The sequence below is a fragment of the Neoarius graeffei genome, chromosome 7 (genome assembly GCF_027579695.1).
Source record: "Neoarius graeffei isolate fNeoGra1 chromosome 7, fNeoGra1.pri, whole genome shotgun sequence".
NCBI classification, from domain to species: domain Eukaryota; kingdom Metazoa; phylum Chordata; class Actinopteri; order Siluriformes; family Ariidae; genus Neoarius; species Neoarius graeffei.
In genome coordinates this window covers 56,703,309-56,775,397 of record NC_083575.1, presented here as the reverse complement: position 1 = coordinate 56,775,397, position 72,089 = coordinate 56,703,309, and the positions used below count along the sequence as shown (strand labels likewise).

General features: G+C 41.2%; 2 protein-coding genes across 3 annotated transcripts; one reads left to right on the top strand and one right to left on the bottom strand.

Moving 5' to 3' along the window:
* Positions 1-13,868: 13,868 nt before the first annotated feature.
* cgasa (cyclic GMP-AMP synthase a) lies at positions 13,869-23,554 on the top strand. 2 transcript variants are annotated; one of them, XM_060926042.1, is made up of 5 exons: positions 13,869-14,767; positions 14,880-15,102; positions 15,189-15,449; positions 17,513-17,609; positions 17,918-18,401. In XM_060926042.1, the coding sequence occupies exons 1-5, from the start codon at positions 14,072-14,074 to the stop codon at positions 17,940-17,942; spliced, it is 1,302 nt and encodes a 433-aa protein (XP_060782025.1). In that variant the 5' UTR covers positions 13,869-14,071; the 3' UTR covers positions 17,943-18,401. The 2 variants fall into 2 exon arrangements, with proteins under 2 accessions (XP_060782025.1, XP_060782024.1); XM_060926041.1 differs by lacking the exon at positions 17,918-18,401 and adding an exon at positions 22,377-23,554 and having other exon boundaries at positions 13,903-14,767.
* Positions 23,555-29,522: 5,968 nt separating this feature from the next.
* On the bottom strand, positions 29,523-66,558 carry ddx43 (DEAD (Asp-Glu-Ala-Asp) box polypeptide 43). The gene is made up of 17 exons (XM_060924764.1): positions 66,261-66,558; positions 66,058-66,113; positions 57,492-57,616; positions 54,494-54,495; positions 52,558-52,698; positions 50,812-50,893; positions 49,934-50,090; positions 46,046-46,164; positions 45,761-45,871; positions 35,373-35,514; positions 35,124-35,224; positions 34,829-34,916; positions 32,984-33,111; positions 30,849-30,958; positions 29,931-30,069; positions 29,745-29,832; positions 29,523-29,669 (listed from the first exon to the last, which is right to left on the bottom strand). Exons 1-17 carry the CDS (start codon positions 66,556-66,558, stop codon positions 29,523-29,525), a joined length of 2,034 nt encoding a protein of 677 aa, XP_060780747.1.
* Between the last annotated feature and the right edge of the window lie 5,531 nt (positions 66,559-72,089).

Below are 72,089 nucleotides of genomic sequence, written 5' to 3'. Positions count from 1 at the left end.
GTAATCTAAGTTATATTATTAACCTTACTTTCCTGTTATAAGTTAAACAGATGTTATATTAAACTTTGTCTTGTCAACATTTTGGAAATTGTGTTCATTGAGATATTGTTTAAAATGTTACTTTTCAAAGGGGGTGTACTCATTTACGCTGAGCACTATATATATATATATATATATATATATATATATATATATATATATATATCATTATCTCTAGCCGCTTTATCCTGTTCTACAGGGTCGCAGGCAAGCTGGAGCCTATCCCAGCTGACTACGGGTGAAAGGCGGGGTACACCCTGGACAAGTCGCCAGGTCATCACAGGGCTGACACATAGACACAGACAACCATTTACACTCACATTCACACCTACGGTCAATTTAGAGTCACCAGTTAACCTAACCTGCATGTCTTTGGACTGTGGGGGAAACCGGAGCACCCGGAGGAAACCCACACGGACACGGGGAGAACATGCAAACTCCGCACAGAAAGGCCCTCGCCGGCCACAGGGCTCGAACCCAGACCTTCTTGCCGTGAGGCGACAGCACTAACCACTACACCACCATGCCGCCCGCGTATATATATATATATATATATATATATATATATATATATATATATATATATATATATATATATATACATACACACACACACACACACACACATATACACACACACACACACACAAGTATACACACACAAGTATACACACACAAAGACATGGTCTCAAATGCTAAGTTCACAGGGACATTATTTTTTAAAGCTAAGGAAATTTCTTTATAAAGTGTATTTGGAATGTATATAACTTTTAGTTTCATGTGGAATTGTCAGATTTTTAGACATTTTCCTAATAAAGAGATAACGGTACAGGATTGTGTCAGAACGTGGAAACAACAAAACCAGAATAAGAAGCTGGTGAATGAGAAGCCAACCTTAGGCTCATCACATAATCATCTTTTTAAACTACTACTTAACTAGACAGTTGGGAAACATGTATGATAAAGAAAAATATGTGCGAATGCATATACAAACAGTTCAGTCACTGAACTGTTATACGGTATATATGCATTGTAAAGAAATGCATATATTCTTCTACAACTGATTAAGACGTGCATGGAAACAGAGACAGGAATTCAGAGCGCTGCCAAGTTAGAAATTGACCTTGGGTGTAGAAGAAGACACAGAAGTTTGTGTACTAGTTACCTGTTATGAAAGACAGAGAAACAGGTGAGCCCCAAAGATTCATCTTATCAACAGCATTCACATTTTTACAATTGGTGCCCTGAGGCCTGCTGTGGAATGGAGAGGAGAGAAAGTTTTGGTTGAAGTTCTGTTTGTTGTTTTGAACTTCTGTTCTTTGCATCATCTCTTACTGCAGTTCTAAAGATTGGTCTTCCTGATTCTGACTAATTTAACTCAGTGGTCAGTGTGTAGCATAATAAAGCATGCAATACATAGGTGTAGAATTGGATATGGACGATATGGACGTGTCCCTACCAATATCAAACGACAGCTGATATGTCCCTACCAATATTTCTGATTGAAAGAAAAAAATTATATACATCACGCTCTGTGCGCAGTACCCAAATGGTTACTGTCGGTTTCAACTGGGCGAAACACCACGCAAAATTTGCTCATGAATATCCATTCTGGGGGCGTGGTCGCGAAAACAGCAAGCATGTTTGACTACCATGTCAATTAGCAATTGCGGTTGCAGTGCAGTGAGCGGCTGCTAGCTAGCAAACTGTCCTTGAGGAATGGAACGTTAGATTAGCTTGTAAAATGAATCAGTTAACAACAGTTCGTATTCAGTGTGTAAAAACGACAACATACGAATATGACTTTTCTAAGTTTGTGTGGCATGTAAATAACAATCCGACTTGATAGTGACAACAGCTGGTGTTCATTAAGGTCACACAGACATTATTAAATCATATCAAATTGTGCTAATGTTGGCTAATATTGCACCGAGTCTTGCTTGTGAAGTGCCTGCAAACTTTAGCAGCCCGCTAACCCTGAATTTGAAGTGCTTCAGTTAAGACCTGAGAGCCCTGACAGAGTTCGGGTAACATGACACATGTAAACAATAACCCAATGGTGATGTGGACATTGTTCGTGGCCCAGACACCTTTTAATCAAATCAAACATTTTCACGTAATCAGCAAAACAGCCTCCACCTTCTTGATCAGAAATTTTTGGTTCTTCCCGCCTCTCTTTTGAAAACGTCACATACCGAGTACATACATACGCTGAACTGATTGGTTTTCGAGGGGATTCATTTGAAAGCAGTAGGCTGAAAACTTCTCTGTAGAACCCCGTCACTCCCTCCTCTCCCTCCCCTCTCCGCTCAAGAAGGCAACAAAAGGGCAATAATACAACAACCAATCAGAATCAGATACAACAACCAATCAGAATTCAGATACATTCTGCTGCCAAGTAAAATTGTAACCTTTCAATGTGTCAAAATTTTCGAGCCCTCGTCCTGTTTTACCGTTAGATCAATCACATATCAGCTTAAACTAGCGTTCTAAAACTAGTTAAAGATCACACAGAAGAGAGCCCACTCCTCCTGCCAGCCTCAGGGAACGCAGTGTTTAAGGCCCCGTATGTGTTTTACTTCCATTTCTGAGGGGAAACGAACATACACCCTCCTGACAGTCAATGTGTTATTCACTTGTAAAACACATTTGCAAATTGGTAGAATAAGTTAATCACCACATGCAAGATTTGCAATTAATCAAATGAATTGCATATTATTATTATTCATGACTTACTACAGTTCTGAACTTCACATTTTAAAAGTCTGGACTTTGGAGAGATGATGGATCTCTTTTGGTGGAACACAACGGAGCAAAATATTGTGACCCTCTAATGTTGACCTGAAGTTGGCGCAACTGGGGGTTGGCATTGGGTTTTTGTCCCCACCAGTGTTAATACCAAACCTACGCTCTTGATGCAATGCCATCCCAGTGCGTTTACATGCACATAGAGAAAATCGAATTTCTGCCGTTGCTCGACTGAAATCGAAGTTCTAAATGCCATGGAAACACCTTAGCTAGGCTGAAATTGAACCGAACTTGATTTCTTGTAATCGAGCTACACGACCTAGATTATGCGATTTTTGCCGAGCTACTTAGTGCATGTATACCCTATCGAGCTACGTAGTCGAGCTACTTACTTCAGCACTGCCCCTTCCGGAAGTGACGAGTGACGAGACCACAAGCGGGAAACAACAGCCTCGGTCGGCATGACAACGAATCATGACAACGGCATGAATCTTTTGCACTGTTAAAATTTAGCTCACTTACTGTATCACCAAATACATCTGTACAGCTGTTGCATAGCTGTGAATTGTGTACATAAACAAGTCACTGTATTTGTGTGTGTGTGTGTGTATATATATATATATATATATATATGTCCAACATCTAAAGAATGTCAATAAAAACAAAACAATTAAACTTTTTGTGTGTTTATTAAGACATAAGTTAAATTGTATGCAAAAAAAAATATTTTTTGTAAGCAAAAAATGGACTTTAGAAAAATATACAATTGTGCAAAAATAAGTTGTCTTACAAAACAGTGGTCTGCGCAGGACAGTTTGTAGCCATACAGTCTGTTAGAGCAAGCCTAACAGCTTGAGCACGGAACTTGTGAACACAGAACTGCCAGTGTTGCCAGATTGGGCGGTTTCAAGTGCATTTTGGCGGATTTGAACATGTTTTGGGCTGGAAAACGTCAGCAGTATCTGGCAACACTGCTGATAACTTTGTTTATACTCTTGAATAGCTCTTCTTCATGACGACAACCGGAAGTGTACCAACACGATGGGGCGTGTAGCGCCACCTGTGGCTCGGGTGCACAATGTACCTCACACAATAGCTCGATTTCCTTGTGTGCATGTAGGATTGAATTTCTCTGGCACCCCTGCTGGGACCCTTAGCACATTGTGCACCCGAGCCACAGGTGGCGCTACACACCCCATCGTGTTGGTACACTTCCGGTTGTCGTCATGAAGAAGAGCTATTCAAGAGTGTAAACAAAGTTATCAGTTCCGTGTTCTCCATTGCGCGTTTTTCTCCCGTCCATGAATTTTAATATATTCAAGTCCTTAAGCTGAATGAGCATGAACTCTGTCTCCTCATTGCTCCAGAAGTGCACGTTTCTGCTCGCCATTTTCTCTTCTTCGTTTGTTCCTCCTGACCTCTTCTGCTGCTCACTACTACTGTTGTCATGCCGACTGAGGCTGTCATGTTTCCTGCTTGTGGTCTTGTCACAAGCAGGAAATACATTATGACTGACCGCACAAATCTCTAGAATAAGGTCAGCAGCTGTGTGTGCGCGCACATTCGGTTTGTATTTTGATTGTCAAATGACTGTTGAATATTAAAGTAATTTAGCCTGTATTTTGTGGCCAGGTGAGAGGATCCTGCTGGAAAAGTGTCGGTTTGTCTGATGTACAAAAACATACAGAACAAATATCTATCGATAATTCATTACCTTTCTTTGAAATTTACCCTGAGGAGATATGTAAACCCACAGTTTACCCTGAGGAGGATAAACTAGCATTTAGCTACACAGAAAACCGTGAAGAAAAAAAACCCACCGTTTTTCAGACAACCAGCAAAGCCATACATGAACATCTCAAAATTCCCACTCAATGCCTTAAGCAGTGTTTAATGTTTTACACTGAAAAGGAAAAGACATTGGTGTAGTCTAATAATACAGGGCGGAGAAAGGAGGAGCTTCTTCCTGTTCCACTTCTGAGGGGGGAAAAGATTATAAAAAACACATTTCGTTTATACTCTCCATGTTTAATCAATCAGCCATAATTGGAAGATACATGGTTATGGACACACTCAGGCCTTTCAATTACATGAAACCTGTGACGGATCACGTCGTAGACACCCAAATTAAGCAACAAAGTGTAATAAATAAATAAATAAAACCCCGAAGTGTTGATTTAATAAAATTGGCTGCATAAAACAAATCAAGACACCGACTTGGACGAGCGAGACTCGAGTACCAATGACCACAGCAGGATTTCCACGTTAGGTAAATTTTCTTCTTTTATATTGTTTTATGGCGGTCAGCAAACAGCTTTTAGGTGCATTACCGCCACCTTCTGGAGTAGAGTGTGAACCAGAATATTTCACACCATACTGTGTTATTTACCAGCTGGGAGGTCCGTATGGTGAAATACCGTGACCGAGGTCTTGAAAGTACTGACCGAGGCCAGTATTCAAGGCCGAGGTCAGGGTATTTCACTATACGGACCGACCTTAAGCTGGTAAATAATTATGTATTTTTTTCTTTACCAAATTCTAACAGAAAACGAGAGCGCCCGAAAGGGAAAACCAAGCCGAGCCGCCATTTTGAATCTTCATTCACGGCTGTAATGCAAATTGCTTCCTCCTCGGTATATAAGTGCACTTCCATGGCAGGAAAAAAACTACATTTTGCCACCTATGTAGTCCCCCATTTATACAAATAGGAGTCATTCAGGATTCAGCCATGTTTTTGCTCGGTGTTAGCAAATTACAGGTTTTTAGCTTTCTCCTGAAATGTTTTCTTTTATTTCTTCTTCCTCAGGGTAGTAAAACTCGCTTTCGCTGTGAACACTGTTGTTATCGCTATCCATGCTGTAAAATTAATGCTATTGTCCTGAGAAATGCTGGCAAAAATTTATAAGATTTTTGATAATCTTATAAATAAATCTTATAAAAAAATGATAAATGTTGACAAAAAATGCTACTACAGTATGTTTGTTGTTGTGAACGAGCAAGTCGCCAGAGGTCCGTAACTGGGGTCCGTACCCTAGGATACGGACCCGCTCGCCAGCCAATCAGAGCGCAGGACTTGGACCGCGAAAAAAATAATTTACTAATTCTCCTAATAATTCCTGTATCATTTAAAAACAGCCCTATATCCCACGTTATCTGACCTCAACTGCAATATCTCTCTGATACCTAGTGTCATATGATTTAAATCAGGTAAAAGACTGAATAAAAGAGAGCTATTCAGGACATAACTGTGTGTATTTAAGATATAGATACAGTTTGCATCTTAAATCCACACAGGTGTGTAAGTGTGGGTGGAATCAGTGACTTGGAGCTTGGTCCTCTTGTTGATGACAGTCTTAGATGCTGGCCTTTCATTAGTGTGCTATTGTTCTTAAGTTTACTTATTCTGCCTTATTCCAACACGTTTTTTGGATCCACTCCTCCTCCTAGGGCGTTCGAGATAGAGACACCGTTCCAACTCTGAGACGTCTGGCCTGAAGTGGTGTAGTGTGCTTGTATACAGCTTTTGGATCAACGCACCCGTTCTCTTGTTCTTGTCATTTTTCTTTTGTTTTTTTCCCATAGAGAATGAATAGGGCTCATGAATCGAATCGTCCTACTCGGACACGCTCCATCGCAGATGCACCAAACCTCATGTGATACTTCAGGCCAACTCCCCCGACACATACATGCAATCGGTTCTGACCCACACTCATACTTTTCCTTTCTTTTTGCTCATCCCTTTTTCCTCCATAGGCTTGCATTGATTTTTGGCCCCATTGAAAATGAATGGTGTTTCAGGAGAAAAACTTTCACTCTCCATCAATTTTTTTAACCAAGTGACCAAACTTCAAGAAACTTCACTTGATGCCTCAGGCCAAGTCCCCGCACAGATCCATCCCCTCATCTGAGACCTGCACTCGTCTTTTCCTTGGTTTTCACGCATCTCTTTTTACCTCCATAGGCTTCCATTGATTTTTGGCCCCATTCAAATGAATGGAGTTTTGCTCAGTAACACTTCACCACACATCCACCAAACTTCATATGGCAGCTCAGGCCAAATCACCCATCACACACACGATATCGGTTCTGACCAGCACTCGTCTTTGTCTTGCCTTTCATCCGTCCATTTTTTCTCCATTTTGCCGCTAATCAATGGAAGCTTGACTGAGTCATTCCTCCCTTCCCCCATAGGTGATGATGCATTTGGCAAGGATCTGCTCATTTGAGACTTTGACAGCAAATCAACTTCAACTCAATGGCCACTTTATTAGGAATACTTACATGCACACACAATAGCAATTAGCATATAAGCATTCACATGTTACCATGCTAGCTGTTAGCATGTTACCCATTACGATATCATGCCTGCTGTTAGCTCGCGAGTTGTTAGCATGTTCACCATTAGCATGTTATCATGAGAGCTGTTAATATGTTAGGATTAGCATGGTAGCATGCAGAGTTCGCATGTTTGCTGTTAGCGAGTTCGCCTGAGCATGTTAGCATGCTAACTGTTAGCGAGTTAGCTGTTAGCATGTCACCCTCAGCGTGTTAGCATGCTAAAAGTTAACATACTAGCCATTAGCATGTCAGCCTGTTAGCTGTTAGCATGATAACTGTCAGCATATTAGCCTTAAAGTGTTAGAATTTTAACAAATAGCATGTTAATCATTAGCATGTTAGAATGCTAGCTGTTAGCATGTTATCTATTAGCATGTTAGCATTAACATGTTAACATGCTAGCTTTTAGCATGTAAGTATGTTGTTAGCATGTTAGTATGCTAACTGTTAGCATGCTAGTTGTTAACATGTTGGCATTAGCATGTTGGCATGATAGCTTTTAGCATGCTAGCTGTTCTGCTACAGCTCAGCAAGCACACTTTGCATTTTCTCTGCGGAAATGCAGTCTAGTTTAAACTAAGATATTTTACCCAACTACATACTGTGAATTGCGCTGCCGATTCTTGTGATGGGACTGAAAAACCTTTTGTGTCGCAGGTCGGCTACAGGTTTGTCTCTTTGATGGCAACAGTGCAGAACTTGCTTTTTCATTCACAGGCTCCTTTCCTCCAGGCTCTCCTCAGGCCCCAACACATCTTTTAAATAACTATTCTAATTATGTTTGTCATGTACATCAAGAGGGATTAATGCTGTAGACATTTTGCAGTAAAGGTAAAAATAATTCATAGATTTATTCATAACTTTGTAGCTAAAAAAAAAAGCAGCAGCAGGTTTAAAGGGCATATTCTGGACCAATTTCATTTTTTTAAAAAATATGAAAGTATGTCCCTTTACACACTCATCCAGAAGGGTAATTTTGCACAAGGCCATCTTTCTACAGCAGAAAAAAATAAAACATCTGGAAAAATCCCAAGGGAGTCTGGAGCCAGATTCGTGGCGTAACCTGCGAAAGGGCCAGCAGGCTGCGCGAGCTTTGCGCAGTCTCAGTGCACAGCCTGTGTAGACCAAGCACTCCCATTTCTCTCTCATTGTCCGGTCTTTTGGGAAACGATCAGGGGCGTAGCCATCATTTTAGAAGTCAGGGGGACAAATTGTTCAGAGGTCTACTGAGTGAGTTATCATCCTCTTGCATTCAATTGCACCTCTCTTTAGCAGCTAAAGAATCACATAACCACAAACAGCACAGCACCAGGGAACCGACTTTAGTTCTTTAAAATGATATACTATCAAAATCTAAAGTCAAAATCTATAAATCTATAAAGTAAAATTTATAAATAGAATTAAGAATAGTAGTAGTGACATAGCTAGTTATATTCTCCTCTCAACTGTGACCCTGCATAATTATCCCTGTTGGCCTCTGGTCCACTGTCTCCTCTCTCACCCTGCTCTTTCTATTGTGGCAATAAAGATTAAAAAATGTGTGGAAAGCAACATTTTGAAACAGAATTAGGAATACAGTAATAATAATCAGCAAATTCATGTACTTTAAACTTTAACTACCACAAAAATAAATTAAATCTTTACAAAAATAACAGTCAAAGGAACACAAATACATTTATATTCTTATTTTCTACCCAGAAGTGAGTAATCTTAGCCTGGGCCCGTCCATCCTAAGCGTTAGCCAGACTAGAGTAATCTTAGAGTAGCCAAAATAGTAACATTACTCAAGTAAGAGTATTGTTACTTTAGAATAATATTACTCAAGTAAAAGTAAAATGTATTTTGCAACAAAACAACTCTTAAAGTGCCATTCCACCATTGGATGTATTTTTTTGGCATAAAATACAATATATTTTATGACAACATGACTAGACCGAGAAATCTTTTAGCTTCAAAATGATATATCAAACATAATTTTTTGACAACGACAAGTATATTAATTTTGCGACCAAAGTCACCTACCCTTTTAATTTCCACGTGGTAGTGAAACGTGATGTCATCGGCAGGTTCCCCTTCTTGTGTACCACGTCACGTGTGACGTGGCACAGATTATCAGCAATGGCGGATAGAACGCGATTTCCACTTGTCGATCGCTGTGCCGATATTCACCGTCGACCGTCTCCTTTGGGCATCACTTGCTATTTTCCTTCGCTTCTTTTCCGAAGCTGACAATCGCGTTCTATCCGCCATTGCTGATAATCTGTGCCACGTCACATGTGACGTGGTACACAAGAAGGGGAACCTGCCGATGACATCATGTGACGTGGCACAGATTATCAGCAATGGCGGATAGAACGCGATTGTCAGCTTCGGAAAAGAAGCGAAGGAAAATAGCAAGTGATGCCCAAAGGAGACGGTCGACGGTGAATATCGGCACAGCGATCGACAAGTGGAAATCGCGTTCTATCCGCCATTGCTGATAATCTGTGCCACGTCACACGTGACGTGGTACACAAGAAGGGGAACCTGCCGATGACATCACGTTTCACTACCACGTGGAAATTAAAAGGGTAGGTGACTTTGGTCGCAAAATTAATATACTTGTCGTTGTCAAAAAATTATGTTTGATATATCATTTTGAAGCTAAAAGATTTCTCGGTCTAGTCATGTTGTCATAAAATATATTGTATTTTATGCCAAAGAATACATCCAATGGTGGAATGGCACTTTAAGAGTACAATTTATCCAAAAAGTTACTCAAGTAAATGTAATGGAGTAAATGTAACTAGTTACTACCGCCTCTAAGTTAGCTAGTTAGCTTAACTAACTAAATTGACATCTATTTGTCATCTTTTAGCTAAACATTATCTACATTCAACAGCCTTACTCAACTTACACGGTTTGTTTGGAAAAAAAAAAAACTGTCTCAACCTGTGGTGGGCCTGCCTCAGCAGAGGGTGTATTGTGTTAAGTGGCCGAAACACCCGGTGACGCTCAGGTATACAACTGATGATGTGTTCCGCTGTAAAAGCTGTGTAGCACCCACCCGTCCTACAAATGGTGCAAATACTAGGGATATGTAACATCAAGTCCTTTCAATGAATCTTTAGCCTCTTGGCTGGTTTGCTGAACATACAGAAGCACTGCCCAGATCTGAATCACACCAAAGATACTCGTACAATATTTTCTAAAGCGTCTCTGATCGCACACCACAGCAGTGTTTGTTTGCTGCCTCAGCTCCGCCTGCTCATGATGAGTCCAGAGGCGGCTCAGAAAAACGCGTTTCCACATGTTAAAAATGAATTGAGTGGTTGTAATGGCTGTAAAAAGCAGGGGCGTCACTAGGAATTAAGCTTTACTGGGGCACTGCCCCCCGACACATATACAAAATGCCCTCCCTGCCCCCCCGCACAATGCACCTTAACGTTCCTGTCCCCAGCCTATGCAAAGTGGATAATTCTCATGCTCTCGTGGATGAAGTTATGCGAGGAATAGGTCAACGAGACGGAAAACACATCCCAGTCCCCAAAAAATGTATTGTTGGCATTTGGGCTTTTAATGCATGCTGATGCTAAACGTGTCACCTCAATTCTCACGATTCACGAACTTAGCTGGTTAGTTAGGACTGACTAGCACATAGCCTACAACCTTAATCTTACCTCTCTCACCCTCCTCCTCATCTGTCACTGTTTCCCTGCCCCGTCTCTGCTTCGTGAGAAGAATTGTCTGATATCCATCTGGAAAAGTAATTTAATATCGTTTAATTCGATGTAGTTTAATGGGTTTGTTAGAATATGATTTGCTTAGTTTTGCTGCAAAAACTTCACGCTACCTTAACTCATCCAGAGCCCGTTCTCTGACTCATCCAAAGAGTAGACTCATCTCTCCAGTAGGCTAAATGGACTCATGGCACGCCGCACGCACGCTATGTTTACAGTGAGAATCTCCCAGACCAATCAGAAAATTAGTTAGAAAGAAGAGGCGATAGAAGTTTGAAACACACTCTGTCCTACAACTTACAGTAGATAAATGATCTGCCAAAGAAACTAGTTTGTTACGAAAATCTTTCAAAATTTTCTTACTGGGGCACAGCTGATTTTTACTGGGGCACGTGCCCCAGTAAAAAAGGTCTAGTGATGCCCCTGGTAAAAAGTGCGGGGGACAGAGGGCACAAATACGGAAACGATGAGCGCTAATCCCATCAAGATTGGTGTTGCTACACCCTCATATGATACATCTGTTAACCATTTTAATAATTACGCAATAACGTTGAAGAAATTTGCAGACAGTGTTGCCAGATACTGCTGACGTTTTCCAGCCCAAAATATGTTCAAAACCCGCCAAAATGCACTTAAAACCGCCCAAAATGTAAAATGTACTTGATGCCTATCTTGTAAAGTAAAAATATGCAGCTAAAGACCAGTATACTATTTGTAAATCGAACAACAATGCAAACAACTTCTAAATGGCAACATGAGACCATCAGTGCTGGAGGTGAAAAATCTGCTGTCTGGTACTCGGCTCCGTATGGTTGAATCAGATTATAACTTTGCAATCATCTGCTGTGTTCTGAATCCTACATGCACCAATAGGTGATGCACACGCATAATATTATGTAGGCTATGTTAGGCTACGATGCATATCTAACATCTGCATTGCTGAAGTTATTTATTTTTTATTTGTCTTTTATTTATTTATATTTTTATTTATCCTGTTTGTTTTGTTAATTTTATAGGCCTAGTTATTCTGCTTAATTTATTTTTGTCTACATCCATGTATTTTCTTCATCTGTTTTCCTGATTTTTGTGGATTTGTTAGATTGTACCTGTTTTATATACTTCAATTTAAAAAAAAGTTAGGCTACGATGCATGGCTGAATGTAACATAAGAGAAAATGGAGAATAGATTGCGTCATTCTTAGTGCATTCCCACTCCTTTCTGTACTTTTTTTGTATTTTGCCCACTTTGGCATCTTGACTAGCCGTCGTTCACTAACTGCACTCTGTGTCATGTGATGCCCACGAGCTCTGATTGGCTCACAGAAGTGTTTAATATGGATTGGATTGGATGTAGACTAGTGGACGTAGATAGTACATACCGTAGAATGTGCTGCATCAAAGTCCTTCTAAGGCTATATAAGTGTCTCTGGCTGCATTCTCACACAGAACGTTGGTGCGAAATATTTATAAACTTCTGATAAAAACCCACTGAACTAACGTCAAACCCGCCCAATTTTTGCCAACCAGCCCAAGCTAGCCTGGGAAATCCCATGCTGCTTTGCACAATCGTTCCGATCTGAAAAGACATATTTCACTTGTGATATGGTCTGGTGTTAACCAGACTAAAGGCCAATTTATGCTGACAATGCAGTCCTCGCAGACGGTGTCGCAGATAGCGTCTGCGTAGCCCCCCCACCTTCGCAGACGCCCTGCGCGCACCTCCCAAAAATTGTGACCACCGCAGAAGCCTCGCAGACAGCGTCGCAGACAAGAGGGCTCTGATTGGTCCACTCTACATCCGCTGTACACACACTTCCTCTTCCCTACTTTCCCGGTTTGTTTTGTTTTCACGACCGCTATTTTTAAAAACACGAGCGAAGATGGAGCAGCACGAAGAGCGGTTGATCGAGGAAGTGAGGAAGTACGTACATCTATACGACTCCAGTTCTAGTCATTATAAGTAACCGGAGGATAAACACTCCACTAACCACACCCACCAACTACTCCTAGCGATTTCGCGACTTCGCGCCCCCTTGCGTTGTAGCGGTGAATAACATCGCGCACGCCTATTACTCCTCGCTCAACGATAAATTACAACTGTCTGCGAAAAGCTATCTGCGAAAGCCTTGTCGCAAGAGCATGCAGAGGCCTTAAGCCCAAGCCATTTTTTGCCCGCAAAGTAGAATTCAAAACCGCCCAATCTGGCAACACTGTTTGCAGAAAACCACCAGGTCGGTTTTTTTTTTTTTTAATTTGTGAGAGTGTGAGAGAAACCACCAGGTCAGGTTTTTTTTTTTTATTTGTGAGAGTGAGTGTGAGAGAAACCACCAGGTCGTTTTTTTTTTATTTATTTGTGAGAGTGTGAGAGAAACCACCAGGTCGTTTATTTATTTATTTATTTGTGAGTGAGTGAGTGAGTGAGAAACCACCAGGTCGTTTTTTTTTATTTATTTGTGAGAGAGAGTGTGAGTGAAACCACCAGGTCTTTTTTTTTTATTTATTTGTGAGAGTGAGTGAGTGAGTGAGTGAGTGAGAGAGAGTGTGAGAGAGAAACCATCAGGTCGTTTTTTTTTTTTTTTTTTATTTGTGAGAGAGAGTGTGAGAGAAACCACCAGGTCTTTTTTTATTAGTGTGAGAGAAACCACCAGGTCTTTTTTTATTAGTGTGAGAGAGAAACCACCAGGTCGTTTTTTTTTTTGTGTGTGTGTGTGTGTGTGTGTGTGAGAAATCGTTTTCTCATAAACAAACCAGCGCTGATGTAGGATTCAGAAGGAGGAGTCCCGCAGATGACGTCACGAAAATCAATGTTTGTCGGGAAATCCAAATGCCAGGTGTTTCAGAGGCGGACCAATTCGCCTCAAATGGCTCGATTTCAACTGAATTTTTCTGGTATTGCGCAAGGTATAAAAAAAATGCACAGAATGCAGAATGTTACAGATATTTGACCAAAGTTTAATATAAAATAGGAGAATTACATTGATCTTGCTCCTGAATTTACCCGTGATATGCACTTTAAACACAGAGCACGGGGAAAACAGCACTTTGCGCGTGCAGAAAAGCCCACATTACCCTGTATCACGGCGGAAAAAGCCCAAATTCGGAAATGCAGGGTGTAGCCCAAAATCTGTAACTGAAAGGCCTGACACTGGAACTCCCCTGGTTGATTTATAAGCACCATTTCCGCATTACTCCGGTCTTTTACGCACAGCTCCAGACACTGAAGCGCGATGAGCAGCAGAGGAAGACCGCGCAAAGTCCCGGAGGAGAACCCAGGCGCGTCTACAGCTAAAAGTCCACCGGCTCCGCTACAGGAGGAGAAGGTAGACAAGAAATCCACGGGCACCAAAGCGAGCCGCTCTTCAAAAGTCCAGGAAAGTCCAGAAGTCCGTCCGAGGGGACAGTCAAAGGATGCGAACTGTACCGCAGAGCAACAAATGCCCAAAGCAACCAAAAGTGGCGAGAAGAAAGTAGCGTCCCGCTGCTCAGCAAAGAGAGACAAACACACTGAAGAGAATCCGAGCAAAGATCTCCAGAGTGCTCCTGAAAACGTAAAAAAAAGCCAGAGATCGGTGTCAACCAAAACAACAGACCCCAGAACAAAAAGTCCAGAAGTCTGTCTGAGGAGATCTCCAAGTGATGCTCAATCTACAGAAGAGACACGAACGACCAAAACAGCAAACAGTGGGGAAAAGAAAACCTCACTTATCTGCTCAGTGGAAAGAGGCAGCAGTATGAAAGCGAATCCAGGTAAAGTCCTTCAGGCTGCTCTTGAAAAGTTAAAGGTAAAGAAAAGCCAGAGATCAGAATCCGCCAAATGCGTCAACGACATCCAGAATAAAGTCACTGAGCATGTGAAACTGCACCTGGACTGGTGCAAAGATATCAACGTTCTGAAGACAGGAAGCTACTACGAAAACGTTAAAGTAAGTGACCTTGTAGACATCTGAAGAACAGTGATGGATCTTTGTGTCTCGATCCTTAACATGAATGTTGACTGTAACAGGTGTTTTTTTTTTGTTAATAAATATATAATAGATCTGCGAGCCTGACGAGTTTGATGTCATGCTGACTGTTCGTGTGGACAGGGTGACCCTCCAGCCTTTCTCAGATGATGGTGCTTTCTATAGTGTGAAAATGAAACGGCACACTCAAAGACATCCTTTAGACAAGTTTCTCAAGGAAGATAATACCATCATGGCCAGTGAAATGCTCAAAGAATTCCATGAGAAAGTAAAGGACGCTGTGAAAGCACTACAGTGTAAGAAGTATCCTGTAATGACTAACTGCTGGTGGTGATGAAACTGCTACATATTAAAGGTGTGTGTGTGTGTGTGTGTGTTGTAGATAATGTTACACTGGAGAGGAAGAAGGGCGGCTGTCCAGCTGTAACTCTGCACGTGCAGAAGAATGGCCGGCACATTTTTATCGATTTTGTTCTTGCTCTGGAAGTCCACTCAAGCTGGCCCATTTTCACTAACGATGGCTTCAGCATAGAAAATTGGCTTAGCAAAAAAGTGAAGATGGACCAGAGATGGAGAGAGTTTTATTTAGTGCCTAAATATGAAGGAAGAGGCACCGTAGAGAAGGATGGAATTATGGCCAAAGGTAAATGAACCACTATAATTTTTCTTCTAATATATTATACACATACAGTACCAGTCAAATGTTTGGACACACCTTCTATTCACCTTCAGTTTACCACGTAATTACATTTATGTTCCATATGTTAATAGTTTTGATGTCTTCAGTATTCTAGTGTAGAAAATGGTCAAAATACAAAAAAAAAAAAAAACATGAATGAGTAGGTGTGTCCAGACTTTTGATTACTCTCTCTCTCATTCATAAGTATTTGGACAGTAACACAATGTTCTTAATTTTGCCTCTGTACACCACCACAACTGATTTTAAATGAAGCCATCTCAAAGGAGGAAACAAAGCATTTGGTCATTTCAGTGGGTTTCAGACTTCAGGTGGTCATTGACTGAAAAGGATTTACAGCCAAGTATTAAAAATAATACTTGTGCTGGTTTGTCCAATTACTTTTGAGCCTTGAAAATGGCAGGACTATGTAAAAAATACATGGCTGTAATTACTAAACAGTTCATGCAATATTTTTGTTAAACCCCTTAAATTAAAGCTGAAAGTCTACACTTCCATCACATCTCATTTCAAATCCATTGCGTTGTTGTACATTGTAACCTTATTAAATTGTCACTGTCCACATGCCTATGGATAACACACAACTACACACTTATCCACTTTATTCGGAACATCTGTACACCTGCACATTCATGTTATCTAATCAGCCAGTTGTGGCTGCAGCACAGTGGAAAAATCATGCAGAATAGGGGTCAAGATGTTTAATTAATTATGGGGTCATATTAATGTCAAAACTAGAGGGTGATAAAACATAAGGTGAAAAAATAGACCTGCAAGTTTTAGTGTGTGTAAATATCCAACTTGAGTGCAATTGTGAAACATGTATGCTCAAACTGTCTCTTTCCTTTTCGAGTGTCTTTTCTTTCTCAATTTGATAGTTGTCCTTGCGTGCCAAGTGCATTACACCTTCGGCTGCTGTCTGTGCTTGAGTGAAATTTTTACACTTGCGTTTTGACATGGCGGTGGTTTTGACAGTTTGGGGGGCGGGCTCATGCCCTTTCTCTCAGGAATGCTGCACTGTGTTGAAGCAGTGGAGTTGGAGAGGATGAGCTGGGGAAATGCAGTGTATTTTGTGTGAGCAATTTAGTATTGTGTAACCCCTCCACATCTTTGCTAAGAAGGTAGAAATCTGAATCATGTACCTGTCAATTCCTTAAGTCTTCAGATGCAGCCATAACAACGTACTCTACTCCAGACTTGTCTCTCTAGATCATCCGCTCCAACGCAGTGCCATGTTGCTCAGATAAATTGATGTAGACTATAACCAATTACAAAACCAGGAGCCATCAACCAATAGCATTCGCTGCCAGAAATGGCACAATCCTGCCCCAAACTGTCAACATCACCCCTGTGGCAAAACCTGAGTGGAAAAAAATTTCACTCAAGCAGAGAGCAGCTGAAGGTAATCCACTTGGTGCATGAGGACAACTATCAAATCGAGAAGGAAGAGAGTTTGAGCATATATGATATATGATAAATGCGCGCACAATTCTTCTTTCTGTGCTCGCAAGTGGGATATTTACACACATGAAATGTTAAAACTTGCAGGTTTATTTTTCCCCCCTCTGTGTTTTAGCACCTTCTAGTTTTGACATTAATGTGCTGCCATAGTTAACATTCACATCAAATATCGGAATGAAGGAAAAAAATGTGAACTCGGACTTTGATTGTGGCATAGATGTTGCTAGACTGAGTATTTTATAAATTGTTCTCTCCTTTCTGTGTAAATTCTAGACGTGTGCGCGTACACGCGTGAAAATCCCAGATCAGCCATTTATGAAATACTCAAACCCCTCCATCTTTTACCAACATCTACACCACAACTACAGTCACAGGGATCACACTTTTTTTTTTCTTCATTCTGATGTTTGATGTGAACATTAACTGAAGCTCTTGACCTTTTTATTTATTTTTTTAGTTTTGAAGCTTGTAGGACAGTTAAAAGTGAAAAGTCGTGGCTCTTGATGGTAAACTGATGGAAAGATGTAAATTTGGTGTGATGTGGGCAGATGCTTGGAGAATTTCGTTTTCACATGTGGAGAAGTACATCTTGAAAAACCATGGCAACAGTAAAACCTGCTGCGAGGGAGGACAGAAATGCTGCAGGTGAATTTTCACACACACAATCCAATGAAACTGCTACAGGCTCTCTCTTACATGTTGTAACGTGTAATATTTTGGATATGCTTTAAAAATGGTCTTGTTCTAATTGGTGATTAAAAATCTAACAAAGTGTGGTTATGTGCATCAATCAATAAATAAAATGCAGTGCTCCAGTTATTGAATGAGACCAGTGCGTATTAACCAGTCACGAATAATGATTCTCAGTGTCTTAATTTTCCCTTCTTCTGCTAGTTGAATGTCTAAGCTGAAAGTCACTTTTCCTCCTAACTTTCACACTTAAATTTCAACAGACCAGTGAAAAATTCCTCATTTTAACCCATCGGGAGTGCAAGAGACTCAAAGAAACACACACTTCTGCACTTGTGAATATTTTGTGAGTAAATAAGATCATATAGTGTATATACACTGGCTGAAAGTACATGGACACTTGAGTATTGAATATCCCATTCCAAAACCATGTGCATTAATACTGAGGTTTCCCTTCTTGGCTGCTCTAACAGCCTCCACTCTTCTGAGAAAGTTTTACACTAGATTGTGGATCATAGTTCTGGGGGTATGTTCCACAAGATTGTAAGAGGTCAGGCACTAATGTCTAGCAAGATGCCCTTGTGTGAAGTTGCCATTGCAGTTCATCTCAAATGTGTTCATTGGGGTTGAGGTCAGGGCTGTATGCAGGCCACTCGAGTAGTTCATCTCCAACCCTGGCAAACCATGTCTTCATGGATTTCAATTTCTGCACAGGGGCAATGGAACATGTCTGTACTTCTTAAAGTGCATATTCTGGACCAATTTTGTTTTTTTTAAAAATATGAAAGTATGTCCCTTTACGCACTCATCCAGAAGGGTAATTTTGCACAAGGCCATCTGTCTACAGCAGAAAAAAATAAAATAACAAAATGCGTCTGGAAAAATCCCAAGGGACTCTGGAGCCAGATTCGTGACGTTACCTGCGGAAGCGCCAGCAGGCTGCGTGAGCTTTGCACGGTTTCAGTGCACAGCCTGTGTAGACCAAGCGCTCCCATTTCTCTCTCATTGTCCAGTCTTTTGGAAAATGATGAGTACTAATCCCATCAAGATTGTTGCTACACCCTCCTACGATACATCTGTTAACCATTTTAATAATTGCATGATAACGTTGAAGAAATTTGCAGAAAACCACCAGGTCGTTTTCTCATAAACAAACCAGCGCTGACGTAGGATTCAGAGGGAGGTGTCCCACACGTGACATCACGAAAATCAATGTTTGCCGGGAAATCCAAATGCCAAGTTTTTTCAGAGGCGGACCAATTCGCCTCAAATGGCTTGATTTCAACTGAATTTTTCTGGTATTGTGCAAGGTAAAAAAATTGCACGAAATGCAAAATATGACACATTTGACCAAAGTTTTATATAAAATAGAATTACATTGATCTTGCTCCTGCATTTACCTGTGATATGAACTTTAACACTACAGCATACAGAGACATTCTGTATAATTGTGTTTCCAGCTTTGTGGCAACAGTTTGCGGATGAAACATACAGTGTCTTGTAAAAGTATTTATCCACCTTGGTGTTTGTCCTGTTTTGTCCCATTACAAGCTGGAATTAAAATGGATTTTTGGGGGGTTAGCACCATTTGATTTACACAACATGCCTACCACTTTAAAGGTGAAAATTTTTTAATTTTAGGGTGGCACGGTGGTATAGTGGTTAGCACTGTCACCTCACAGCAAGAAAGTTCTGGGTTCGAGCCCAGAGGCCGACGGGGGGCCTTTATGTGTGGAGTTTGCATGTTCTCCCTGTGTCAGCGTGGGTTTCCTCTGGGTGCTCTGGTTTCCCCCACCGTTCAAAGACATGCAGTTAGGTTAACATGGGGCAGCCTTGGGCTGAAGTACCCTTGAGCAAGGTACCTAAACGCCTAGCTGCTCCCTGGGTGCTACAGTATGGCTGCCCACTGCTCTGGGTATGTACGTGTGCTCGCTGCTTCAGATGGGTTAAATGCAGAGAATGAATTTCACTGTGCTTGAGTGTGCATGTGACACAGGCTTCTTCTTTATTGTGACACAGACAATAAGATGAAAACAGGAATCTGGACTGTGCATAGGTATTCAACCCCCCCATCAATACTTTGTAGAGCCATCTTTTGCTGCAATTATAGCTGCAAGTCTCTTGGGGTATGTCTCTATTAGCTTAGCACATCTAGCCACTGGGATTTTTGCCCATTCCTCAAGGCAACACTACTCCAACTCCAAGTTAGATGGATTGTGTTGGTGTACAGCAGTCTTCAAGTTATGCCACAGATTCTCAATTGGATTGAGGTCTGGGCTTTGCTTAGGCCATTCCAAGACATTTTAAATATTTCCTTTGAAACCACTCCAGTGTAGCTTTAACAATATGTTTCAGGTCATTGTCCTGCTGGAATGTGAACCTTCGTCCCAGCCTCAAACCTCTGGCCGACTCAAACAGGTTTTTCTCCAGTATTGCCCTGTATTTAGTGTCAACCAGCTTTCCTGTCCCTGCAGATGAAAAACAGCCCCACAGAATAATGATGCCACCACCATGCTTCACTGTTGGAATGGTGTTCTCCGGGTGTTGGGTTTGCGCCACACATGGTATTTCCCATGATGGCCAAGAAGTTCAATTTTAATCTCATTTGACCAGAGAATGTTCTTCCATGTGTTTGGGGAGTCGATCACATGCTGTTGGGCAAACTCCAAACGTGTTTTCTTTAAGCAATGGCTTTTTTCTGGCCACTCTTCCATAAAGCCCCGCTCTGTGGAGTGTACAGCTTAAAGTGGTCCTACGGACAGATACTCCCATCTCCACTGTGGATCTTTGCAGCTCCTTCAGTGTTATTTTATGTCTTTGTTGCATCTCTGCCCTCCTTGCTTAGTTGGTGAGTTTTGGTGGGCGGCCTTCTATCAGGTTTGTAATGGTGAGATGTTCATTCCATTTAGCTATAATGGATTTAATGGTGCTCCCTAAGATATTCAAAGTTTGGGATTTTTTTTTTTTAAAATAACCCAACCCTGATCCATACTTCACAACTTTTTGTTTTTGACATGTTTGGAGTGCTCCTTGGTTTTCATGTTGCTTGCTTAGTTGTGTTTCAGGGTCCTTCCAGAACAGGTTATGACAGTGACATTATGTAACAGATCATGTGACACTAATTGCACACAGGTAGATCTTAACTAATTGTGACTTATGAAGTGAATCAATTAGACCAGCTCTGATTTAGGGGTTTCATACAAAAGGGAGTGAAGTACCTCTGTCCACTGTTTTTTCATCTTAATTGTTTTATTGTGACAAATGACAATTTTCACCTTTAAAAGTTGTAGGCCTGTTGTGTAACTCAAATGGCGCCAACCCTCCAAAAATCCATTTTAATTCCAGCTTGTAATGTGACAAAACAGGACAAACACCAAGAGGAATGAATACTTTTGCAAGACACTTTCACTTTTTAATTCCCCGATGACAGTAAAAATCATACACTATATGGTTAAAGGCTTATAGACTTCTGACCATAACACAATCAGCTTTAACATGACTGAAATGGAACCTTTAAACCTGCTCCAATGATAGACTAAGGGCGTATTCACACCTACGTTGTTTGGTCCGGACCAAACGAACCAAATTTCCCTTGGTCCGGACCTTTTGGGTTGGTCTGAATACAAACCACCGAACTCTGGTCCAGACCAAACAAGCGGACCGAGACCGAGCTGCAAGGTCGGACTCGGTCCGGACCAAAGGAACTCTGGTGCGGACCTTTTGGAGGTGTGAAAGCAGACCGGACCTAATCTGACAGTTTTGCTTTTTTGTACCTTGGGAGCTTCCGTCATTTGTTGAGCATTATGGGAAACAGAGTCTTGACACTCCACCGCAAAGTGCAAACACTGTTTCGGTTGTCAAGGGAACCTTACAACAGTCGTTCAGTCATTCAGACCAGTGGTAGGCTAGACTACAGAGTACAAAAAATGAGTAGGGGGCAAATGTGGGCCGAGGAAGAAACGCGTACCCTTGTAGATATCTGGGCAGATGTCCACATATCTGAGCTTTTGGAGAGAACACACAAAAATGCCGACGTGTCTGCTGTATTCAGTGAGAAAATGAAGGAGAAGGGGTTCACGCGCTCCCCAGAACAATGTTGGCTAAAAGTGAAGAAACTCCGTCAGACCTACATTAAAATCAGGGACATTCTTTCAAAAAGTGGCGGTACTAAAAAAACGCAAAAAAAATTCATCTATTACGATGGATAAGGTGAATATCCCGACACATACCTCCTCCGTCTTGCGTGAAGAGCCAGAACTGTCACAACATGATGTGCGCTCATCAGCGCTATCCTCCGTAGCCGCCTTGCCCTTTGAAGTCGTCGTTGATAAATTACTTGTACAACAGCATAGTAATCGCACAATTGTGAAAACAGTAAAAACTGGAAAAAACATATAGCTTTGAGATTAAAAAGAATAACAGCACGGAAAGCCTCCATGACTACTTTTGAACTTAACGCTTTGTGCGCGTGTCGTCTCTGACCAATAGCTGAACGACCTCAGGGCGCGTGGCTTTGTTGACAGATTTTGGTCTGCTTACTAAAATGTACAGTGTGAAAGCGAACCGCACCAAAATGAAAAAATAAAAAAAAACATTTGGTTCGGACCAAAGCAAGTGAACTATCGAACTATCCTGGTCTGAATACACCCTAAGTCTCTAGTGTATTTATTTATTTTTTGCCTTCAAAAGAAATAAATCAATGAAACCTGTGCCATTTCACAGAAAGCAGTGTCTGAAACTTCTGAAATACCTGTTGCAACAGCTGAAGGAGAAGCATCCGGAGGATGTGGACAAGCTCTGCTCGTACCATGCTAAGACAACACTGCTTCATGCCTGTGCTACCAGAGTGAAGGACAGCGAGTGGGAAAGCAGCGAACTCTTGCACTGCTTTGAGCAAATTCTCATGGACTTTGAGCAACACCTGAGGTCCTGCCAACTTCCTAACTTCTTCATCCCCTCCCAAAATCTGTTAAGTGGTATTAACAAGAGAAAAGGCAACCTCCTAGCAGACTACATTGAAATGGAACGTAACAACGGGTTTCCTTTACTGTGTTGAGTCCAGATATTCTGAGTCTCCCAAACTTTGCGTCTGTATAGTAGACAGTGGTGGGATTTATGTAATAAAGGGAACATGCCACCAAAAACTTTTCTTGTTGTTTTTGAAATGTCTCTATGGGACTAGGGAACATGCTGGCCTTTTTCAAAGTGGACCATTACCTTCCCAGGCTGTAACATGCATAGAAAATAGAGTCCAGTTTAAAAAAACAACAACTCCCCCCTCATTCTTTATGGTACCACCCCTCATAGCAATCTACATCAAGAAGGCTAGAGTCTTCTATGTAGTTTTTCAGCAAATGATATCTGGAAGAAACAAGAAGAGATGTCAGGGGAAAAAGCGCAAGCATGCTATTCCAGGATGCACAAAAGAAACCAAGTCTGCATACTCTACCAAAGCATCCGGTGACCTCTTGCTGACCCTTGAAAATCCAGGGAAGAGGATGTAAATCTTGCGCTGGGCTGTGTCCATATTCACAGCAGGTCTCCAAAGTAAACAGCCTGTCCTCTTGGTTGTGGCACTAGTTTGCTGTCCAAGCCTTCATTTTCCTCTTCTGGCTCAGGTTCAATACACAAGGCTGTAATCCTTTTGCAGAAGCCATTGCTTACTTTCTTAGTTTAGCTACAACTCCACGTGTTGGCAGTAAGGGCGTGGTAGCCAGTTCTTGTTCACAGATGTTAGCCAATCAGAGCAATGCTAATTACATGTTTAATATTAAAGCACAACTGCAAAATCAGCCCGTCTTATCCTATAGGCTTTTCATACCATACTAATATGGCATAAGAAAAAAAAAAAGCCAAGGTGTCTCTACAATTAAAAATAAAAATCCTCCGGGAATGATCAATTGAAGTGTATGGCCTGTCCTTTGTAAATGTCTTTTCCTAAAAAATGTCTCGTCTCCTGTTCCATTTTTTACACTCACATCCTACTTTCACTACTCCCCATACCAACTTATGATGTACAACACATTTACAAATCTGAAAAGAAAATAATGGTCTCTCTAATGGGGGTGGCTTAAACAAATCCTTTGCCTTTTTGTCCTATAGGTATGTATACTTCAAGTCTACTAAACAGCCCTCGGTATCTTTTCAAAAAACCAAGCAGGTGTGTGATCTTTAGACCTCATGTACATTGTTTATTTGCAAAACACAAAAGGTCTTTAGAAACATTTATTTCAAGATCATTTAAATGAACAAAAATAATTATGCCAGTTTCCACATGTGGATATATAAAACAAGACTCGAAACAATGTTCCTGGCCAACTAAAATTAAAAAAAAAAAAATCCATGTCTTAAAGTTTGAAACAAAAACTTGAGGCTGGTGCCAGATGAACTCAACTGGCCTCTTCTTTCTAGAAGCAGGGGGGGGGGAGAAGAATGTTAAAATCAAGACAATTTTATCCAGATTAAATTGCTGCCTCTTTATGAGAATTCAAGAGAGCTTTATTATGAATGTCCATATACAAGTACACAGTGCATTGAAATACCGTTTCCCCTCAGGCTCCCCATATTGCATTTATAGGGAAAATAGATTATAAAACTATATTTTATATAAATAAAAAAAAACAACTCTATAGCTATTCAAGTACTATAAATAAGGACAAGTGCAAAGTGAGCATTGTGCATGCATGCGCAAATGGATGAGAAACTGTAGCTTCAATTAGTTATATGCATTTATAATTAGAATTAGTTGTAGACTAAATATTGTAAAACTATACCCAAATTGTTTTAATTGCATTTTCAAAAAAAAAAAAAAAAATTATATATTATATTTTATATATATATATAAAAAGCTGGAGCCTATCCCAGCTGACTACGGGCGAAAGGCGGGGTACACCCTGGGCAAGTCGCCAGGTCATCACAGGGCTGACACATAGACACAGACAACCATTCACACCTACGGTCAATTTAGAGTCACCAGTTAACCTAACCTGCATGTCTTTGGACTGTGGGGGAAACCGGAGCACCCGGAGGAAACCCACACGGACACGGGGAGAACATGCAAACTCCACACAGAAAGGCCCTCGCCAGCCACGGGGCTCGAACCCGGACCTTCTTGCTGTGAGGCGACAGCGCTAACCACTACACCACCGTGCCGCCCCCTGGACCATAATCGATTTGTGAAAAATAAAAATTTATAAATAAGACGGATCATTAATAGCCTTGAATAGATTTATGTACAATTTGTTTTTGTAGTGCTTCAAAAAGACTTGAGTAAAAACACGTGGTTTGCTGAATAATGCCTGATTCAGGTAGGTAATATTAACTAGCACAGTGACTATGGCATTTAAAAACAGCAAATTTCAACAGCCTCTACACGCTAAGGCACCACCCAGGAATACCTTTGTGCACTCGCTGATACTGTTCTGGGAACTCAGGTGGGCCGTCCTCATACTCTATAAAAAATAGATGTGTGTGTATTTTGGGTGGGGCAGGAAAGAGGGTGTTTCAGGGCTTTTCAAATATCTTTGAAATTTCCATTCCTAGTTGGAACACAAGAAAGTGTGTTTTGAAGAGATCATCTTCAAAATCAATAAATGAGAAAGCTCAATATACTTCATTCCATTTTCTAACATTTGTTTGACTGAATATTCCCAATAAAGAATACAGGTCAAAAAGCTGAAACTTTGCCAAATGCATTAGCTTGTTAAAACAAGCCGACTAAACAATGCAAGTTTCATTTTTAAGGAAATTCCCCTCCGCAGACACTGTTTGCAGTTCCCGGAATGCTGCTTGCATGGATGTTGTGCAAGAAGGAGAGCATGCAACTGATGATATTTACAGCTAATCACCTGATTTTTAGTTGTTTTCTTATGCATACAATTTGCACACACACAGGAGCATGAGCAAGACAAATATTTTTCTAAAATTACACTTTCCATGAATAGCTAATTTGTGTAAATGGTTATACAAACTATTTTCAAATCAATCAGTTCTTATCCAGCTTGATAAAAACAAAAGTAGGCACTCATAACCATAAACAAAAGACATATTTAAAAACAAACTTGATTGGAAAAAGTATCTGGACATCACAAACAAACATCGTTAGGGTTTTGTTGAAAAACAATTCTCGTTTCTGACAAGTGCAGCTTTGAGACATCTATGGTAAGAATTAATAAGGTTTTCACAGCAGTCCAATTCGGTTTCTGCCCATTCCTCTTTGCAAATTGTCAACTCCAAGGATATGAGGACTCAATTTCAAAATCCTCCACAAATCTTCAGTGGGATTCAAGGCAAGAGATTGGCTCGGCCATGCAAAGGCTTCGGTCTTGTTTCTTTCGATGTGTAGTGCCCCATTACTGTTTGCAGAGAAGCAGGCCCATAAGCAGCCCCATCCTGCTTGCCAGCTAACTAACTCGATATCATCACTTCTTCTGCAATACATTTTATTTAAACTTAAAAAGATGCAGGAAGTTTAAGTTATATCAGGATTTCATGGCATAGGCAAATCTGATTTCTGCTTATTAATTGTTCAGAATGTGAATAAATGCAGACGTGGCATTTGAAGTGTGACAACTGATTTGAGTGGTAAGTGGCTTCATAATTTAAGAAAATAAATAAGGCAGTTTGCATTGATCTTTTCATGATTGTAGAACTTGAATTTTGTTGGAACAACTTGAATTAATTAATTTGTTTTGACTTAATTTAGTTGTACAGGGGTGCTTGAAAGTTTGTCATCCCTTTAGAATTTTCTACATTTCTGCATAAATATGACCTAAAACAACATCAGATTTTCATACAAGTCCTAAAAGTAGATAAAGAGAACCCAGTTAAACAAATGAGACAAATATTATACATGGTCATTTATTTATTGAGAAAAATGATCCAATACTACATATCTGAATGGCAAAAGTATGCGAATCTTTGCTTTCAGTATCTGGTGTGACCCCCTTGTGCAGCAATAACTGCAACTAAACGTTTCCGGTAACTGTTGATCAGTCCTGCACACCGGCTTGGAGGAATTTTAGCCCATTCCTCCGTACAGAACAGCTTCAACTCTGGGATGTTGGTGGGTTTCCTCACATGAACTGCTCGCTTCAGGTCCTTCCACAACATTTCGATTGGATTAAGGTCAGGACTTTGACTTGGCCATTCCAAAACATTAACTTTATTCTCCTTTAATGATTTTTTTGTAGAACAACTTGTGTGCTTAGGGTCGTTGTCTTGCTGCATGACCCACCTTCTCTTGAGATTCAGTTCATGGACAGATGTCCTGACATTTTCCTTTAGAATTCATTGTTCCATCAATGATAGCAAGCCGTCCTGACCCAGATGCAGCAAAACAGGCCCAAACCATGATACTACCACCACCATGTTTCACAGAGGAGAAGGTTCTTATGCTGGAATGCAGTTTTACTTTCTCCAAACATAACACTTCTGATTTAAACCAAAAAGTTCTATTTCAGTCTCATCCGTCCACAAAACATTTTTCCAATAGCCTTCTGGCTTGTCTACGTGATCTTCAGCAAACTGCAGATGAGCAGCAATGTTCTTTTTGGAGAGCAGTGGCTTTCTCTTTGCAACCCTGCCATGCACACCATTGTTCTTCAGTGTTCTCCTGATGGTGGACTCATGAACATTAGCCAATGTGAGAGAGGCCTTCAGTTGCTTAGAAGTTACCCTGGGGTCCTTCGTGACCTCGCGACTATTACACGCCTTGCTGTTGGAGTGATCTTTGTTGGTCGCCCACTCCTGAGGAGGGTAACAATGGTCTTGAATTTCCTCCAGTTGTACACAATCTGTCTGACTGTGGATTGGTGGAGTCCAAACTCTTGAGATGGTTTTGTAACCTTTTCCAGCCTGATGAGCATCAACAACACTTTTTCTGAGGTCCTCAGAAATCTCCTTTGTTCATGCCATGATCCGCTTCCACAAACACGTGTTGTGAAGATCAGACTTTGATAGATCCCTGTTCTTTAAATAAAACGGGGTGCCCACTCACACCTGATTGTCATCCCATTGATTGAAAACACCTGACTAATTTCACCTTCAAATTAACTGCTAATCCTAGAGGTTCACATATTTTTGCCACTCAGATATGTAATATTGGATCATTTTCCTCAATAAATAAATGACCAAGTATAATATTTTTGTCTCATTTGTTTAACTGGGTTCTCTTTATGGGCAATTCCATGTAAATGTCAACCTCACCATGCAAAAATAAAGCAACATGTAATACATCAAAACCACTCCCAGAGAGATCACTTAGGCCTGTATTTTACAGATGTGAATAAGTTGAACCAATTTGTCACAAGAATCGTTCCCTTCGCCTTAATATGTCAGTCTTTCTTTCTTATAATGTAAACCCCAAGCTAAAATCAACTTTGATCATGTACAATTCTATATTATTGCCACAAGCCACAGAAATGTATGCTAAAATCCACAAAACAGCAAAACAATAGCCATCCTAAATATTATTTAAGAACTTTGATAGTTTTAGCTGATATTTAGAGAGTTTTTCAAAGGGTTATGGTGGTTAAATTGCTGATTTTCTAAACATATGCCATGTCTATTTCAGACGCGTCACATCCATAACGGAATTTCGTCACATCCATAACGCTGACTTTTCCTTCCGAAACTCTGCATGAAATACAAAATATTTTAAACCAAGATTTTTTAATATTCACCTTGGACCCCTCTATCAAATGGATATCTCCATTTCGACATTAGGTTTACAATTTCACAGAGTTTGATAAAAATGTACAGTCACCCAAGAAAAGTGATACTTTTTCTGTCACATCCATAACGCATCTTTTATTGGCGTTTTCTGGCATGCCCTAGATGTACTATGGGAATTGTTCTTGTTCCATCACTTCTCCAGTATGGTACAGCCTTAAAATATGCAACACCTGTTTAAATACTGGGAGACAATAAAACATGCACTGGGTCATTTGTTGCCATTTTGAGTTCAAGTGTCACGTCCATAACGCTGGAATTGCTCTTATCTACTTTTAGGACTTGTGTGAAAATCTGATGTTTTAGATCATCTTTATGCAGAAATATAGAGAATTCTAAAGGGTTCACAAACTTTCAAGCACCACTGTATTTACTACAAATCCTGAGCAAATATCACTTAAAATACCTTGAGGTATGGTTAAAACAACCAACCAAGTCCATCATGCTTACCTAGTGTTCATGATAAATTTACATTATAAAAAAAAAAAACAACAAAGTTGAGCAATGTTTAAAAATTAATAAAATTCATTAAAATCATTATCTGGTATGGAGGCCCAGGATATTTTGACATTGCAGATGTTTGACAAAAACAAAAAGGGAGAACACAACTTGCATAAAACAAATATTTCAACTGATTTCAGAAGATTTTCATATACCCATTTGTTGAGTTTTGAAGGTGCTTCTGGATAAGGAAAAAAAAAGTCCAAAGTATGGCATAGAGACTAATCTTGAGGCAATAGATGGGCAAAAGGTTAGGATATAAACAGTATCTAAGGGTTAAATAACAAGCAAGTGTCTGAATAATTGTCTTCCCCTCACTATATTTGCAAAATCAGTGCAAGAAAACAAATGATTCCCCACATACCGGACAGCAAATCCAGTACGTATAAAGATAGACAGACTGACAGCTGCAGACGCCCATGACTAATTTCAGATAGGAAGTTTATCTTATGATGTTATTTTGGAACAAATTTGTTCATTAACCACTTGCAAAACACTTCATCCCTGGTATTTTCTTTGAGTGTCTTACAGGAATACGGTAATTGCTAGGTGACAGAAATTACTACCTTGTCACTTTAAATCACAATATATTAAAAATAACCACCACCCTTTAAAAACAATATAGCATACCTTCCTTCAGAAGCGCCTGTTCAAGCCTCGTCTGAACCCATCTCTTGCTCCTCTTTGAGTCCGTCCACCTCTGGGTTTAGCAGGAAGCATCTCTTTCTCCTTCTGGTGTTTGTCATAGCGCTCTGCCATCAGCACCAGCTCCTCTGGTACCTCCTACAACACAGTGCAACAAAAGATCCTAGCATGGACATTTTGGTCAAAAGTGTGCGCGCACACGTGCAAACCTACCTGTCCAGCTCTTTCTAAAATGTGTATAAGTTCTCTTGCCACCTTCCAGTCTCCTCTCGTGACCAGGGTTACAGAAACCCCAGATCTCCTAGTAATTAAAATGAAAATAGGTGTGTGTGTGTGTGGGGTGTAAAACAAACACACCAGCTTGATATACTCATACACAAGGCAGAGAAATGCTGTTACCCTGCACGGCCAGTTCGCCCAACTCTGTGTACGTACTCCTCAATGTTACGGGGGAAGTCAAAGTTGAAGACATGCGAGATATCATGAACATCTAGTCCCCTAGAGGCCAAATCAGTGGCCACCAGAATACGCACGCGTCCTGCAGACAGCCAAAGGTAAGCATAGTATTTTTTAAAAATTAGCAACATTTTGATTAGCTGTAAGTTACAGTACCAGTCAAAAGTTTGAACACTCCTTTTAAATCAATGGTTTTTCTTTATTTTGATTAATTAAAAAGACACTTCATGTCTTAAAGTAATGACTGATGTCATTTCTCTCTACTTAGTTGAGCGGTTCTTGACATAATATGGATTACTACAGTTGTGGAATAGGGCTATTTACTGTGTTTTTATTATTTATTGTTTGAGCTAAAACTCATTAAAGCAGCAAGAAATTGCACTAATTAACTTTTGACGAGGCACATCTGTTAACTGAAAAGTATTCCAGATGACCTCGTGAAGCTGGTTAGGATAATGACAATAGTGTACAAAGCATCAAGGTAAATGGTGGATACTTTGAAGAATTTAAAATAGGAAACACATTTTGTTTAACACTTTTGTTGACCACATAATTCCATACATGTGTGTTATTTCATAGTTTTGATGTCTTCAGTATTGTTCTGCAATGCAGAAAATAGTCAAAATACAGAAAAACCTATGAGTGAGTAGGTGTCACTGATGGTGTGTAGAGTCGACTACATGAAATGAATAAACGTACCAAATTTCTCATCACTATATCAGCCTGTTGATTAGCAAGATTAAATGATGCTATATATATCAATCAAATCAATCTTGCATGCAGCTATTAACTCCCCTATTTACCACTCTTCTGTTAGGTTAAGGTTAGCACATCTTAAGCTATATGCTGGTTTCATCATACCATCTTTAAAGTCCTGTAGAGCTTCTTCACGGTCACACTGCTCTCTGTCTCCATGCAGGGATTGGACTGCTATCCCCTGCAGACAAAGATCACTGGACAGGTCATCTGCGCTGAATACCACATTGACAGGAGGGAGACAGACAGTCAGAACACACCAAGCAGAGAAGGTGAAAAGTAACAAATTATACAGACAGACAATCACATTGATCATATTGTGAGGATTACAAATGTATTTAATAATCATTCTAATAAAAATAAGTACACACAAACAATTACATCGTGAAAAGTTCAATATTTTCCACCAGTTATTTATGAAAAGTGAAAAGATATCCTTGACTCATTACATGTAAACTAAAATGTTAAGTATTTTTAAATTTTGATAATTATGGCCTATAGCCGGGGGGGGGGGGGGGGGGAACAAAAACACCCACACAACATCCACCCCACCCCACAAAATAGAGCATTTCATTTTGAGTTTGGAGTAAAACAGGTTAAATACCATGCATCTCTCAGTCTAGTTCAGTACACACAACCACAATCATGGGGAAGACTGCTAACTTGACAGTTGTCCAGGAGATAACCATCAATACCCTCCTTGTGGAGGGTGGGCCACAGGTGGTCAGCGCTGAAAAGGCTGGCTGGAAAAGGTGCACAAATAACCAGGATGACCACAGCCTTGAGAGGATTATCAAGAAAAGTCAATTCAAGAACTTGGGAGAGCTTCACAAGGAGTGGACTGAGACTGGTGCCGACGCATCAAGAGCCACCATGCAAAGATGTTTTCAGGAAACGGGCTACAACTGTTGCATTCCTAATATCAAGCCGCTCCTGAACCAGAGACAACGTCAGAAGAGTTTTACCTGGGCTAAGGAGAGAAAGAACTGGACTGTTGCTCAGTGGTCCAAAGTCCACTTTTCAGGTAAAAGTAAATTTTGCATTTCATTTGGAAAGTTATGGTCCTAGAGTCTGGAGGAAGAGTGGAGAAGCACAGAATCCAAGGTGTTTGAAGTCCAGTGTGAAGTCTCCACACAGTCTGTGATGATTTGGGGTGCCATGTCATCTGCTGGTGTTGGTCCACCATGTTTTGTCAATTCCAAAGTCAACACAGCAGTCTACCAGGAGATTTTAGTGCACTTCATGCTTCCATCTGCTGACAAGCTTTTTATGGAGATGTCAATTTCCTTCTCCAGCAGGACTTAGCACCTGCCTACAGTGCCAAAACTACTACCAAATGGTTTGCTGACCATGATATTACTGTGCTTGATTGGTCAGCCAACTCGCTTGACCTGAACCCCATGGAGAACCTATGGGGTATTGTCAAGAGGAAGATGAGAAACACCCAACCCAAAAATACAGACGAGCTGAAGGCCGCCATCAAAGCAACCCAGGCTTCAATAACACCTCAGCAGTGCCACAGGCTGATTGCCTCCATGCCATGCCGCACTGATACAGTAATTCATGGTAAAGGAGCCCCAAGCAAGTATTGAGTGTATAAATGAACATTCTTTTCAGAAGTTGGACATTTCTGTATTGTCAATCCTTTTTTGACTGATTTTAGGAAATATTCTAATAATGCGATCTACTGGATTTCTGATTGTCATGAGCTATAAGCCATAATCAAAATTAAAACAAAAAAAGGCTTAAAATATTTCATTTCACGTGTAATGAATATAGAAAAAAGTTTACCTTTTTGAATAAAAATTACAAAACTTTTCATGATATTCTAATTGTTTGAGACGCACTAGTATAGACACAAAGTCAGCATTGCATATTAGGGCATGTTGCAAGACAATACATTAATTCTCCTGTGCACTTTCTTCAATGCACAAGGAAAACAAGTAGTTTCACTTGGCACAATATTCATTCAAACGGCTTGACAGTAAATGAGATTGAGAGGAAATGGGAGGGAATTTATTTAAAATGAAAGTTAGGCATGGTATCGTACGGGTGCTTTTTTTAAAAAAAAAAGTGGGCGTCGCTTGGAAAATGCTGAGATGGCCGTTTAGCAACAATAACTGTGTGTTCTCTCACGTCCCTTATAACTGAAAGCACTGAATATCGCCTCAGGACAATACCAAACTTGGGAAAGTTTGACTCAATAAACCATTATACCTCAATTCTAATTGGAAACTTACACAATCTTTTTTCCAACAAATATTAACACTTTATCCTCAGGCTCCATATTGTGGATAAAGTCAAAGATATATGCCTTCTTCTCCTCCTCATGCACAACCAAAACTGTCTGTTGCACCGTGTCCACAGCCTAAAAGAGAACACGGCAGATTTGTAAATTGGGGGAATTCAGTGGGGGAGCTTTCATACTTACCAAGAAATGTTTTGAAACCACCAAAAAAAAAACCCCTCTACGAGATTTCTACTAACTACACCCTTATGTATTCCTTGCCATCAATTTAATTGACCTATTCTTTTTAAAACCACCGTTTATTTAAGCCCAAATTACATGGAATTATAACAAAGCACTTTTTGTGAAGGCTTGCTAGTTCCTTTAATCTTCCCATGTTTTACTGCTGAGGCCAACAACTACAAACTACAGGAGCCAGATAATAATCATCCTGTAGAGTGCAATTAACTTGAAATGGCATGGATAAGCACTACTGAGCTATTGAGCGGAACCTCCAGAGGAGTAGCAAATTATGAATCAATAAATAAATAAATTAAATCTCAATAAATGAGTAGAGAAATATCAACGCAGATGCTTCCAGGTAGCCATCAGCATAAAATAATTAACTCCCATACATGCTCTGTGGTATATATAAAAATGCTGAACAGGCTCAGTTGTCCTCAATTTTAGATCAAGATGGCAAGGCGGGTAGAAGAGAAAAAAGAAGGGGGGGGGAACCCTACGGCTACGTTTACATTAGACCGTATCTGTCTCGTTTTCTTCGCGGATGCACTGTCCGTTTACATTAAACCGCCTGGAAACGCCGGGAAACGGGAATCCGCCAGCGTCCACGTATTCAATCCAGATCGTGTCTGGTCCGGTGCTGTGTAAACATTCAGAATACGTGGATACGCGGTGCTGAGCTCTAGCTGGCGTCTCATTGGACAACGTCACTGTGACATCCACCTTCCTGATTCGCTGGCATTGGTCATGTGACGCGACTGCTGAAAAACGGCGCGGACTTCCGCCTTGTATCACCTTTCATTAAAGAGTATAAAAGTATGAAAATACTGCAAATACTGATGCAAATACTGCCCATTGTGTAGTTATGATTGTCTTTAGGCTTGCCATCCTTCCACTTGCAAGTGGTAAGTGATATGCGCTGGGATCTCACACACAGCGGCTCAGTCCCGAATCACTGCTCGTGCGCTATACTCGCGCGCTGTGTGAGCTGCGCAGAGCCGGAGTGCGCACCCTCCAGAGGGCACTCGCTGTTCAGGGTGGAGCGATTTGGAGCGCAGGATGCCTGCGGAGCCGAGCGTATCTGTGTATTGGCGTTGCTGTGCACGCGAATCGTGTATTGGTGTTGCTGTGTGCACACTAATCGTTTTAAAAACGTTAATCTGATGATCCGCTGATACGGTCTAATGTAAACATGGGCTAAGTGGCTTTGAAGGAGGGTTCATTATTGAGGGACAGACAGCAGGAGCTTCAGTAACAGACTGCTCAACTGGCTTTGTTTCAATAGCATGTAGGTAAACACTGCAAAGGTTACACATTTAGGTCAACCACATTTGACTAACAGCAATAAAAAGACATAAAATAAAAAGTAGTATTACATTTGTTAATACATGTTTCCACTGTAGTACGTTGTAATCGGTGTCTGAAATCTGAGATTATCCTGTGCCAATTAGTTCTTAGTAAGAATAAGCTCATTAAAATTGTAATCATGTACGACAGTGCCTGTACACATCCAAATTTATGCCTGTAATCTTGCTAAAATTAACTAGAAGTATTTTCTTGAAAACAACTGTGCAACTATCCAAGTTCAGGTGTAAAACAATAAATGCTCACTTACTGCTAGGTCTAGGGTGCCCACATACACCATCATAGGGTCTTTCAAGTAGGACTTGGCCAAACGTCTCACACCTGTTGGCCAAGTGGCACTAGATTGATGCAACAAAGTTAAACAATTGATGTTTAATGCGGTTAACTAAAAACAGTCCAGAGATCTGACCATGGCAAAATGTTAAAACCAAAATGAATGACTAATGTAACTTTAAACAACGAAATATCTATAGTCATAATATCTATCTCCTTGGACAAATAGATCCCTCATATTAAACATGAGAAACTGATGACTAGCCTCTGACCTGGTCATAACAGTTTGTCGGTCAGGCCGAATGTCCAGAATGATTTTCATGATTTGAGGCTCAAAGCCCATGTCCAACATTCGATCTGCCTCGTCCAATACCTGTTATCAAACACACACAAAAACAAAATCCATGGCACAGAGGCTTTGAGAGCAGACACATGAAAAACAGAGCAGATATTGGCACTGCATAATAGAGTTACTGCTCCTCCCTTTCCAACATGCTCGACGTGGTGCATGACATACATACCAAGTAAGTGATGGAACGTAGGCTTATTAGCTCATTCATTTGCAAATCATTCAGTCGTCCTGGTGTGGCAATCACAATATCAATACCGCTGTTAACCCTCTTGATTTGGGCTCGTCTGTCACCTCCACCATAAACACAGATACTGGGGGGCCAAGAGATGTTAAGCATGTTAACTTTTCACAATTGAAAAGACCTATGGACCCTTTTCACGTGACGTCACGACAAACACGGCCGCCATTTTGGACATGTACTCCCAGTAGTTTACCACAGCCAACATTGAGGAACGGCAGCAAAGAAAGTTTTTACTTTCAGCAAGACTTCCATCATGCCACTATATTGTTGTGCACCTGGATGTAGTAACCATCAACAAACAAGGCAAGGTTTATCATTTTATCGGATCCCGACGGAGAAGATGGATAGCGGCCATTAACAGATTGGCAGCCCTCGGCATACCAACGCTTGTGCAGTGACCACTTTGTTGGAGGTAAGACGAATAAAATTAGCCAGAAAAGGCATTACATTGCTGTTAACATTGTGGCGGCAAATGTGTAACCAAATAGGCTAAAATAACCCATTGTAACCTCTTTGTTCTTCTGTAGTAGCTATTGTTGACTAGCTAATGTCAACAACATAGTAGCTAGTATGTTACTGTAGCAATGTTTACGTTCAGTCATTTAGATGACTGTTAAAACCTTTCAGTCTTAAGTTTTTCCTTTACTGTATTTACTAGTTTACTGTAATTATGATCCGGCAGCTATTTACACCGGATCCAGTATAAATAGCTGCCGGAGCCAACGTCCGAGGTTCCGGAGCGCGCTCCGGCTTGCTCTCCCTCAAATTAAGCAGCGCGTGCCGGCTTGCTCCCCCTCAAATTAAGCAGCGCGCGCCGGCTTGCTCCCGGAGTGCTCCGGCCGAGGTTACCCTCAAATTAAGCAGCGCGCGCTGGCTTGCTCCTGGAGTGCTCCGGTCGAGGTTCCCCTCAAATTAAGCAGCGCGCTCCGGCTTGCTCCGGGGCAAGCCGGAGCGCGCTCCGTAACCTCGGCCGGAGCACTCCTGGAGCAAGCCGGAGCGCGCTCCGGAACCTCGGACATTGGCGTGTATGTGTATGGCGATGGGTTTTTAATGACATAGGTATACAGATCATGTGGGCCGAAGTCAGGTAAAGACGAGGGCTTCGTGTACTTCCGTACGTCAGTGAACAATCCTGGTGGAAGCAGGTAAACGTCGTTCTCTAAGCCTGCTAACCTCAATTTTTGCAAATACCTCTCCCTCTGCTCACCCTGTAAATGCCCTACGTCGCTGGGTAGTGAAGGTGTTTTCTGCATCTCGCTCCTTTTTCTTTTATGTTTTTCGTTTGTCGCCTTCCTCGCATTAAAACTGATTCGAGCCGAAGTCCACTACATGTCCAAAATGGCGGTCGCGTTTACGAAGGTCACGTGACTGAAAAGGGTCTATACTCTATGATGATCTAACATGACTTACAATAAAAGCATGTAATCCCCCCCCATACTGTTCATGGGTAGAGCAGAGGGGGTAATATAGGACACATGAATATTCCATTGTGCTGCCCAGTCCCATGTTTTGGTTGCTTGAAAGCTGGTTAGGCTTTATTAAAAATTAATTAAGGGGGGGCAGCTAATGTAACAGTGTCAAAGACATGTACAAATATACACAAAGAGAAACGAATGCATAGGATTATTATCCTCTTCAAGAAAAGTTTCTATCACATCATGTTTGTGTCCTCAACAAGAATTCAGCAAGTCTTTAGCCAATATTTCAGCTAAGAGATGTGGTGCCCTGTCTTGGATCGCTGATAAAACTAAATTATTTGAGTATGACTAGTGTTTTAATTTTCTCTATACACAGTATGAGTCAAAGTCTGGACACCCGTACTCATTCATATGAGTCTGTATTTTGACTATTTTCTATATTGTAGAACAATACTGGGGCGGCACGGTGGTGTAGTGGTTAGCGCTGTCGCCTCACAGCAAGAAAGTCCGGGTTCGAGCCCCGTGGCCAACGAGGGCCTTTCTGTGTGGAGTTTGCATGTTCTCCCCATGTCCGCGTGGGTTTCCCCCACAGTCCAAAGACATGCAGGTTAGGTTAACTGGTGACTCTAAATTGACCGTAGGTGTGAATGTGAGTGTGAATGGTTGTCTGTGTCTATTGCTGCTTTTCCACTACCAACGCGGCCGAGTTGGGCTGAGCCGTGCCGTGCTGAGTTGGGCTGTTGGAGTTGCATTTCGACTACAACCGTGCTGAACCGTGCTGGCTGGAAGTGGGTGGACACATTGGGTGGAGTTAGCGAAAGTGGGTGGACATCATGTGATGTCGTTAGGCGGTGCAAACAGTGACATCAGTGACCTTTTAAGCGGTAGTCTCACGACCCAGATAGTAAACAATAAACATGGAGGACATGGAGTCGTTAGTGTTGCTGGTCTTGGTGCTGTGGCTTGTTGTCACCGACAACGCCAACAGATACTGGCAAGAGCGTATAGATGAGGCGAGGCGCATAAGGCTTCAGAAATTCTCGTAATTCGTAATTCTTCTTCTTCCGGGTTTACAGATCCCAGCGTGCTCGCGGGGGCGTGTGTGGTGTAGGTATCATGCCGCCATTTTGTCTCTTTAAGAAACTACATTTCCCATCAGCCTACTTCCGCGTTGACCTACGTCACGCCGGGGCGGGATCATCTACGTCATCATACAAGGAAGCATAAAACAATGGGACAACGCTTCCATCTTTGTCTCTCGCGTCCGGATTCCGATGAGTCTAGACGCATAAAGAGACGCTCTCAAACCCGAAGACACTTCTTTCTTGCGAGATTCACCATCCAGCGCGTTCTGTGCCTAACCACTGGCCAAGAGACTTTTCCTCACGAACGCTGAGGTTCGGACCAAGAATCCTCTGCTTTCCACGGGAACCACCCAAGTGCTCCGCTGGACCCGAAAGTTTTCTACGCCTCCATCACGAGCGGCTCACGTGCTCCCACGGCGAGGCCCGAAACTACACCGGCGAATAGTTCTTCATATCTTGCTAAAGGCAGGATTAAGTAAGATTTTGGCATTTGGGCATAATTAAGATAGTCTTAGGAATTTGCTTTTATTGAAATAGTGTGAATTTAAACCCAGGTTTATTGTTACACTGTTAAACACGCAACGTGTTGATTTATTTTGGTTCTATGTTCTCTCAATTGTTTAATAGATAGGCTGGCATGCTCCTTCTCCCTCTCTTATTCTGACTAACACTAATTTCCTTATCATACATTTTGACCTTATCAAGGTTTCAGTGAGTTTGGTAATGTTATGAGTGTGGAATCTTTTTGTTAGTTACTGAGAAAACACGTGCTCAACAGGCCTGATACACTTTAGACAACTTCCCTTTGTCTTTAGCAACACGTGCTCAGTAGGCCTCACCAGGCCTAACAAACACACTTTAGCTAGGCCATAGGGCCTTTCACAAACACACACTAGCAACACAAGGCTAATCTAGGCCTCCACCACATGTAGTTAGCTACACAAGGCTAAACACATGGTCAAGTCCTTCTCTCTCTCTCACACACACACACACAAGCACACATTAGCAACAGAGCTAATCCTTTGTTCTACTTGGATAACATTCCTTTGTTTTAGCTAGCAACAAGCTAGGCCATACACACACACACACACCACACATGTATATACACACACACACACCTCACTGCTTGTATATATTGATTTATTATTTTTATCTTTGTTATAATAAATTCATTTATTAAACAAACTGTGTTTATTTGTGTGAACGATATATGAAGTCCCCAATCTTCTCAAAGAATTCAAAAGGTGCATATAAGTTATGTAATATGGTAAGTGATCGTAATAATTTGGAAATGTACCATAATTTAGCTGTTTGGTAATTTATTATTAAGCACCAGGATTAATGGTATGATTCACTAAACGATTCATTGAACGATTCACTAAATGATTCACTGAATGACACTGATTCTATGGTATGATTCAATTCAAAGGAGTCAAAGTAAACGATTCAATGGGATTGATTCATTTTAATTATTAACCTTCAAAATTTAATGAGACTGATTTAATGAGATTGATCACTTAATTTCAATTATTAACTGATTGCACCCACAGTGGGCATGTGAGGACACTCCTCCTCACCAATCAGTGCACAGGGGAGTGTCTCCTCACGCCCCTAGCCCCACTCGGCTCGGTTTGGCTTGCTTCAGCCCCACTCCAAAACCGTGCGAGTTTTGGGAGCGGAGTAGGGCTGAAGCGAGCTGAGTCGTGCTGTTCTGAGGTAGTCGAAACGCGAGCCGTGTCGGGCTGAAGTGAGCTGAAGCGAGCTGAAAAAGGGTAGTGGAAAAGGGCCATAAGTGTCAGCCCTGTGATGACCTGGCGACTTGTCCAGGGTGTACCCCGCCTTTCGCCCGTAGTCAGCTGGGATAGGCTCCAGCTTGCCTGCGACCCTGCAGAACAGGATAAAGCGGCTACAGATAATGAGATGAGATGACGTGGTTTAAAAAAAAAAAAAAAAAAAGTGTTCTAAAGAGATGTTTCATATTTTAGATTCTTCAAAGTATCCACCATTTATCTTGACACTTTACACACTATTGGCATTATCTTAACCAGCTTCATGAGGTAGTCACCAGGAGTGCTTTTCTATTAAGAGGTGTGTCTCGTCAAAAAAGTTAATTAGTGCAATTCATTGTCATCTTACTGCATTAAGATCAAACAGTATATTAAAAAAAAAAGCCCCGTAAATAGCCCTATTCCACAATTGTAGTAATCCATCATGTCAACAGCCACTCAAGAGCTGTTGACATTGTGTGTCATTACTTTAAGACACTATGTCTTCAAGTAATAATGGCTGTTGTTTCTCAAGTAAAGAGAAGCGACACCCATCATTACTTTAAGACATGAAGTGTCTTAATAAAAGTTAAAACACCCACACTAATAATTGAATTAGAAGGTGTGTCCAAACCTTTGGTACTGCATGTTTAACTGGAAGGTGACGGTATATCATAAGGAGTTCCATGACAACTTCATGCTTGACATTGTTATTGCTTTCAGATACCTGTACATTCCTAATTCTGAATGACTTCCTGCATACCAAATAATCCACCTAGTAAAACCTGACAGCCACATCATGCCTTAGACAATGCAACTATTGTCTAAGGCTACATCCACACGACAACAGCAACGAGATGTTATTTAAAAATATATCGCGTCCAAATGGGCAACAATCAGTAAAATATCAGGTCCATATGGCAACGCAACGCTTGCTGAAAACGATGCAATACACATGCCACACCTCTAGGGGCGCTGTAAGACGGTCCCTTCGGAGACACCAGAACAATAGAAGTAAGGACGCATGCGCATAAACTATTATGCGCGAGACTTCATATTAGCCACAAAGTCAGGAAAATCTGTCTGTAAAATTACATTATAATGACCAAATACAATGAAAAGTATTTTTCCAGTCTCACCTGTGAAAGGTAATCCCATGTGATCTCGTTTGGACGGCAAACCTGTTGGTACAGTTAAACGCAGCTAATCTTTATTCTCCGCTTTGACCTCTCCAAAATGGCGGCGAGGATGACATGATTCTACGCGGAAGGCGGAGTCTTTAATGGTCTGGAATAAATTGAATGCTACACGTTGATGGATTAATTTGTTGTTTCTTACCTGTGAAAGGTAATCCCATATGATCTCGTTTGGACGGTAAACCTGTTGGTACAGTTAAACGCAGCACATGAATCTTTATTCTCCGCTTTGACCTATCCAATATGGCGACGAGGATGACGTATGATTCTACGCGGAAGGCGGCGTCTTTAATGGTCCGGAATAAATTGAATGATACACGTTGATGGATTAATTTCTTCTACGCCCTTTTTGAGGAATGTATTGTAGGACTTAAACCCACATCTGAAGAGGTGAGATCGCTCCTTTTTTTTTTTCCCTATTTTTGCTGGCGGGATTGACTCTGCCCTAAGGGCAGTGTCTCTCTCTCTCTCTCTCACTTTGCACCATTACACAATAAATATTCACAGTGAAAATATTTTGTAAGCGCGTTTCATGAACCATGTTATAGGATTTGTTGACAACTCGCATCGAGTTCGTTACACTTCTACCCGGCGTGAAGCACTCACAGTCATGTGGTTGTGACGTCATCGTAAACAAATCCGTTCTACTCATCCAGACGACTTCACAACGGCAACGTTGCCAGATCTTTCCACTCTGGAACCCGTTCTCAAAAAGACTGCGTTTTGGGCACCCAAAACGCCGGTGTCGTGTGGACGCCAGGCCTAAACGATAAGCAATTGTATCGGAGTCACCTGAATCCGTTGCCGTGTGGACAGGGCCTAAGGCATGATGTGACTGTCAGCGCCACTTTTTGGTGTGAAACATCAGGAAGTTTAAAATATGCATACCAAATATAAAACATTTGCACTACCAAAATCAACAAGGAGCAGCAGTTTTGTCCAACCCTGCTGCGGCCCTGTCCACATGGCAACGGATTCAGGTGACTCCGATACAATTGCTTATCGTTTAGGCCTGGCGTCCACACGGCACCGGCGTTTTGGGTGCCCAAAACGCAATCTTTTTGAGAACGGTTTCCAGAATGGAAAGATCTGGCAACGTTGCCGTTGTGAAGTCGTCTGGATGAGTAGAACGGATTTGTTTACGATGACGTCACAACCACATGACTGTGAGTGCTTCATGCCGGGTAGAAGTGTAACGAACTCGATGCGAGGTTGTCAACAAATCCTATAACTTGGTTCATGAAACGCGCTTACAAAATATTTTCACTGTGAATATTTATTGTGTAATGGTGCAAAGTGAGAGAGAGAGACTCTGCCCTTAGGGCAGAGTCAATCCCGCCAGCAAAAATAGGGAAAAAAGGAGCGATCTCACCTCTTCAGATGTTGGTTTAAGTCCGACAATACATTCCTCAAAAAGGGCGTAGAAGAGCAAATTAATCCATCAACGTGTAGCATTCAATTTATTCCGGACCATTAAAGACTCCGCCTTCCGCGTAGAATCATACATCATCCTTGCAGCCATATTGGATAGGTCAAAGAGGAGAATAAAGATTCCTGTGCTACGTTTAACTGTACCAACAGGTTTACTGTCCAAACGAGATCACATGGGATTACCTTTCACAGGTGAGAAACAACAAATTAATCCATCAACGTGTAGCATTCAATTTATTCCGGACCATTAAAGACGCCGCCTTCCGCGTAGAATCATACGTCATCCTCTCCGCCATATTGGATAGGTCAAAGCGGAGAATAAAGATTAGCTGCGTTTAACTGTACCAACAGGTTTGCCGTCCAAACGAGATCACATGGGATTACCTTTCACAGGCGAGACTGGAAAAATACTTTTCATTGTATTTGGTCATTATAATGTAATTTTACGAACAGATTTTCCTGACTTTGTGGCTAATATGAAGTCTCGCGCATAATAGTTTATGCGCATGCGTCCTTACTACTTCTATTGTTCTGGTGTCTCCGAAGGGACCGTCTTACAGCGCCCCTAGAGGTGTGGCATGTGTATTGCATCGTTTTCAGCAAGCGTTGTGTTGCCATATGGACCTGATATTTTACTGATCGTTGCCCATTTGAACGCGATATATTTTTAAATAACATCTCGTTGCCGTTGTCGTGTGGATGTAGCCTATGTCTTCAAGTAATAATGGCTGTCGTTTCTCAAGTAAAGAAAAGCGACATCCATCATTACTTTAAGACATGAAGCGTCTTAATAAAAGTTAAAACACCCACACTAATAATTGAATTAGAAGATGTGTGTAAACCTTTGGTACTGCATGTTTAACTGGAAGGTGACGGTATATCATAAGGAGTTCCATGACAACTTCATGCTTGACATTGTTATTGCTTTCAGATACCTGTACATTCCTAATTCTGAATGACTTCCTGCATACCAAATAATCCACCTAGTAAAACCTGACAGACAGCCACATCATGCCTTAGACAATGCAACTATTGACTAAGGCATGATGTGACTGTCAGCGCCACTTTTTGGTGTGAAACATCAGGAAGTTTAAAATATACATACCAAATATAAAACATTTGCACTACCAAAATCAACAAGGAGCAGCAGTTTTGTCCAACCCTGCTGCAGGCTACGCAACATAATAACTATCAAAATCATCATCTTTTGGCTGCTCCGGATTAGGGGTCGCCACAGTGGATCTTTCATCTCCATTGCTCCCTGTCTTCTGCATCCTTCTCTACCACCTTCATGTCCTCTCTCACCACATCCATGTATCTCCTCTTTGGCCTTCCTCGTTTTCGTGTGCCTGGCAGCTCCATCCTCAACATTCTCCTTCCAACATGCTCTGCATCTCTTCTCAGGATGTGCCCATACCATCTCAGTCTCATCTCTCTTAGCTTAATTCCCAAGCTCTCCACATGTGCTGTCCCTCTGATGTGCTCATGCCTTATCCTTTCTAACCATGTCACTCCCATCGCAAACCTTAACATCCTCAACTCCGCCACCTCTAACTTTACCTCCTGTCTCTTCGTTAAGGGTACGGTCTCCAATCCATACATCACAGCTGGTCTCACTACCGTCTTATACATCTTACCTTTCACTTTTGCTGGGACTTTCCTATCACAAATGACTCCCGAAATCCTTCTCCAACTGCTCCACCCTGCCTGCACTCTCTTTCTCACCTCACTATCGCAGCCACCATTTTCCTGCACAGTTGACCCCAGGCACTTGAATTCACCAACTTTCTTTACGTCTACTCCTTGCATCTTCACGACACTCTCATCCCCATTCTCATTGATGCACATGTATTCTGTTTTGCTACTGCTCACCTTCATTCCTCTTCATTCCAATGCATACCTCCATCTCTCCAAACCCAACTCAACCTCCTTTCTACTTTCACCACATATCACAAGATCATCCATGAACATCATATTCCATGGTGACTCTTGCCTCACTTCGTCCATCAAGCTATCCATCACTATGGCAAACAAGAAAGGACTCAAAGCAGATCCTTGATGAAGTCCCACTTTCACCTTGAACCATTCAGTCGTTCCAGCTGCACACCTCACTGCTGTTTCACTGTTCTCTCATACATGTCTTGCACCACTCTAGTATACTTCTCATTCACTCCACACTTTCTCATACAATACCATAACTCATCTCTCTACCGTATGCCTTCTCCAGGTCTACAAACACACAATGTAGCTTTCTCTGGCCTTCCCTGTACTTCTCCATTAACGTTCTTAAAGCAAAAATTGCATATGACGTGCTCTTCCTTGGCATAAACCTGTACTGCTGTTCACAGATTGCTACCGCTCTTCTCAATCTCACTTCCAATACCCTTTCCCATAGCTTCATGGTGTGGCTCATCAATTTTATCCCTCTGTAATTACTGCAGCTCTGTACTGTACATCTCCCTTATTCTTGTATATTGGGACTAGCACACTCTTTCCCCGTTCATTTGGCATTTTCTCATTCTCTAGGATCTTATTAAATAATCTCGTTAGGAACTCCACAGCCGTCTCACCCAAACATCTCCAAGCCTCAATCGGGATACTATCCGGTCCGACTGCTTTCCCAGCCTTCATTCTTTTCATGTCTGCCCTCACCTCATCCTTACTAACCAACTCTGCTTCCTGATTTGCTGTCTCCAACAAATCGGACCTTTTCTCTCTTGTATTCTCCTCATTTAATAAATCCTCAAAGTACTCTTTCCACCTTCTTAATACCACACTCTTTGCTTGTCAGCACATTTCCATTTACATATTCCATCACTCTTACCTGCGGTACATCCCTCATTTCCCTGCCTAGCTAGTCTGTACAGGTCTCTCTCTCCTTCTTTGGTCTCCAGTCTTTCGTACAACTCCTGGTACGCATCTGCTTTCGCTACCGCTCTTTTTGCCTTCTGTCTCGTCTCCCTGTATAACCGCCTGCTTTCCTCGCCTCTCTGATCATCCCAATTCTTCTTTGCTAGCCTCTTCTCATTTATAATTTCCTGCACTTCTTTGTTCCACCACCACGTCTCCTTATCTTCCTTCCTCATTCCCGATGACCACCCTAGCACTTTCCTTGCTGCCTCTCTTACTAGTATAGCAGTAGTATCCCAATCTTCTGGCAGACTTCCATTACCACTCAATGCTCGTCTCATTTCTTCCCTAAACTCCTTCTGATGTTCAACCTCTTAGTTTCCACCACTTAATCTTCGAGAATAACTATCAAAATAACTGGGCTAAAAAAGTAACATGCACTATTAACTATTTCTATGAAATCCAACATCCATGACAGAAAATAGTTGGTCATCCAAGTCAATGAATTACATAATTTAAGTTATATACCATTTTTGTACAAATATTTCAGGGCATCCATAAAAGCAATACCTTTTAAAGCCTTTGTAACTGTATTTGTTGCACTCTGCTTCTATCTGGAGTGCCAGTTCACGAGTGGGAGTCAAAACCAGCATTCCAGGGCCACTTCGCTTGTCTCTGGGTCTGAAAGAGCAACAAGGCAAAAAAGTTTTTACATAACCCATTCCTCACATGCACAGGCTACACACAAATTAAAACCCACATCTATTAAAAAAAGGCAGTATAGTCACTTGCAGTTGGACTATAAAGGCATTTCATGTGTAGAAAGATGACAAACATAAGCGTGGGTGTCCTTACACAGGCTGCTGGTCCATGTGAATGAACCCGGGAAGAAGATAAGCAAGGGTCTTCCCAGTGCCAGTCTGCGCAATGCCAATCAAATCCAGGCCACTCAGAACTATGGGCCAAGCCTGAGACTGTAGCAGACAGTAAAGATAAAAGAAGGGGGACACACGCTCAGAAGAAAAACTAAATGTTAACAAGTCAAATCCATCCAGATTCACAAAATTATCACAGGAAAAAGCACAGAGAACACAAGTCAGAACTGTCTACCATGAAAACTGTTTGATTAGAAATGGAATGCTTCCTGAACTGAGGGCTGTAATAAAACCTTTCAAAAATAAATTGTGCAAGCAAAATACTTGTCGAGTTGGTCCATCGTGGTTAGGTGTTGGTCTTCTGCTGGTCAACCAGCATGGTGTGACTAGAAAACTGGTCTTACTGGTCTTTCCAGAGGTGTTTTTGGTGACTGCTTAGCACTAACTACTTGCGTCATTACATGCTCGTTACTCAAACAATTAAGACAGTTAACCTGTATCTGAAAAGATATTTTAGTGCCTTGTTAAACATGGTTAACAAAATCACAAAGCATAAGTAATCTTTGAGAACCTTCAAATTAAGTACTTTTAATCCCTACTTGAGTGCATGGTTGTGTCCACCTTCCAGAATTTTCTCAGAAATATGGTCACTTGCCACTTCCCATCCATCTTTCCCTTATCACGTGCCAAACCAGCTAGGGTGTAGGCTAGCATAAATTTCCTCGAAGAGACACGAATGTATCTTCTTGAACTGAATCACAGGGCAGTTGAGCACACACACAGGAAAGCGCTATCCCAGTCTGCAAACATGAGCTCAGAGAGGTCCCGGATTACTCAGTGTTGCTCATATTGACAGGGGAGAGAATAACCTCACTCCTCCCACCCACATAGTATGGCCATTTTTGGCCTCTTGGGCTACATCCACACGACAACGGCAACAAGATGTTATTTAAAAATATATCGCGTTCAAATGGGCAACAATCAGTAAAATATCAGGTCCATATGGCAACGCAACGCTTGCTGAAAACGATGCAATACACATGCCACACCTCTAGGGGCGCTGTAAGACGGTCCCTTCGGAGACACCAGAACAATAGAAGTAGTAACGACGCATGTGCATAAACTATTATGCGCGAGACTTCATATTAGCCACAAAGTCAGGAAAATCTGTTTGTAAAATTACATTATGATGACCAAATACAATGAAAAGTATTTTTCCAGTCTCACCTGTGAAAGGTAATCCCATGTGATCTCGTTTGGACAGAAAACCTGTTGGTACAGTTAAACGCAGCTAATCTTTATTCTCCGCTTTGACCTATCCAAAATGGCGGCGAGGATGACGTATGATTCTACGCAGAAGGCGGCGTCTTCAATGGTCCGGAATAAATTGAATGATACACGTTGATAGATTAATTTGTTGTTTCTCACCTGTGAAAGGTAATCCCATATGATCTCGTTTGGACGGTAAACCTGTTGGTACAGTTAAACGCAGCTAATCTTTATTCTCCGCTTTGACCTCTCCAATATGACGGCGAGGATGACGTATGATTCTACGCGGAAGGCGGCGTCTTTAATGGTCCGGAATAAATTGGATTAATTTGCTCCTCTACGCCCTTTTTGAGGAATGTATTGTCGGACTTAAATCAACATCTGAAGAGGTGAGATCGCTCCTTTTTTCCCCTATTTTTGCTGGCGGGATTGCACCATTACACAATAAATATTCACAGTGAAAATATTTTGTAAGCGCGTTTCATGAACCAAATTATAGGATTTGTTGACAACTCGCATCGCAATGAGAAGATCATTGGCACTACTGGTGTTAAGAATCAGACCATTTCATAAATGAATATTTTGCTGTAGAGCTGAAGTGTTTGTACAATTGCATGTTTTTGCTTCACTATTACTGTCACTATTCTGCTTCTTGCATTACTACTGTGAACTAACACTGAACATAATAATAATAATAATATCCAAGCTCGTGTTTCACTCTCACTAGTGCTCTGTAAGGCTTTTTCCTGGTGATATTCGTTACACTTCTACCCGGCGTGAAGCACTCACAGTCATGTGGTTGTGACGTCATCGTAAACAAATCCGTTCTACTCATCCAGACGACTTCACAACGGCAACGTTGCCAGATCTTTCCACTCTGGAACCCGTTCTCAAAAAGATTGCGTTTTGGGCACCCAAAACGCCGGTGCCGTGTGGACGCCAGGCCTAAACGATAAGCAATTGTATCGGAGTCACCTGAATCCGTTGCCGTGTGGACAGGGCCTTGGACTCCTGGCCAGTGATGGCTTTGGCATTATCAAGACTAAATTTGCAATTTCCTGATGGTGGTATGAATACTTTTCTGTTGCGCCACTCTTGGGCCCCAGATCGGCTGATTTTAATGCTTTGTAAAATTAGAACCGCTTGGTACTAGCACTTGTGTTTTGTTCTCCACACACTGCTCTTTATTTAGGTTTCAAAACATGAAGCAATATGAGTGAATTTATTTAGCAGGCAGAAGTCACATGTAAATTAGCTTCAGTATTTACATTTAGCATTGTTATTGCAAACCCCTCATTAGACGTTGAAACGTACACCTCCAGTGTCCACAGAATTTATTGGCCCCAAGCAAAATCATTTCGAAGGCAACCAAATCACACTCAGCAAGCCAAATGTGCTGCTCATATGCAAAATACCCCCGTCTCAACCACTGTATAGAGATCTTGCAGTCACGTGACCGGAAAGTACACAACCGCCATCTTGTCGGTCAAAAACACCGCTGAATACTGCTGCACTCGTGTACAGAATGGATCGATTTCAACCGACGGACTACACGGCTCATTTTTCTAATGAACAGATAACTAGATATATGTCTAAAATAAATGATCTACAGATTTGTGACCCTTATGGCTTACCGGACGGAGTTTTCACGACCGGATTTTGAACTGCCAGTGGAATACCCGGACGTGTATAATTACCTCATTAACTTTCCCTCGCTGTTCAGTGGTGAAGCACTGCGTGCTGATAAATCTCTGGACAGTTATCTCTACAGAAATTCAGGATTTGTCAGCGACTCAGATGTGGCATCTTGTAAACAAGAATCCTCATTGGATGGGTAAGTCACTTAAGTATTGAGTATAGCACTGACCAGCCAATTATAGAATAGAATAAGGTAATTCCAAATCGTCCGTCTTGTTTACATGGATCTGGCGTTGGACAGGTAGAGGCTTGGCAGTGGAGATTTGAGTGGCTGTTTTCTGAGCTTAGTCAACAGGCCGGCTCTGCCTGCAGCCTCGTTTTTGCTCCCAGCGCCGCCTCCTTCGCTTTGCTTCCGATAACAATCCACGGAGACCCCGCTGGTCTCGCTATCTCGTCCGAAATGTTTTTTTTTTCCTCGTCCGGAATGTTGTGCATGCGATAGAAATCGCTACAAACCGTCATTTTCTGCTGGAAACCAATGTCCAGTAAGTCCATACGGTTGTAGTGGATATTGAAGTCCGGTACAGACGAACAACACGCAAAAATACACAAAAAAAACGTGCACAGGTAGGGAGAGCTTGTAGCCGCAGCCTTGTAGTAGAATTGTATATAGTAGGGTTTTCCAGAAGAAAAGGTAGAAGTAAAAGCAGAAGTAGAACCAGAAGTAGAAGTAGAAGGCGGAATATGGCGTTTGACCGACACGATGGCGTCTGTCACAATCTGGATCGGCTGTGACGTCACATGCAAGTGCTCCATATGAGCTGGTTGCTTTGTAAAGCCAAACCAGATTTCCCATACAGCAGAGCGAGTGTTGTTTTACACAGTTTACTCAATTCTCAACTGAGCACCTTGCTCTTTCAGAAATTACCCAAGTTTTGCTGCACGTTTATTCACACAGTACCTGAATAGGAGTTGGCTTTTGAAACCCCACTCTGATTATGTTCTCCATTATTCCAGGATAGCGAGCAAAAGCCTCCTTGAAAGTGTACACAGGATTAGGGATTGCTCTTTTCCCTTCTTCTTTCAGATCATCCACAAAGATATTGTTGTTTTCCTTTCTGTTTGAGAGAGATTAAGAGATGAAATTTACCTAATGTTGAAACATAACTATTTGACTTAGGCTAATAACCACAATAGGTCACATGCATTCACATTCTTTTTAGAACATAAAACATCAGGGTGTAGCCAATCATGAACTGCATTTCTTTGTAGAAGAAATCACACCACCAGGTGTGATTCAGGTTCATGACTGGCTCACAATTTCCTACGCAAAACTGTGACTCAATGTGCTGTGCATATTCACGCATGAGTGCTTTCTCAGACTTATTCAGTTACAGAAATCCCTCCATCAGTTCGGAAAAATCTACAGCATGTTTATATCTTACTACCCTTTAGGGGAATTAGTCTGAATGAGCATATGGCATTTTTTAAAAAGCACAGAACTGAGCTGAGAATCCCGGTGTAAAATTTGAATTAGTATGAAAATGAGAGGCGGGCGTTTTACTTGGCAATAAAAAGACAATTCCTTTAAAATGTAATTTTATGTAAACGTCACACCTACTACCGGAGCACATTTACAGTATTCCTCCTGCTGTTCTGCACTGAATCAGTGAATACATCTACCTACCAGCACCTAAAAGAGGTACGAAATTGGCACAAGTGTTGATCTCAGTCCTCAGAAGAGATTGCTAGACTCAGACATATTTATTCTATTATACACAAAGCTCAACACAGCCTCCTGCTGAAGTGTCTCATACATCACAGCATGCACGCACACACCTCCAGTCTCTGATCTCCTCTACACTGCGCTTGGACACACAGTCTTCCTCAGTGTAGAAATTCTTCTTCAGAGGTGGAAGATCTGAAAGAAGAGTACTCTTAATAGATAGCACATATCAGCAAACTAAACATTATTATGGTTTAATATATAAACATTAGAGCTGAATGGATTATTAAAATAGCCAATGAGGATCTGTATGAATGCACACATCCATACACAAATAAATAAAATTTATATATAAAATGTATTCTATCCACATTCATTGATATGAGCAATCCATGCTGCTGAACCAACCGAGGAAGAAATAAAACTACTCGAAAACACCTCCCCCCAAAATACAAAAAAAAAAAAAAAAATTGATGGTAAGAACTCATCTTTTTTATTTTCAAGAATTATTACCACATTTTTTACAAATTGCTCCTGTCATTTCGCCGGTTTGTTTACATTCTAAGTGGAAACAATTTTGTCAGACGTTTATATAAAAAAGTTTTTATTTATCGAATTTTCTCAAAATCCAGTGATCGTGGATATAATAAAATGGTTATTCCAATCACTCTCATCGTACATGGTTTATAACCAACTCGGCTCTACGCATCTTGTTGGCTATCAGCTCACGTACGACTCGATTTTGTGGAATAATTGTTAATATCACGCACATGTACATACACGCAAAATCCCCCCCCCCAAAAAAATGATATAAAATCATTACAACAATTAAAAAACACATTGTGTGTGGGAGAAATACAACTAGAAACAAGTAAAGCTGATCTACACGACACCCTCTGAATTTGTGCCATCTCTTATATTGGACGGCAGATTTTCCCGAATTACATTCAGTGTGTTGTCTACAAATCCCAATCTATTTTACACACAAAGATCTGAGGAACGTTAAATAGACCCAGCCAGATGTTCACATGGAAACTTTAAAAAGAACAAACTTTTTATTCTGAACAATAAATTTAGAAGTTTGGACAATGTGTACAGCATGTACAGTTAAATTCATAGCAGAGCTCCAGCGCGCAGAGCAAAACTCCATGCTTAAGAGAATATGGTAATGACTCAACCTGACTTTTGATGGCTTGTGTCACCACAGGGAACCTGATCATAACTGTAAGGCATCATCTCAAACATGACCACCGGACAACGAAAGGTCTCTTTATTTACATAAGATAGATGGGTTTTATCCAGTGCTTATTTTTAATTTGCTTTTTAAAAAAATAACATGGGATTATTTACCAACACACTCCTCGATAACTGATTTCAGGCAGTGGCTAAATATATATCAAGTGGTTTACCTAGATCCCAGGAGGAATCAGGTGCGCTCACAATGGAAAATAACATTAAACCACATTCTCTACTGGAAGAATAATAATAAAGTTTGATTCCATCCATGTTATTTATCTAGTTCAAAATCTCACTAAAAGACAGGGATTCTCTGTGACACTGACAGTCAGTGGAAGCTGCCATTACGGTTTCTGTATTTGAATGGCGCACTGTGATCAGTCGAATGGAACCAACTGGTTCCACGGAACATCAGTAGTGGCGTTCGTCGCATTTTAGAAAGAAAGGGGATCTACAATGCAGAGAAACGTGGCAGATATCGTGTTTTGCATAAAACTGATTTTGAAACTGAATAGCGATCAAACTTCTTTTGGTGGGAACTTGATTTTTTTTTTTTAAATGGTGCTTCTGGAATTGGAACTCTAATACATACGACTTGGTGCCGACACATTTAATAAACTCACCTTGCCATTTCAAAAGCTCATATTTCTCCCTATTCTCCCTGATGGCATTCCAATCTATAGGTGCTGAAAGGGAAGGAGCTGAAGCCTGCAGTGCAGATGCTGACCAGCAGGAGTCGCTTCTCAAGCCTGAACTCACTCTACCTGCAGAAACAAGCAGAAGATTGCAGTTACTAAAGAGTTGGACCCAGTGTGTGTGACAGGGGTGAAGACAAGTGAAGTCTCACACACACACACACACACACACACACACACACACACACACACACAATTGTTACTGACTCTGAAAAGATTGTGCATCATCCAGACAAGCAAATTTATCCAACTAATAAAGGAATGTCTATACCACTCAGGTATAACTGCCATCAGTGTTTGGAGCTTAAAGGGTACCAGTACAGCATTTAAACGTGATCAATGTCAATAGTACAAGCCCCTATTATAATAATGCACACAAGCGCAGCAACCTGATTAGCCATCATAAGTGCTTACACATCCAAAAACACGTGAAGTTTTTTGCACACAGGCTACCAATATAACGCCCAGGATGAAACACCATGTCATTGATAGCCAGGTACCAGAAGTTAAGTGTCGCTCCTGTAAACATGCTTGTTAGCCTGGATTTAGTCAGATGGGGTGAGAGAGAGAGAGAGAGAGAGAGAGTGTGTGTGTGTTATCTTCAGGCCAGAATGGATATCTGCATGAACCTCAGAAAACAGACTATCCGCATCTGATAAGTGATTTCAGCAGCGAATCATCAGATGATTATAATGATGAAATTGGTGATGCTTTGTAAGCACAAAGTCGAGAAGGCAGGTCAAAGGGTTCAGCTGCGATGTGGAAAGTGTGCCAAGCAGAAAACCGACACTGAATGTGCTTGCTGTAAAGAGCACAAACTTTAATGCGATATAATACGTGCGCAGTCATTGAATTGTTTCATGGATAAACCTGGTTTGGAAACGCATGTCACGCACAAGCCTGCATTGGAAATGGACTATATACAGACTATGATAACCAGCCATGTGAGAGGGCCAGCACCAGACGGAGAACTTACAAATCGGTAAGCAGCTTACTATAAATAGAAATTGTGCACGCGTGTGTCCATACTAGCGATAAAGCCTATTTATTTGTTACAGGTGTGAATACAGGCATAGACATGCAATGTGCCACAATAGTTTACAAGGTCTAAATATAGGCTAGTGACAGCTTGAAGCAGAGTGTGAATCTATAGCGAAGCAGAGGGGAGCTCAATACTAAGAGAATATGGTAATGAATCAACCTGATTTTTTTGATGACTTGTGACCGTAGGGAACCAGATTGTAAGCGCAGAGCAACAGCTCAAATACTTGCCCACTGGATAATGAAATTTGTATCTTTATTTACATAAGATAGATGGGTTTTATTCAGCACTTATTTTTAGTTTGCTTTAAAAAAAAAAGTGGGATTATTTACTAACACACACACACAATTTTATATATATATATATATATATATATATATATATATATATATATATATATATATACACACACACACACACACACACACACACACACACACACATATATATATATACATACACACACACACACCATCTCATTATCTCTAGCCGCTTTATCCTGTTCTACAGGGTCGCAGGCAAGCTGGAGCCTATCCCAACTGACTACGGGCGAAAGGCGGGGTACACCCTGGACAAGTCGGCAGGTCATCACAGGGCTGACACATAGACACAGACAACCATTCACACTCACATTCGCACGTACGGTCAATTTAGAGTCACCAGTTAACCTAACCTGCATGTCTTTGGACTGTGGGGGAAACCAGAGCACCCGGAGGAAACCCACGCGGACACGGGGAGAACATGCAAACTCCGCACAGAAAGGCCCTCGCCGGCCACGGGGCTCGAACCCGGACCTTCTTGCTGTGAGGCGACAGTGCTAACCACTACGCCACCGTGCCGCCCTGTTTTTGTGTATGCATATAAAATTATTTAGGCGGCACGGTGGCGTAGTGGTTAGCACTGTCGCCTCACAGCAAGAAGGTCCGGGTTCGAGCCCCGTGGCCGGCGAGGGCCTTTCTGTGCGGAGTTTGCATGTTCTCCCCGTGTCCGCGTGGGTTTCCTCCGGGTGCTCCGGTTTCCCCCACAGTCCAAAGACATGCAGGTTAGGTTAACTGGTGACTCTAAATTGACCGTAGGTGTGAATGTGAGTGTGAATGGTTGTCTGTGTCTATGTGTCAGCCCTGTGATGACCTGGCGACTTGCCCAGGGTGTACCCCGCCTTTCGCCCGTAGTCAGCTGGGATAGGCTCCAGCTTGCCTGCGACCCTGTAGAACAGGATAAAGCGGCTACAGATAATGAGATGAGACACACAAAAACACTTTTGAATGTTATACCATTCTAGCTAATCAGCTTGCATGGCCTGAATCCCTTTTCCATGGATGGTGTTGGAATATTGTTGGTACAGCATCAGGTTTGAGCCCAACATGACCTGTGTAACCCAAGAGCTTAGCCCGTAGATTCCTTTCAAAGCAATCAGACTCAAAATGGTCCTCGCAAACAGAATTATTACCAAAGGAGAGTATTTCTAAAAAGTGTGACCTGTTCAAGTTGTATCGTTACTGTTTAGCAAATTGCTTACGTTGCTCGGTTGTTGGGAATGGAACACAGAAAAAATGCTTTCCCTTATCACATTTATTATTTTTCCAACCACAGGCTTTGCACTCTGCTATTTTTCCCAACAATGTTTTGTACGTCCGGCGACATCACAGTGTCAGGAGCAGCAAGCCAATCAAGATACAGGAAACCCATCAACAATTCTAAGTCATGCTCACCTTTCCCACAAAATGGCAATATGGCTGTGCCCTTAAGTGGAACTTAAGTGAGCGAAATTATAAAATAATTTTAAAGCACCGTTTTACATGACACAGTGTGACAATACAGGGTAATCAAAATGCATTTGTGGAAAATGTGTAATATTTCTAGGTTATATTTCTTTTTTGCTACAAGTACCCTTTAAAAGAAGGGTGACTTGATGTCACCTCCATTAAATGTAGGCCCATCCAAGTCAAATTAACAAGAAAAAATAAACACTTCATTACCATGCAAACTTGCACAGTTTATATAGCAGGAAGAAAAAAAGGCATGCAGGTGCAGTTACTCAGGCACAACGCTGAGCAAGAATCACTTCAATTTTTGTGGTCAGAGTAAAGAGGAAGCTGATAATTAAGGCTTACATTGGAGGACTGTGGCAAGGCAAATGGTGTTCCACATAGCTATTAGGGGTCACATCTAATTCCTGAACATTTAATAAGACATTTTTTTTTTTTCGCAGTCCAAATCCTGCGCTCTGATTGGCTGGCGAGCGGGTCCGTATCCTACGGTACGGACCCCAGTTACAGACCTCTGGCGACTTGCTTGTTCACAACAACAAACATAGTAGCATTTTTTGTCAACATTTATCTTTTTTATAAGATTTATTTATAAAATTATCAAAAATCTTATAAATTTTTTGCCAGCATTTCTCAAGAGAATAGCATTAAATTTTACAGCATGGACAGCAATAATGACAGTGTTCACAGCGAAAGCGAGTTTTACTACCCTGAGGAAGAAGAAATAAAATAAAACATTTCAGGAGAAAGCTAAAAACTTCTAACTTGCTAACGCCGAGCAAAAACATGGCTGAATCCTGAATGACTCCTATTTCTATAAATAGGGGACTACATAGGCGGCAAAATGTAGTTGTTTTCCTGCCATGGAAGTGCACTTGTATACCGAGGAGAAAGCCATTCGCATTACAGCCATGAATGAGGATTCAAAATGGTGGCTCGGCTCGGTTTTCCCTTTCGGGCGCTTTCATTTTCTGTTAGAATTTGGTAAAGAAAAAAATAAAATATATTATTTACCAGCTTAAGGTCGGTCCGTATGGTGAGATACCCTGATCTCGGCCTTGAATACTGACCTTGACCCAGAGGGCCTCGCTCAGTACTTTCAAGACCTCGGTCACGGTATTTCACAATACGGACCGACCTTAAGGTGGTAAATAACATATGTATATGTAGTATGAGCAGGATGAAAATCAGATATGCATATACGGTATATACACACGTTTAGTGTAGCCTGTTTTGCATGAAAAATTCAAAAGCACCATCAGTTAGAGCTGATCTGACTTTTCTTTCATCTGTGTGGTAATGTTCTTTAACCATGATGTGTACCACATGCTACTGACCGGCTTCACCGTTTCATGCAAACGTTAGCCAGTTTAAATCCAACAGAATCTATACTGTAACTCAGAGAAACTGTCCAGACCTTTTTGAAGGAAATAAACAACCCTTACTGCAGAAGAATGAATGAATGAATGAATGAATCACACTGCACAGTGTCACATGAGTGACCCACTGGATCCAATATGCTCCCATGTTGTTATATGTTAATCAATATGGCCTTTCTTTGTCCTGTGAGCCTAATATCTGACCACCTGCTCCACAGGAATTGCATTGCTGGACTGTTAAAATTTTTTTTTTTTTGAGTTTGAGGTTACTAGATGACTCAAATTTGGACTTGGTCACCCAGTATGAGCACTCGTACAATGTTAACACCTCAGTCATGCAACTCCTGTGTTTGTGTTCAGAGATTCAGACTCCTGCAGTAAGCTGTACTAAGATCACTTACTACACTGGCTCAAGCAGATGGCCAATTCTGATTGCACTTAGGGTCACCTCACATCACATTTTCCAATGTAATCCCATCTAAATCAAATCAGCAAGGAGAAAAGGGCAGGAAATTTAATTCAGGAACCTCTCAATCTCACCACCGTGTCTAAAGCCAAGAGGGGAAAGAAAAAAAAAAAAGCTATACATGAAACACTGACAGGGGCTATTTAACACTTGGTTAGACAACAAGAAAGAATTTGAATCTGTTACTCATCCCGCCTTTCTCTTACAAAAGGAGGTCAGGCCCATTGTCTGTACCTGTTCCTACCAGCTCCTTGATCAGATCATTGGCTTTTTGCTGGGCATCATGGCAACCGAAGATCAGCACCTCTCCCTCATAATCTCCACGGTTAACCTACACAAATCATAATCAGGCATCAGCCATATCAAAATTACTCCAGATATACACCATTTTGTGAAAAAGTGTTTAGTCATACTCACAGATTCACATTAAGAATTTAAATAGTGATTACGTACCCAACTTGTTTAAGAGAAACAAAGAGACACATGACATTAATGTGAAGTGCCACTCTTACACATCACCCTGGTGTCAGGTCAGACTACAGAAATATAGCCCACTTCATAGTGACTACATTATGATGAAAGTACACTACACCAACTGCATGGCCAATTAGCTGTGACTGCTACTAGAAACTAGCAACCTTCTAAGTAGTTGCATTTTACAAACCATATCAACCATCAGCATTCAAGTTCACTGCATATCTCTCAAAAAGTTAAACCTGGGTAGGGTGGTGACCAATTACTGTAGGTCAGTTGAGAGACAATTGTCACTGCTGTTTGAATACTTAAGTGTTTTTTCCCCACATAGTAGACTACATTCCATTACCAAATCAAGAAGTTGCTCCTTCCATATTGAATTTGAAAACTGGAGATATGCTATGAGGGATTTTTTTTTTAAATAAAAGGCTGCCTCCTATGCAGCATATCGAGGTTTGGACCTCAGCATTGTCATAGCTGGTTAGGGAGAATATAAAGGTAAGAAACTACCCTGGTCGATTTTTTTTGCAATACACGTCATGTGTATTACAAAATTATATTTTAAACATGACTTCGGCCCTAAAAGTGATTTAGGTAAGAAACTTTATTTAAAAAAAAAAGCTGGGCTGTGTTGAACAAGTAAACATTAAAGACAATAGCAGAAGTGGTTACCACATAATGATCGCTCCATAACTGAATGCAGTGTCTTTGCCATGAGCTCTGCTTCAGGAGGGATGAAGTCTAAAAGACTGTCACTGCTGCGTTTATTTTTTAGAAATGGTTTTGTTTCTAGTGATTACATTATTAGCCTCTTATAATTCTTGTTAATCTAGCAAATCAATCTGGCAGACCTAATGTGGTTCATGAATGTTTAAAGTAAATTGTCCATTATTTTACACGTGTGTGTGAGTGGTACAAACACCTCTGACAGGGCTCATCTACGAGTTAGCATGACATCCATACTTCTAACTTAGAGAACATTTAAAAACCAGACAAAACCCCAAAAAGCACATCCAGCATCATTAAACATGGAACGTGTTTCTGTAGAAAATAGTACTAATAAACTTGGTACTTTGTGGGACTGAGGACTTAAATATCAGACCTGTACACGCGTACCTTTCCACAGCTAGGTGATAATCCCTCAGCAGATTGACACCCCTAGCATGGGATGTGCTTCAACCTTTTCACTTTATATACACAGAATTTCTTAGTATGGTTCATAAAAACTCCTCCAATCTTAAATTTATAGTTGAACAAATTGTGCATTTTTGGGTCTCGGTCATTGAACATGGGGAAATCATAGCCTAAAGGTTAGAGAAGCAGCTTTGGGACCAAAAGACCACTGGTTTGATTCCCTGGACCAGCAGGAATGGCTGAAGGAGGATGATGGCTAAGCTGTCATCTATGATGGAGAACACCTCCCACCCCCTACAGGACTTACTCACTGGACTGCAGAGTTCCTTCAGCAGAGGTTGCTCCACCCAAGTGTGTGGAGGAGTGTTACTGCAGATCATTCCTTCCTGCAGCTGATAGACTGTACAACCAGCACTGCTCACAGTAGACTCACATCTGTATGTCTGTCAATAGCTGTTGCATTGGGGTTTTTCTGTTTTATCTTTTGCAATTACGACCACCTGATGTCTGCAATAAGTGCATTTCACCTTCATAATTCCTCCAATTTAGTATTTATCTTAGGTATATATATTTTTTCCTTTTTAAATGTGCGCGTGTGTGTGTGTGTGTGTGTATTTATTATATAACAACTACCTGATATGTGCAATAAGTGTTTCATCTACTTCATAATTCCCCTAATTTACTATTTCAAAAAAGTCCTTCCCACGCCATGTGGCACATAAGGCGGTACCAATCTCCATTTCCGTAGCCCTCGGCCTCTCGCCTATTACATACCGTAGCTAGGGTTACAGTGGGGGGCTAGTCCTCTGGTAACCGCGAGAGTTTGACTCCCCACTCGCATCTGTATTGCAGCGTGCCTTGCCAGACGGCAGTAGGTACCATTTTTATGATGGTCTTTGGTATGACCCGACCATGAGTAGAACTCACGATCTCCCGATCGAGAGGCGGACACGCTAACCACTAGGCCAACTCGCGGTGTAATTTACTATTTATCTTAGGTATAATTAATATATTTACCTGTGTGGCTTGATATGTCCTGCTGCTGCAAACAGAAAATTTCCCCATTTTGGGATAATAAAGGCCATCTTATCTTAAGTGCCCTTGAGCAAAGCACCTAATCCCCCCCCAACTGCTCCGGGTATGTTCTACATTGCTCTGGATAACAGCGTCTGCTAAATGCCTGTAATGTAGTTAATTGTAATGAACGTTTGCTGTATTTTAACTTGCATGTCACAGCACATACAGAATCAAAGTGCAGCAGCCACTGTATATATTGAACCAAGATCAAGATTTTGGTGGAGGGACTGAGCAACACACCCCCACCCCATATTTTCAACATACAAGGGATTGTTTGGAAGGAAAATAACATGCAGAAAGCTGCATGATGAACTACTCATGTTTGAGCAGTTCACTTGCTGCTACTGTAAAGCAATTTGCTCTACTCTTCACAGGGGCGGGACAAGGTGTTTTAAAGAGCATTTGATTGGACGGCAACTAGATTAGTACAGTACGAATCATTTAAAATTGTTCAGCCTTTCGGTGGAAATTATAAACCGAGGATGGGTTCCGTTTTGAGTCTGGCTCCTCTTGAGGTTTCTTCCTCATGTCGTCTGAGGGAGTTTTTCCTTTGCCACCGTCGCCACAGGCGTGCTCATTGGGGATAAACTAGGGATAAATGTTTAAAGTTATTCAAAATTCTGTAAAGCTGCTTTGCGACAATGGCTATAGAAATAAACTTGACTCAACTATAAACTGTAAAATTAAAATGAGAATATTAATGAAACATCAGTTCATATTAATTGTATCGCCTAAACGGTCATTTTGATTTCCTAGGGACTCCCAGTGGGGTAGTAGGGAGGTCCATCAGGGGTGTTAATGTTAGCTAAAAGCGTTTGGAGAGCAGGTTTCCAGTCAACAAACAACTATTGGACAAACTATTGAACATCATGGACGATGCCAGTCACCCTCTGCACACCGTCATCAGCAACCAGAGGAGCCTGTTCAGTGACAGAATGCTCCTTCCCAAGTGCAGGATGAACAGACTTAAAAACTCCTTTGTCCCTCACGCCATCAGACTGTACAACTCCTCTCTGGGGGGGGGGTAACAGGAGGACAGAGGATGGGAAGGAGCAGTAGCCTAGCCTAACAACTAACAATAAGCAATACCGGACAATGTGTAATATCTCTCCTTCCCCATATCTTATTCTTTTTATATTTGTATATGTAAATCATTTTTTTAATTATCTAGAAGTTCTCTCTATTTATTTTCTCTGTTTACCTGTAATGATGCTGCTGGAATCTTAGACTACATTCAGACTGCACCCTGAAACGACCCATATCCGATTTTTTTGCCCATATGCGACCTGTATCCGATTTGTTATTGACAATCTGAACGACACGGATCCGATTTTTTCACATGCGACCCAGGCCGCTTGGATATGTGGTCCTAATTCCGATGCATATCCGATATTTTCACATGCGACTGCAGTCTGACCGGACAGGTCGCATTCATGCAACCTACACGTCATCAACAAGAGACAAACGTCACTATTCTGCATTGGCTAATCCCACCTCTTTGGTGGAAAACAACAACATTTGTACAGTTTTCAGAATTTAAATAGACTTTTATAGAATTGGTCAAGCTAATGGTGAATTTGGTAGGGACCTGGATGTTAAACCATCCTGTATTACAAGATTATAAGATTGTTCTGGAAATTTCCAGTAATTTGACACCTTCGGTCTCATTAGTCTGCTGCCCACATTAATCAGATTATTGTGTGAGTTACGCCGCCGCCACAAAAACCACATCGCCAGGTCTCGCCTCATCTCCATGCTTTACTTGCAAACTTGAAGAGTGCGCTTTTTTTTTGTTTACGTATTACGTAGATGTGCTTATTACGTGTCAATTTGCGCATGCAGGACACTTTTGGGTCGTTTTCCGTTCATATTGGAGATCGCATACAAGTCTCATATAATTGGTAATGTGAACGGCCTAACAAAACAGTTATGGAACAGCCTTCCAAGTAATGTTCGGGAATCAGACACAGTCTCAGTGTTTAAGTCTAGGCTGAAAACATATCTGTTTAGTCAAGCCTTGTGTTAATGGTGTTTATGAGGTAAAGGTGTAGATCTTGAGGGTCCTCAGACATAGAGTGTTTTGGTAAACTGGGATGTATGGATGCTGTCAGTCCCCACTCACTTGCTCACTCGAGTTTGTTGACGGTGTAGTGGCTGGCTGCTTTATGTCCCGGGGCTCCCTCATGCCTGTGTTACCTTCTGGCTCTCTCCTTTTAGTTATGCTGTCATAGTTAGTTGCCGGAGTCCCTGCTTGTACTCGGTGCAATATGTATACTGCTCCTACTTATCCAGGTGACATTGGGCATACCTAACAACCTGCGTTTTCTTTCCCCCCACCCCACCCCAAATCTGTCCCTCTGAGTTACATGGAGTCAACAGGAAATCTTTTGGTGGAGAGGGTGGAGACCTCGACTGGCTATCGTAGCCTGCAGGGAATCGGCCGTCAGACTTCTGTCGCATGTCCCAGACCCGGTGAAATGTAACTGAATTGTCTTGGCCAGCCCTAAGGGTCCCATCTGCATCTCATCATTGCTGAGGAGTGTGCTCCCATCACCCAATCAAGCATCCAGCCAGAGCAGGTCATGATATATTTTTTTACCATGTTAACATGCCATTGTTGTGTGTTATGCCTGATGTCAAGACTCTTGTCTCTGTGAGCCTACCACACAGACTTAATACTTGTCATTTTTAGGGCATACCTAACATGTGTTTTCTTTCTCTCTCCCCCCCCCCCAATCTGTCCCTCTGAGTTACATGTTGGTCCTGGGATTGAGATGCTGGCCTCTTCTGCCCCTCGGGCCTGCATGGTCCATCCTGGTGCCCTGTGTCTGGTCGGAGTTTTATCGCATTGCTCCTGTGAAGGACGGCCCCGAGGGCACTTTCACACCAAAGGTTGCCTTAAAAGTCCCAAAAACAGTTGAAAATGAACTTCAATGTAATGCAAAAATCCATCCTGAATTCCATAGAATACATATTGGGTAACATGTACCTCAAGTATCAAGGCTACAAGTCATTTCAAATTCCAAAATTTATTAGTTTTAACATAGCAGGAAGGTAAAATTCACAAATTTGGATTTTTTTACATTATCATTCAGATTTAAGCCTAATTGGTGGATTGGGTCCCCTATATTCCACCTAATTATTGCAGAGATGTTAATGGAACAAAGAGACACCAAAATATCCATCAATGGTGGACATATTTTGGAAAATCTAGTTTTTGGTGAATTTCTTCAGTCTATTTTAGGAGTCACTTCACATATCAATAGAGCTAGAAATAAGAAATAGGTCCAGGAAATCAGCTAAAATGCCTTTTTAGAAAGATACACCAATCTGGTAGGTGACTAGAAAATTTCAACTTCATACTGTATCTACTTTCTGGTCACCGCGCAAATCAAATCAGGTCACAAAATCCATATTTCTGTTCAGGAGAGGACAGAATGTTTAACATCACTTTTCAAATGAAAAATTACTCAGGAAAACTATGGCAACAATTTTGAATATGTTTTCTGATTAAAAAAAGAACCTTTCACAGTTTCTTGGACCATTATATTATTTCTTGGACCTTTACAATAATGAAGGTTTATTTATCCTTATTATCCTAAAAGTACTTAACATATAAAAGTTAGCAATTTACATCCAAAACACCTGGAGCCACAAATTTCATATGTTAAACTATGCATTTGATGAGAGCAAACATTTAACATCTAGTCAGTGAGAGAGAATTAATAGTGTTGGGAGTCTTGGGCATTTGTTCAGGAGAGGACATTTTTCTTTAACGCTTAATTTTCTGAGAAAATTAACCAATATTGTAACCTGGGCACATTTACATCCAAATTATTTGACTTGTCTGACCGACAGGTCTTTGTTTGTACTAGTCCCCAGATGGTAACTTTGAGGTGAAAGTTCTTTCTCAAATTGCCACCTAGTTCAATCTCAGAAGTTCCTCATCTGTCTATTCTCGCTTCCCTACACATCAGTAGAAAAACCTGTCAAGAAGGCCTAATGCTACAAAAACTTAACTTTTTATCAAATAATAATGAACAACACATAACGGTGAAACACAACACCAAAACTATGCCTACTTATTTTCCAATGGCCATAATTGAACATGAAATTCCCATGAACACAGAATGTCTGATCTGAAAGTCCTGGTCGTCTACAAAATCTATTCATTTCATACACGCTATGCCTCTTTAGCATTGGACCGACATTATCAACATCAACTTTCACTTAACATGGCTAAACATGTTATTAAATATCCTGTTCTGGAGAGGACATCCCCTTTAACAACATTTTTATGTAAATGTATCTCAACCATGCATTTGAATGCGATAGTTTCTCATTGGTTTTATATTGTTGGGCCCTAATTAATCCAGTAAGAATATTTCTCCATAAAACTGAGGTAAGTTTTACAGATTATCCTAAGTTCTGGAGAGGACAGATTTTTAACGCAGATTCTACATCAAGATTTCGAATAGCTGAAAAACTCACTACCTGCTTAATAACAGTTCAAATTGAAAATGAGGTGAAAACAGTGATGAAAAACAATTTCTTAAATGTTATTCTAGACTGACAATGCACATTATCAGTTACTCATGTTGTTCAGGAAAGGACAATCACTTTATTTGTTTTAACACGGAATGCCATGATTCAGTTAAATCACCATAGCGGCCAAACAAATTTACCGATTTTCATGAAATTTGGAATGGACATTTCTTGACTCACCCCCTATATAAGGAAGCAGCATGCTCAGCCATGCATGGGACAGAAATTATTTAATACTCAATGCAATATTTTAAAATTTAATTTGGGACTGCAGATTCTGTCAAAAACATGTTAAAAATGGCTAATATTTCCACAATAATGATAGGATGGAAGAACCACTGACTGTGTAGCTTCTTTCCGACCCTCAGACAAAAACAGTGAACAAAAGTGATACATTATGTCACATTTAGTTTACTTTTATGACCCTAGAAGCTAAACTTGAAAAAGGCAACCTTTGGTGTGAAAGTGCCCCCATGAGGATAGTTGAGGGTTATACCTGGAGGATGCTCTGGACTCTTACAGTAATGCTTTTATGGCTGAGGACTACAGTTGACTTGCTAACTTTAGGACTGCAGTTATCATGAACAGTTTTGCACTCAAGTTTCCATCAATGAAGAGTTACAACATCAACGAAACTGTCCTCATGTTAAAACTGTTAATGTTATAGTCATGCTGTCTGTTGTTGCCCAAATGAGGATGGGTTCCCTTTTGAGTCTGGTTCCTCTCGAGGTTTCTTCCTCATGTCGTCTGAGGGAGTTTTTCCTTGCCACCGTCGCCACAGGCTTGCCCATTGGGGATAGATTAGGGATAAAGTTAGCTCATGTTTTAAGTCGTTAAAATTCTGTAAAGCCGCTTTGCGACAATGTTTATTGTTAAAAGCGCTATACAAATAAACTTGACAAAAAACAACAACTGGATTTCACAACAAATCGGATATGGGTCGTTTCAGGTTGCAGTCTGAACGTAGTGCTAATTTCCCTGAGGGAAGCTGCCCACAGGGATCATCTCATCTCATTATTTCTAGCCACTTTATCCTTCTACAGGGTCGCAGGCAAGCTGGAGCCTATCCCAGCTGACTACGGGCGAAAGGCGGGGTACACCCTGGACAAGTCGCCAGGTCATCACAGGGCTGACACATAGACAGACAACCATTCACACTCACATTCACACCTACGCTCAATTTAGAGTCACCAGTTAACCTAACCTGCATGTCTTTGGACTGTGGGGGAAACCGGAGCACCCGGAGGAAACCCACGTGGACACGGGGAGAACATGCAAACTCCACACAGAAAGGCCCTCGCCGGCCCCGGGGCTCGAACCCAGGACCTTCTTGCTGTGAGGCGACAGCACTAACCACTACACCACCGTGCCACCCCCACAGGGATCAATAAAGTTTTATCTAATCTAACACTGTTAGCTAATGGAGTTCACTACTGTGACACTTATCAAGTCCTCATCCACTTCATAACCATCAAGCGAGTCATCAAAGAACTGGTTAATTATGTTAACCAGAACATGTTGGTTTTCAGGAGATGAACCTGCCTTGATTCTCGCTCCACTGGACTCCTCCAAGTCCCTGATTTTCGCTCCGCCTCGACCTGTAAACAAAAACAAACAAACAAACAAACAAACTACAGGTGTGTGATGCGCGAGCGATGCTAACTAGTTAGCTAACTTTGCTACTTCAATGTAACACAATAACCTGCTAGTAATAGAAGCAGCACATATCTGTAACACTAGTTTACCGATAACTCTGCCAATTAAAGAGTTTTCCACGGTGAAGGTGAGCGGCTGTGTTGAAGCTGGTCTCTCACGGCGCGTTTCTCTGTTGTTGCCGTAGTTCACCTTTCTGTCCCGCTCCCTCCAGCTCCGCCATTGAGCGCCTTCTCGCTCCACTTTCTCGCCGCGCTTTCCACCAAAACTCCCACCCGCTTTACTGATATCTGAGGCAGCTTTCCACTGTGTACACGGAGCTGCATGAACACGCGAAGGCTTCGAGATGGACCCGCCATCCTCACCGCAGTCAGCCTCCCAGTCCGACATTACAAACGCAGATTTGAACTCAGTGCTCCGGTTCCGCTAGCATATGTGCGGAGTCGTCAACAGGTGGCGCGCGCGTCACTGGGTCGGTCAACAGCGGTGTCCGCCGCACAGCCCAAACCCGCAGAAGGAAAGGGTTTATTCTGGTTTGTTTTAAGTTTAATAACATCAAGTACATTTTTTTTTCGTGATGAAAATAGTCTACAGTTTTACATGTAGCATGTGTGTACTGTAGGTTGACCATGTTGACAGGGGGTCACAAATTTTGTGAAATACATGTATTTTACCCCAGTGCACATTCATACAGGTTACATCATGTATAATTTCTTCACAAGAATGAAAACATGGGCTGTATGTTAATATAGTCACAATACTGTTATTTGTGATATGTGAATGACCTTGAAATTGTGATGTAATTTTTTTGGAGAAGGTATTGTAAGTGCTGTTGAATTCATGTTAAAAATCTCATCTCATTATCTCTAGCCGCTTTATCCTGTTCTACAGGGTCGCAGGCAAGCTGGAGCCTATCCCAGCTGACTATGGGTGAAAGGCGGGGTACACCCTGGACAAGTCGCCAGGTCATCACAGGGCTGACACATAGACACAGACAACCATTCACACTCACATTCACACCTACGGTCAATTTAGAGTCACCAGTTAACCTAACCTGTATGTCTTTGGACTGTGGGGGAAACCAGAGCACCCGGAGGAAACCCACGCGGACACGGGGAGAACATGCAAACTCCACACAGAAAGGCCCTCGCCGGCCACGGGGCTCAAACCCCGACCTTCTTGCTGTGAGGCAACAGCGCTAACCACTACACCACCATGCCGCCCCCTGTTGAATTCATGTTAAAAATAATAATTCAAAATTTCATGTTGTTAAATAATTTAGATAATTTTAAATGAGTAAATTCATGTGTGTGTTATAAGATAAAACACGGGCTAATTCCATAATGTATTTTATAAGTTTGTTCCTGGGCGGCATGGTGGTGTAGTGGTTAGCGCTGTCGCCTCACAGCAAGAAGGTCCGGGTTCGAGCCCCGTGGCCGGCGAGGGCCTTTCTGTGCGGGGTTTGCATGTTCTCCCCGTGTCCGCGTGGGTTTCCTCTGGGTGCTCCGGTTTCCCCCACAGTCCAAAGACATGCAGGTTAGGTTAACTGGTGACTCTAAATTGACTGTAGGTGTGAATGTGAGTGTGAATGGTTGTCTGTGTCTATGTGTCAGCCCTGTGATGACCTGACGACTTGTCCAGGGTGTACCCCGCCTTTCGTCCGTAGTCAGCTGGGATAGGCTCCAGCTTGCCTGCGACCCTGTAGAAGGATAAAGCGGCTAGAGATAATGAGATGAGATAAATTTACCAACTTGGTATAATTGGGCCTAGTCTGAATTTACCAGCCTAATATGAGATTTATGTTCATATTCATACTTGAATTATTTACACTTTATCTTGATGAATATTGATTTGTTTAAGTAAGACTCCTCATGATTATAATAATTTAGTTATTCTCTCAAATTTACCAACTTGGTATAATTAGACTGCTGTCATTGGGCCTAGTCAGAATTTACCAGCCCAATATGATAGATTTATGATCATACTTGATCCACAAATAAATTTTCACTTTATCTTGATGAATATTGATTTGTTTGAGTGAGACTCATCATGATTATAATATAGTTATTCTGTCAAATTTACCAACCTGGTATAATTAGACTCCTGTCATTGAACCTACTCAGAATTTACCAGCCCAATATGATATGGGATTTACGTTCATACTTGATCCACAAATAAATTTTCACTTTATCTTGATGAATGAATGAATGACCCATGTTTTAGTTCCAGTTTATGCACTAAGTAGGCTGATCAGGACCAGTCAGCAGCCAGGAATGATGAACTTTATCTTCATGAATATTGATTTACCTGTAAGTATATATGAAAGAACGAAGTCAGAATGTAAAGTGTTTTGAACAACTTTATTAACTTCATTTACACATATACTAATAAAATTCAATCCAAACCATTCTTGTCTACTGATAATCAAATCTCACAATTGTAATGCTCGGTACAAAATTGCAGCAAGAAATGGTAAATTTAGACTTCCCGGAAGTTGACCGGGGAAAAAAAAATCGGTCTGCGCATGCGCATGGTAAATTTATACCAGCGCACGGTCAGACCGTGACACCGGAACCAATGTTACTATCTTCGTGCTGCTACGGCAGAATTAATTGATGCTACACTATGACGCTCATAGACATAAACATAGACGCCGCCTTCTGTGTAGAATCATACGGCATCCTCGTTGCCATATTGGATGTGGCAAAGTGGAGATTCTTCAACTGTTTCTGGTATAGCGTCTAGACAGTAGCCGAGAATAAAGATGCCTCATTCATGTGCTGCGTTTAACTGTACCAACAGGTTTACCGTCCAAACGAGATCACATGGGATTACCTTTCACAGGTGAGACTGGAAAAATACTTTTCATTGTATTTGGTCATTATAACGTAATTTTACGAACAGATTTTTCTGACTTTGTGGCTAATATGAAGTCTCGCGCATAATAGCCGCTCGGTGAAACCTGTCTCCAAACAACGAAGTATTTCCTTCGTAACTACGCTGATTGTTGTTAGTTGCTTAGCTAACTTTTCACATACTATGTAGGTTTCCTAAAAATAAAGACATGAAAAAGCAGTGGGAGACAGCTGTGCGACGGGAAGAGTTTTCTGCTACTCCGTCATCCATGCTCTGCAGTGAACACTTCAGAACGGAGGATTTTGACAGAACAGGTCAGACAGTCAGGATCAGAGAGGGAGCTGTTCCTTCAGTCTTCAGTTTCCCAGCTCATCTCCACCGGGTAGGTGTATAGTTATAAGCAGTGAGAATTAGATAATACAGTGCCACACTATGATGAACGTTTTTGAACGTATGATGAATGTTTTTAACCTTTCTGAATGTGAAGGAATCAGTGATGTATTTTGTTTTGGTATGACGTTAGAACCTGGCCGAACTCAGTCTGGCGGTCATTCAGCTCACTTTATTCAACGAGAGTAGGTCTGTGTGGTGACTCAATAAATAAAACAGTAATTTTTTATTTTCATTCACTATTTCCAGTTTTTCCACTATTTCCATCATTTATCATATTCAGTCTTGTAGGTTGGTTATTGTGGCCTCAGGTTTTGGTAGCTTGCTATGGTATGCTGACTGATTAGCTTACCTGAGCTATCTATCGCGTATCTGTCACTAGTTTGCAGTGTACAGGGTATTTCGCACACTATTTATAACCATCACATTAAAAGTTATATATGTTGTTTTGATGCCTGTTTGTTTCCCAAATATATACGTGTGTGTCTTAATGGGTGAATAAAAGGCATTGAGTTGAATATTATTGTAGAAAGGGGCTTTATGAAGTTCAGTCCATTTACTTGCATTGGTTTACGGGGAAGATTTGCCACATCCAATATGGCGGACGCTCTGACGTATCCCAATAACGGGGCCACCAGCTCAATGCGGCATCTATGTTTATATGTCTATGGTGAAGCTAGACTGCAAAGCATGGCCCGAGGTGTGTCAAGAACTTCTCTTCATGACAAGCGGCTAATGAGGTATTATTATTTGTATTAGCGATGCATTTTGTTTATATTTGCGCAACATTTATGCTCTTATTTGCTTCATGTACAGTCTTTGAGCCGATATATATTTGTATATTTGTACAGTTCTCACGGCATAAAAGGCATAAATGGAATGGCATGTTGAACAGCATGAACGATGGGAGAAGAGACGAAATATGCCAGTTAAAGAGAAACCGATCCGTGTCTGTCGTGACGAGAGCTACAGGTATGTTGACCAGTATGTGTTGATGATAGGATGCAAGATAAACTTACTTAAGTATTCATGGTATTTAAGTGAATGAAACTACAGCATTCTGTTTGATGGTAAAGGTTATTTATATGCTGAGGTTGCTAATGATATTTAATTTTACCGTTAGGTTAACAGGGTGACACATTTATCTCATCTCATCTCATTATCTCTAGCCGCTTTATCCTGTTCTACAGGGTCGCAGGCAAGCTGGAGCCTATCCCAGCTGACTACGGGCGAAAGGCGGGGTACACCCTGGACAAGTCGCCAGGTCATCACAGGGCTGACACATAGACACAGACAACCATTCACACTCACATTCACACCTACGGTCAATTTAGAGTCACCAGTTAACCTAACCTGCATGTCTTTGGACTGTGGGGGAAACCGGAGCACCCGGAGGAAACCCACGCAGACACGGGGAGAACATGCAAACTCTGCACAGAAAGGCCCTCGCCGGCCACGGGGCTCGAACCCGGACCTTCTTGCTGTGAGGCGACAGCACTAACCACTACATCACCGTGCCGCCCGTGACACATTTATATTGTTTTTTATTTACAAATGTAAAAGCTAATGTTCATATTATTGCTTAAACATGTTAAATGTGTTTGAATTTTCATACATCTTATTTAATAAAAAGATGCATATTTATTCATCGTTTCTGTGTGTAATTGTCTACATACATGTATATATATTTTTATAATCAACAGGAAAATGGATTTTGATTGACAATGTGGAAGGGTCAGCTTAACAAACTTTCACTCTCCAACAAAATTTGATCATCAATAATAACAACTGCTAAATTCCTTCAAAACTACATGTACATGCCATAGAGTGACAAAATTATTTGGTAAAGTTGTTTGACTGTGAATAGTCCAAACATTATAAAGAAAACCTTGCTCAACATTTAAACATGACAAGAAAAATATCTGCTTGGTGGCAACTGGGGCCAAAAACAAAATACTATAAACCCATCTATATTCATGGCCATTTACTTTTTTTTTTCAAATCATTCAGGCCGAGCCTCAAATAACTATAACGCCCACAAAAACCATATTATTGTTATATTAATGAGTTCAACAGCCAATTTAGCCACGTGTGTTAATTTCTGTTACCAGAATTCTTATCCCCAAATATGTGAACTATACACCAATATAGAATCAGCACTCATCAAAATTTAAATGTGTGCATTCTTTTGAGGAAATATTTGTTTGATTATTCAAGTATGTGATTAATATTAAAAAAATCAAACATTATGATTTCACAATAACTGGCCCATCAATAAGCATGATGAGCACAAATATATCTTACAGGCCGCGTGAAGTAGATGTGGTTACCCAGACCACAAGCCCTAACTTAAGCACAATAATGGATGTGGCATGGGCGATAATTCGCGTATTTGTACGTTTGACATTATTTTATAAGCGTCTATTCCAGTTAAACATCAATAAAATTTATTAATTCTATCTTATTTCAGCGAAATAAGTATCTGATCTGATAATGGCAATCGTTTGTTTTGGCTGGGAACGACCCGGAAGTGGAGGACTGATCACAGCGCCACCTGCTGAATACAGCTAAAATGTTGGGATAGCGGAATCGAGCCACTCCACTGAACCGAACACTGCAAGACAATAGGCCATTTGCAGGAATTGGTCACTTGTCAATTTTCCCCATAGCAACAA

Excerpts from the sequence above, each read along its gene's own strand:
- ddx43 (XM_060924764.1), bottom strand. The coding sequence starts at position 66,558 with ATGTCGGACTGGGAGGCTGACTGCGGTGAGGATGGCGGGTCCATCTCG. Across the intron at positions 57,617-66,057 it reads CCAGTGGAGCGAGAATCAAG|GTTAACCGTGGAGATTATGA; the intron begins GCAGGTTCATCT and ends TGATTTGTGTAG. Across the intron at positions 29,670-29,744 it reads TTTTAGAAAGAGCTGGACAG|GAGGTACCAGAGGAGCTGGT; the intron begins GTAGGTTTGCAC and ends ACTGTGTTGTAG.
- cgasa (XM_060926041.1), top strand. The coding sequence starts at position 14,072 with ATGAGCAGCAGAGGAAGACCGCGCAAAGTCCCGGAGGAGAACCCAGGC. Across the intron at positions 14,768-14,879 it reads GCTACTACGAAAACGTTAAA|ATCTGCGAGCCTGACGAGTT; the intron begins GTAAGTGACCTT and ends AATATATAATAG. Across the intron at positions 15,103-15,188 it reads CGCTGTGAAAGCACTACAGT|ATAATGTTACACTGGAGAGG; the intron begins GTAAGAAGTATC and ends TGTGTGTTGTAG.